Raw genomic sequence first — 72,089 nt, forward strand, 5'->3', positions numbered from 1 at the left:
GATGCGGAGGAGAGCCTCACACACGACTATGAACGCCGAGATGTGGAGGAAGGAATTCGGGGCTAGATCATGGAAATCTAGCCCGTAGTAGAACATAAGTCCACAGACGAATGGGTGGAGTGGAAAACCTAACCCTCTAAGCAAATGAGGAAGGAAGACGACCCGTTCGCCAGGCTCCGGAGTGGGAATGATTTGACCCTTGGGTGGAAGCCTGTGCGCGATGTTGGCAGCGAGGTATCCCGCACTCCGGAGATCCTTTATTTCCTTCTCCGTAACGGAGGAGGCCTCCCACTTGCCTTTGGAGCCGTATCCGGTCATGGTCGGAGGAGGTGGTGGTGGTGGTGAGAAAGACGAAACTTTTCGGGTGCTGAGAGCTTGGGAGATTGGAAGGCAGAGGAGACTGGAAGGCGTGGGAGGAGAAAGGAGAAATCCATTGCCCTCTTATAAGTGGTAAAAATGCCAACCACCCCCCCACTTGCGCCTTGAAGCTCGCCTATTCCCAATGAAAGCGTGCGCTGTAAACGGTTGGATTACCCAAATCTTATTGATGAGAAATCATGTATGAAGTGGGCACGATCTTTGTTTTGACAGGATGGGCCAATGGGGCTTGGCCTCGAAATACAGAACACGGCGTGTGAAAACGGTTCAAAACATCGAAGGGTCAAGTCTGACGTTTCACCGAAAAAAGTTGTCAGTAAAAGACACTATTCTTATTTTTTACATATCCTGCCTTCGCGGCTAAGGGTTGTGTTAACTATGCAAAGCCGGATACAATTATTTTACAGAGGAAAACTGATGTATATTATTCAAGGAACCCGCCTCGCAATGGCGAAGATAATCCGCGCGTTGAACACGTCGTCATTGAAGACTGGTTCAGGGGCTACTGTGGGAGTCCTGGATTAGGGGGTCCTCGGACGTCCGGTCTATTGGATATGGGCCGGACTGATGGGCCGTCAAGATACAAGATAGAAAATCATCTCTCGTGTCCGGTAGGGACTCCTGTATAAATGGATGGCAAGTTTAGGTGTCCGGATATGTTATTTCCTTTTTGTTTAACCGACTTTGTACAACCCTAAGCCCCTCCGGTGTCTATAAACCGGAGGGTTAGATCAGAGGCAAGAAGATAACATTACTAAGCTAGCCAAGTTAGGGTTAGCCAATACGATCTCTTGGTAGATCAACTCGTGTAACCCCTATACCCTTCAAATACAATCAAGCAGGAGTAGAGTTTTACCTCCATTAAGAGGGCCCGAACCTGGGTAAATATTGTGTCCTTTGTCCATAGTTACAATCGGTCCTCAGACATATAGCTTGGGCCCCCTACCCGAGATCTGCCGGTTTTGACACCGACACCAGCTACTAACTCAAACTCACTTTCCATCATTTCCCATGTCAACTACACCTTTTGCTCATCCCTGACAGTTCAACCCCTTAATATGACATCTCCTTTAATCATCATGAATGTTTATGACCCAACCCAATGATCATTTAAAGAAACCTTCCGCGCTGAGCTCAAATCGATCGCCCCTCCCGATTCCACAGCTTGACTCATTGTCGGTGATTTTAGACTTATCCGCTTCCCCAACAGGAAGAATAATAACAATTTCCACCCTATACACGCTAATCTCTTCAACACCACCGTCAACGATATTGCCCTCCAAGAACTTCCACTTCTAGATTGGATGCTTAACATGGTCAAACAATAGAGATTACCCTGTCCTTGAGAGACCTGACCGTGCTTTCTCAAATTTTCATTGAACTCTGCATTTCCAAACTCCAGCCTCACATCCCTGACTAGATTCATCTTTGACCAACATTGTACCCACCTCTATACCTCGTTTCCGCCAATTGTGATTTGAACGCTTCTGGGCCTACCACCTTGCCACTACTACAGATCGGAATAGCACTAACCCCGCATTACTTACCGGCCACATGCCACACATTTGTGATGAGAATTATCATTGACGGGCCCTTCGTTGCATGTCAGTGATGAGGTACTTGGGACTCCGCTCGATGTATATGACAGACGGGTCAGAAAATGACTAGTTAGTGATTGTGTGTTCCGATGGCCAAAATGGACAGATATTTATCACTAAGGGTTGCCTTGTTTGACCCATCTAAGTTATGCTCGCAAAACTTACGCTACCACTTTCACGCATGTTAGAATTGTGTTGTATGTGATATCTTGTGCTCGTGCCTCATTCCCTAACTCTCACTACATCACTGAGCCCCTCTCTTGTTAGTTTTCACTATATCCAGTCATTGATCTGTGCCAACATCACCCTATCTAATGCCCCCATGGTCGCACCGTCTCGCCGGACCCGCATGTCATGCCATGGCGAGTGGAGCTATCTTCCATCCACAGTCGTGTTGTCTTGCTATGTGTCACATCAACGGTCATGGGGGCGTAGCCTTCGTCTGCCTTCTCTGGTTTTGTGCAGTCTACCCTGCTGTTGGACGCCGAGTCTCCCACACCATCGTGTGTGGTTGTGGACCCGACATGTCCTGCCTTGCTCTTCGGTTGCGGCAGCGATCACAGCGGTGAGCTCCAGCCCTTCTAACACTTTAACACTTTTATGTTTTTTAGTGCGATCGGCCTTCGCGCCGATTTTATTTTGTAGGGTTATATGATGTATTTGGTTATAGAAACCTGTAGGGGTTGATGTATTTCAACTTATAGAAATTTTGTAGGGTTTGATGTATTTGAACTTATGGCGCCAGTGGTGATATAAATTGGCCGACCAGTGCTATTCGGTTCTTTAGTAGTGATCCTACCAATGGACCGTGGCCTAATCTTGCCTACCAAAGCCTCCCACTCTGCATTTGGCACCGTATCACTTGGCGCATATTCAGACCCGCGGCTCCTGCCTAATATAGTGGGCCAAATGCCTCAACACGGCCCATGTTCGTGAAACTAGATGTAAATATGTCATTAATCCGCTAGACGCTAAAGAGAAGCAATGATCACTAACCCCTTTAGAGTTAATCCTCGGGGGTGTAGTTAATATTACCCTTCAAAGAGTCCTCCGGGATAGAATGTGCCTTCTCAAACAAATTTGATGTGTTATCTCTCGCAAGAAAAACACTAAGTTTTCCACGTCTCGGCTACTCAACGCTTCGGGAAGAACCAAATTCTAGTTGTGCATGAATGAGGCTCAGATTTCTTCTCCCATGAACACAAAGCGCTCATTCTAAAAAACCTCTATCCCAACCTTCTTGGTGTCCCCACTGTTGGGGAACATAGCATGCAATTTCAAAATTTTCCTATGATCACGCAAGATCTATCTAGGATATGCATAGCAACGAGAGGGGGAGAGTGTTTCCACGTACCCTCGTAGACCGAAAGCGGAAGCGTTAGTTAACGCGGTTGATGTAGTCGAACGTCTTCACGATCCAACCGATCCAAGTACCAAACGTACGGCACCTCCGCGTTCAGCACACGTTCAGCTCGATGACGTCCCTCAAACTCTTGATCCAGTAGAGGGTCGAGGGAGAGTTCTGTCAGAACGATGGTGTTGTGACAGTGTTGATGATGTGATTTGCACAGGGCTTCACCTAAGCACTACGACACTATGACCGGATGAGTAAACTATGAGGGGGGCACCGCACACGGCAAAGAGAACAATTGATGTGCCTTTGGGGTGCCCCTGCCCATGTATATAAAGGAGGGGGAGAGAGGCCGGCGGCCAGGAGGGGCGCGCCATGGGGGGAGTCCTACTTGGACTCCTAGTCCAAGTAGGATTCACCCCCTACCTTTTTTCCACCGGAGGGAATAGGAAGGAGAGGGAAAGGGAAAGGGAAGGGGGGCGCCGCCCCCTCATCCTTGTCCTATTGGGACTCCCTAGGAGGGGGGCGCGCGGCCACCCCTTGTGGTCTTCCCTCTCTCTCCCTTAGGCCCATGTTGGCCCAACACTTCCCCGGGGGGTTCCGGTAACCCCTCGGTACTCCGAAAAATGTCCGAACCTCTCTGAAACCTTTCCGGTGTCCAAACATAACCTTCCAATATATCAATCTTTACCTCTTGACCATTTCGAGACTCCTCATCATGTCCGTGATCTCATCCGGGATTCTGTACAAACTTCAGTCATCAAAAACACATAGCTCATAATACAAATCATCGTCGAACGTTAAACGTGCGGACCCTACGGGTTCGAGAACTATGTAGACATGATCGAGACACATCTCCGTTCAATAACAAATAGAGGAACCTGGATTCTCATCTTGCCTCCTACATATTCTATGAAGCTCTTTATCGGTCAAACCGCACAACAACATACGTTGTTCCCATTGTCATCGGTGTGTTACTTTCCTGAGATTCGATCGTCGGTATCTTCATACCTAGTTCAGTCTTGTTACCGGCAAGTCTTTTTACTCGTTCCGTAATGCTTCATCCCGCAACTAACTCATTAGTCACATTGCTTGCAAGGCTTATGTGATGAGCATTACCGAGAGGGCCCAGAGACACCTCTCTGATACACAGAGTGACAAATCCTAATCTCGATCTATGCCAACCCAACAAACACCTTCGGAGACACCTGTAGAGCATCTTTACAATCACCCAGTTATGTTGTGACATTTGATAGCACACAAGGTGTTCCTCCGGTATTCTGGAGTTGCATAATCTCATAGTCAGAGGAACATGTATAAGTCATGAAGAAAGCATTAGCAATAAAACTAAACGATCATTATGCTAAGCTAACGGATGGGTCTTGTCCATCACATCATTCTCTAATGATGTGATCCCATTCATCAAATGACAACACATGTCTATGGTTAGGAAACATAACACATCTTTGATTAACGAGCTAGTCAAGTAGAGGCATACTAGGGACACTATGTTTTGTCTATGTATTCACACATGTACTAAGTTTCCAGTTAATACAATTCTAGCATGAATAATAAACATTTATCATGATATAAGTAAACATAAATAACAACTTTATTATTGCCTCTAGGGCATATTTCCTTCACCCACAACTACCTCTTGGACCTTTGACCTCCATGATTTGTACCCAAATGTCATTCCACACCTTAGACATTTAGACCTCCCCTTTTTGTCAACGAAATAAAGGATGTGTTCTTCCATATGAACTCGAATGCGAGCGTTGGCCCCGATGGCTTTGGCCCAACCTTCTACAAAACCTTTTGACCACAACTTAAACACATGGTCATCCCCTTTTTCCATGGTGTACAAACTCTGCCTCAGCCACTGAATGTTTCAACTGGTCTGTCATTATCCTGCTCCCCCAAAACAGGAAGCCTTCATGGCGGACACTTTCCATTCCATTGTATTCCAAAACTGCCATGTCAACGACATCACCAACCTCCTGATGAATAGGCTCAAAAATACATCCCTCTCCTTGTCCACAGAGACCAAAATGGTTTCATCTCTAGTAGATGCATGCAGAAAACTTCATATATGCCACAGATTCTCTAAATTGTTGCCATAAATGATAAGCAGAGACCATGACCATCAAGCTAGACTTCATGAAAGCCTACGACTCAATTTCTTGGCACTCCCTTTCTTCTAATCATGCACCACTGTGCCCCCCCCCACTCCTGCTCCTGGATAAAGGACACTCTCAACACCGTAAGAACCTTTGTGCTACTCAACGTCGTCCCCAGAAACTGGATCTTCTACCAAAACAACCTCAGTGAGGGGTAACACCTCCCCCCTACCTCTTCATCATTGTCTTTGTCGTTCTGCAATAGATGATCCTAAAGGTGCACCACCTAGCTGAAAGTCACCTACGCTACCTACTTTACCGTAACCAACCCCCTTCCATACTTCAGTAGACTGATGATACGATGACCATAGCCCGTGCTTCACCTCATGTTGCATCTAAACTAAAAGCTATCCTAGACAATTTCACCACCGCTACAACTTACTCTTTAACTTCTAAAAACGACCTTCATTCCTCTTCACATAGACAGCGACGCCACTACCTCCATTGTTGGGGAATGTTGCATGGGAAACAAAAGAATTCCTATGCTCACCAAGATCAATCTAGGAGATGCACATCTACGAGAGGAGAGATTTAATCTAGATACCCTTGTAGATCGCCAAGCGGAAGCGTTAAGAAACACAATTGTTGTAGTCGAATGTCTTCGCGGTCCAATCACGATCCGTCCACGAACTTCAGATCAAGTGCCGAATGGACGGCACCTCCAAGTTTAGCACACGTGCGGCTCGGTGGTGTCCTCTCCTTCTTGATCCAGCAAGCGAGAGAGAGGGGTAGATTAGATTGGGACCAACACAACGGTATGGTGGTGGTGGTGGTGGTGGCAGCGGAATTCCGGTAGAGTTTCGCCAAGCGCGTACCGGTCAAACGTGGGAGGAGTTGGGAGAGGTAACGGGCAAGGGTCCAAGGGGTGGCTGCCCCCAATGCCTCCCCACCTTTATATAGGCGTGGAGTGTTGGAGAACGTAGTAACTTTAAAAATTTCCTACGCACACGCAAGATCATGGTGATCCATAGGAACAAGAGGGAAGAGTGTTGTCTACATACCCTTGTAGACCGTAAGCGGAAGCGTTAGCACAACGCGGTTGATGTAGTCGTACGTCTTCAGGGCCCGACCGATCAAGCACCGAAACTACGGCACCTCCAAGTTCTAGCACACGTTCAGCTCGATGACGTCCCTCGGACTCCGATCCAGCCGAGTGTCGAGGGAGAGTTCCGTCAGCACGACAGTGTGGTGATGATCTTGATGTTCTACCGTCGCAGGGCTTCGCCTAAGCACCGCTACGATATTATCGAGGTGGACTATGGTGGAGGGGGGCACCGCACACGGCTAAGAGATCCAAGGGATCAATTGTTGTTGTGTCTAGAGGTGCCCCCCTGCCCCCGTATATAAAGGATCAAGAGGGAGGGGGCGGCCGGCCAGGAGGAGGCACGCCAAGGAGGAGTCCTACTCCAACCGGGAGTAGGATTCCCCCCCCCCCCTTCCAAGTAGTAGGAGTAGGAGTCAAGGAAAGGGGGGAGAGAAGAGAAGGAAGGAGGGGGCGCAGCCCCTCCCCCTAGTCCAATTCGGACTAGGCCTTGGGGGGCGCCCAGCCTCTCCTCTCTCTTTCCCCTAAAGCCCAATAAGGCCCATATACTCCCCGGCGAATTCCCGTAACTCTCCGGTACTCCAAAAAATACCCGAATCACTCGGAACCTTTCTGAACTCCGAATATAGTCGTCCAATATATCGATCTTTACGTCTCGACCATTTCGAGACTCCTCGTCATGTCCCCGATCTCAACCGGGACTCCGAACTCCTTCGGTACATCAAAACTCATGAACTCATAATATAACTGTCATCGAAACCTTAAGCGTGCGGACCCTACGGGTTCGAGAACAATGTAGACATGACCGAAACACGTTTCCGGTCAATAACCAATAGCGGAACCTGGATGCTCATATTGGCTCCCACATATTCTATGAAGATCTTTATCGGACAGACCGCATAACAACATACGTTGTTCCCTTTGTCATCGGTATGTTTCTTGCCCGAGATTCGATCGTCGGTATCTCAATACCTAGTTCAATCTCGTTACTGGCAAGTCTCTTTACTCGTTCCATAATACATCATCCCGCAACTAACTAATTAGTTGCAATGCTTGCAAGGCTTATAGTGATGTGCATTACCGAGTGGGCCCAGAGATACCTCTCCGATAATCGGAGTGACAAATCCTAATCTCGAAATACGCCAACCCAACATGTACCTTCGGAGACACCTGTAGAGCTCCTTTATAATCACCCAGTTACGTTGTGACGTTTGGTAGCAGACAAAGTGTTCCTCCGGTAAACGGGAGTTGCATAATCTCATAGTCATAGGAACATGTATAAGTCATGAAGAAAGCAATAGCAACATACTAAACGATCAAGTGCTAAGCTAATGGAATGGGTCAAGTCAATCACATCATTCTCCTAATGATGTGATCCCGTTAATCAAATGACAACTCTTTTGTCCATGGCTAGGAAACATAACCATCTTTGATAAATGAGCTAGTCAAGTAGAGGCATACTAGTGACACTATGTTTGTTTATGTATTCACACATGTATTATGTTTTCGGTTAATACAATTCTAGCATGAATAATAAACATTTATCATGATATAAGGAAATAAATAATAACTTTATTATTTCCTCTAGGGCATATGTCCTTCATGGAGGGGGTTGGTGTCTTGCCCTCCAAGGCCCTAGGGTCGTTGGCCAAAGGGGGAGGAAGGAATTCCCTCCTTTCCTTCCCCACCGATCGCTATCCCGCTTTTTTAGGGATCCTGATCTTATCCCTTTGGGATATGATACTATTACTTTTAAGGGAGGATCTTGGTGCGCCTAGACCAAGGTTGTGTGGACTTTCCCCACTACCCACGTTCATGTGGGTCCTCATTGCAGGTGGTCCCCACTCCAGAACCTTCTAGAACCTTCCCGGTATAATACCAAAAAAACTTGAACTTTTTCCGGAACCCCGATAACAACTTTCCATATATGAATCTTTACCTCCGGACTATTCCGGAGCTCCTCGTGATGCTACGGATCCCATTCGGAAATCCGAACAATCTTCAGACTTTCCACTATTAATATCTCAATACTACCATAGCGCTACCGGACGTTAAGCATGCGACCCTACGGGTTCGGGAATACGCAGACATGACCGAGACTCATATCCGGTCAATAACCAATAGCAGGACTTGGATGCCCATATTGGTTCCTACATATGCAATGAAGATCTTTATCGGTTGAACCACAATGTCAAGGATTTAGTCAATCCCGTATGCAATTCCCTTTGTCTAGCGATATGTTAATTGCCCGTGATTAGATCATCGGTATCTCCATACCTAGTTCAATCTCGTTATCGGCAAGTCTCTTTACTCGTTCTGTAATACAAGATCTCGTGGCCAACTCTTTAGTCACATTGCTTGCAAGCTCATTGTGATGTTGTATTGCCGAGTGGGCACTGAGGTACATCTCTGTCATACAGAGTGACAAATCCTAGTCATGATCCACGCCAACTCAACAGATACCCTCGAAGATACCTGTAGAGCATCTTTAGAGTCACCCAGTTATGTTGCAACGTTTGATACACACAAGGTCCTCCTCCGGTGACAGTGAGTTGCATGATATCATGGTCATAGGAACAGATACTTGACAACTCATGTCTATGACCAGGAAACCATAGCCATCTTTGTGCTCACTACTAAACATAACCTTTGTGCTCACAAACAATGGCAAAAAGAAAAACTTCTTCTGGCATGACACCCAGCTCCACAATACACTCCTAGCCAATGTCTTCCCAAGCCTCTACTCTCACGCCACCAACACCCATATCCTAGTCTCACACATCATGCTTTTATGGGCTACTTGTGAACCTCACGACCGGTGATGCCCTGGACTAGTTTGTTGCTCTTTCTTTATTGTTACATGATTTTCAGCTTTCGGATGGCGTGAACAAGCGTTGATGCCTTGAACGAGTTGTTGCTATTTCTTTATTATTACAGGATTTCTAGCTTTTGGATGATGTGAACAAGCGCTACCTTGTGTATGGGCCAATCTTCTCCTCCAAAGTCACCCATGGTATCATCATGCACAAAGATGAGGAGGAGGATCACACTAATCTCATTAAGCACTCCAGAAGCCCCAACAAAATTAAGATTTTTGCTTGGTTATTATTCAGAGGAAGACTTAACACGCGAGGTAATCTCTTCCACAAGTACTTACCCTAGATGCACATTGTCTGTGTTGCCCATGCACGTCAAAAGACACGCTACACCTCTTAATCCCATGTCCGACCACTAGTAGAAAAACTACTTTACGTGAGCCACATTAGTCTCGGTTTGAAAACGGACCAGTACTAATGTGACCATTAGTGCCGGTTCCAAGGGCTAGGGGGCGGGCATCATTAGTCCCGGTTCGTGTTGAACCTCTAGTACCGGTTCGTGACACGAACTGGGACTAAAGAGGTGGTGTCAGGCTGGTGTCAGGCTGGGGCCCCACTAGCACCTTTAGTCCCAGCCTGACACCAGCCTGCCACCACCCCTTTAGTCTCAGTTCGTGTCACGAACCGGTACTAGAGGCTCACCTTTAATCCTGGTTTGTGTCACGAACCAGGACTAAAGATGGTCCTATATAAACCCTTCATCAAGCCTCAGCTATGTTCTTCCCCTTTCCTCTCCTCTCTGTTCTTCCCCTCTTGCTCAAGCTCATCCTCCATTTTTGCAAAAAAAAATTCAAGGTTTGAAGGCACCCCATCCATCCAAGTGTTCACAAAGGTTCGCAACTTTGTCCTTTCATCTCTCATTGCTAGATTAGCTCTTGCAATGCTCTATAAGTATAGTGATTTGTGGGTTTTAGTTTGGGAGTATTTATATGTGGTAGTTTATTTGATTTATATGCAATTTGAGCTCAAATTAACTTCTTAGTTTGCATGTGTAGGTGTGGTTTACTTAGTGCCTTCCCGTCCCCGTCCTAACCACCGTCGATCGCCCGCACCATCCCGTCGCCGGCACCACCTTGGTGAGCCTTTGTTCTTATCCTTTTTATAAAAAAATCATGTTTGTGTGATTTAGATAGTTACTTGTATAATTTTCTTACCCGTATGTTGTTTGTTATACATAGTGGCATGGTTTTGATATCCGTCTCCGTTGGCCCTCGTCCGGTTTATGATTCAGATGTGGTATATATATTCTCTTTTATAACTATTTGTTGCATTTTGTGTTTATGACAATTATGCCGACCAACATGACATAGATGTTTTTATCTAGGAGGTATGTGAACCAGAAATTCCAACCGACCCTCTTGTCGAGAGGTTAAATATAGTTGAACAAGAAAACGAGTATTTGAAGAAAAAATTGAAAAGAATTGAGGAGGATAAGATGGAATTGGAGTTACATGTTGTCGATGTCGTCGATGATCACAAGATCAAGATGGATGCAATGTGCTTGAAGATTAGAAGGATTAGAAAATATGCCATTGATAGTGAGGATTGGTATCATTATGTTGTTGGATCAATTGTTACCTTAGTTGCGATCTTGATCGCATTTGTTGTTGCATTTAAATGCTTTAGCTAGAGAGTTTGTATGTTGTTTTATGAGAATAAGTGTGTATGAACTTGTTTAATTTGGTCTTTTCGGTGTTATGTAATGAAGATGAGCCGACAATGGATGTACGGTGACCGATGCTCTCCCAGTTCATTAAAGGCATGCATACTTTTCTGATTGCGGCTGAGGCAAACAAACGGGCGAATCGTTCTATGTGTTGTCCATGTGCTGACTATAAGAATGATCGAAATTACTCTAACTCAAGAACCATTCATGTCCAACTATTTGAGTTCGGTTTCATGTCTGGCTATAATGTTGGACCAAGCACGGAGAAAGAGGGGTCCTAATGGAAGAGAATGAAGAAGAAGAGAATGAGGACAGTTATCATGGCCATGTGTTCCCTGAATACGATGGTACAACAATGGGGGAAGAAGATGAGCCGGCAATGCGGGAAGAAGCTGAAAAAGAGGCATCAGATGAGCATGCTGCTGATATTGGTCAAGCCATTGCTGATGCAAAGAGAAATTGTGCAACTGAAAAGGAGAGGCTGGAGTTGTAGCGCATGTTAGAGGATCACAAGAGAAAGCTGGGCACCACACTGGAATTGCTGCAATGGAAGGCAGAGAATGGTGTATCTGACAAGGGATTTGAAAAGTTGCTGATAATGTTAAAGAAGATGCTTCCAAAGGACAATGAATTGTCACTATAGAACAACTCCTAGGCATCGAGGACTTCCAAACGATTACAGAGGAGGAACTACAATGGAAATATGTCCGCGGCCAACCTATGGTCAAGCCTGAGCAGATCCCGAAGCTCTCAACGAGAATGTATGAATTGCATCAATGGTACCTGAGATAATATCGATCGAGAGTCCCTCATGGTGAAAGTCCAGGTAGAGCATTAATTCCATAAAAAAGTTTTGTGGGTTGAGTTTCAAGAAATGTTTCGGTTATTCAATCAAGACGCACTCGACAAATCTATCATCAGTTGCTATTGTTTGTAAGTGATTTCTTTCTGTAATTTAAGTCTCTAGCTAGCTGTAGTGCTCATTCATTACCTGTAATTATCCTCACTATATTCTTTTCTGTGGTATTATGCAGAATGAAGATGTATGAAATGAAAAGAGTTGGACGCTATGACATTGGGTTCATTGACCCAAATACCATTAGTGAAGAGACATGGTCACGTGAATATGATCGACCACACACAGAGAAAACCTTGCTAGAGTTCTTGGTGCGACTAAATACCCAACCAGAAATACTACTTCCTTACAACTTCGGATGAGTGACACTCTCTTGTACTACAATTTCGTTTTTGCTTACTAGATTTTAATAAGTGTGGTTGATGAGTTATGCACATGCCCGCTTAATTATACAAACATGTGCACATGTAGTTTTCACTGGATCCTACTAATCATTGAAGTTGACGAGTGAAAATTTCAAGTACTGGACTCACTACTTAAAGACGTTAGTGACTACGCAATCGTGAGGGGGGTGGTCGACAGGTAATTTCAATCATTATCGAACCATATGTCAGCCTCTTTAGTTTATTTCCTGATATCAACTAATTAATAACTCCTTTATTCATTTTCTTTGCCGGTGGGCAGGGCTTTGGAAAAGTTCATCAAACAGGTTGAAGGCCCATGGAAACAAATTTTGAAATGGTGTTGACCCAAGGTAATTAAATAAGTAGTACTAGCTAGCTACCATCTCTTTAATTATAATTTCAATACCATTATCATGCTTGATTAATTAGTATCTGATTGAATTCTATTCTCGTAAAGGCCCTGAAGCAGGAGCCGGGGAATAATTTATGTGCATACTACGTTTGCGAGAACATTCGCATGATAGCGTCCGAAAGGAGCAGAACTGATAGACACCAATGGGTACGTTTTCCAGAATACTATTCACAATTTGTACATCATTATCTAATATATATACACACAACTAATACATGCATGTTGATCTCCTTCTTTAAAGATGAGGGAGATGCAGGATAAGCTCCTACCAGAGTATCGCGTACAAGCAATTCATGAGGAAATAGCGGGATTTTTGCTCGACCAGGTCATAGATCCTAAAGGAGAATACCATTACAAGCTGTAATGCCTCCATGTAATGATCTGCAAATTGTAGGAGAAATTGTATATACCAAATTGTATATGTGTATGTGAATGGTTGTGCGAGAAATTCGATGATATATATATATATGAGGTTCTACGAGAAATTCTATTTATATATATGCATAACGTGTACAATATATAGTAGCATAAAATATATCTAAAATGAAAAAGAATTAAATGAAAAACACAAAACAAAAAGAAAAAATAAATCATAAACCCATAAACCCCTAAACCTAACCAACCGGGACTAAAGGCCCCCAACCCTCCGGCGTGGGCTCGTGCTACATGGTGGGCCTTTGGTCCCAGTTCGTGACGAACTAACACTAAAGGGGGAGGGGGGCTTTAGTACCCACCCAATAGTGCCGGTTGCAGAATTGGCACTAAAGGTCCTTACGAACCGAGACTAAAGCCATGTTTTCTACTAGTGGACTACTACTCAGATTTGGTTACAACTTGGACTCACCGTGCCTGACAGGTTTCAAGACCTTTGGCTCACTCCACCTCCTTCTGGGCTTGATCCTTGCATCTGGACATAGATGCTCCTCACTATTTTGTGGAAGGAGGAATGCGGCTGTTTTTAGAAATGAAAATCACAATTGTCCTCTCACCATTAGTAATGATCTAGAGCTTTGGTTACGCCTGTTTAGAGACATGGTTTAAGTCCTAATGTAAGTGAGTTTAGGTTCTCAGTTGTGTTTAAGTCCTAATGTAAGTGAGTTTAGGTTCTCAGCTATGTTAAGTCAACTATGATAACTGTATGAGTTTTCGGTGAACCCGTAAGAACTCGAGCAAGTAGGCAAGTTTGCCTTCTTCCATTAAGTGCAAAGCCACAAAGCATATATACACACAAAAAAGAAAGGAGTGAAGGACAGTTTCCACGGTTTGAACTCAAAATGTCTCTGAGCAATCTTAAACAGTTTTATCCTTGAAAAGACGTCACAACTTTATCCACACACCTGTTTGTTGGTCACTTTCGGTACAAATAACAATTTCTATCCAGTCAGGCTACGTTATCAACCGAAGAGTAGAGAGGTACATGGCCCCCCTAGAGGCTTTGTTAAGGGGGTTTCTGGCCCAGATTATCGGCAGAGAGGCGACTACAGAGGTCATCGTGGTGGTCGCAGTGGTCGGAACCGGTACCGCCAACCTCCACCGCCTGCCGTTGTGGAGCCGACGGCGTCCTCGGAGGAGCTTGTTTCTGGACGGACGCCGGATTTGTCCGGTCAGGTTTTGGAGGCGGCGACGGCACTGGCTAACGCTGACATACCTATGACTGAGCCTGCGCCTACCGTTGCCGCCGATGCCGCCGACAAGTCCGATGTGGACAGAGCTTCGAGGTGGGCTCAAAAAAAGGAAAAGATGTTGTGCTACCGTGGTGGAGAGAGGGGCCACTTCATTGCTGAGTGCACGACTGAGTTATGTGATACATGTCTCAAGCCTGCACATGACACAGAGGAGTGCCCCATTTTACGTGATCAGTTGCCGAGTATTACCATCTATGGAGTCTATTGTGCTGAGTTGATGTTCTTTGAGTCTCCTAGCGCAAGGGAGATACCAGAGGACCCCCAGAGCACAACCACGGGGATTGTAAAGGTCACGAAGGGTGATGTGTCTGAGGCGCAGATTATTCACAGGCTCAGTGAGTTAGCTCCAGGTGATTTTCAGTGGGAGCTCTCTCCTCTCGAGGCCAATACTTATAAGGTTGTTTTCCCTACAACAGAGGACTTGGAGCGTCTTCTAAGCTTTGGGTTGTGTAGAGTTCCTGGCATGCAGTGCATCCTCGAGTTCCATGAGTGGAAGAGAGTTGAGCCGCAGGGCAAGCCCCTCACTCAGGTTTGGTTGCGATTCTCAGGTGCTCCATCCAAGCCGCTTCAGGATGCTCAGGTTGTTGCTAGCTTGGGGATTCTGGTTGGGAAAACGGAGAAGGTCGACATGGCCTTCACCCGAGCTAACGGGGTGGCCCAACTGTTGGTGAGTGTCCTCGATATCGAGTTCGTGCCTGACGTGGTTAAGTGGACTTTTAGGGGCCAGGTCTTTAAACTTGAGATCAAGTTTGAGGATATAGATCTTTTTGATAAGGCTTTGGCTAGGACGGATGTGGACATGCATGACAGGAATGATGGATCAGGTCACACGGAATCGCGAGGGGATGATGTTGGTCATGAGTCATCCAACAGACCGAGTGTTACACCACAGATGCCCGGGACAGGGGCTGCTCCTTCGGCTATGGTGCCGATGACCACTCTGAGATTCGGTTCTTTCGAGCTAGCTTATGCTCCTCCTACGTTATGGAGCGATCGAGTGGAGTCTGATAGCGTGCTAGAGTGCATGCTTCCTCCCTTGAATTTTCTTGTGGCTAATGGTTCTGTTGATGGGAGCATGGAGACGTCTGCGCCTCTGATGCTTTCGGTCGAGGGGAGGGGGAGGATCGTAGGCAGGTGGCCCCTCGCTCCCTTCTCTGTTGACATTGGTTGAGGGGGGGGGAGGATCGTGGGCAGGTGGCCCCTTGTTCCCCATCTCATACCGATGCTTTGCCACATATGAGGATTGCGGTGGAGGTGTCTATGGTGACTATCGGCGACACAACCGCTTTGGGTGGGGGGCCTGGGCAGGAGGTCTCGGCCCCCTCCTCTCCTGCAGGGATAGGGAGAGGGGTGCAGTAGGAGGCCCCGATTCCTTTCTCTCCTGGGCGAGGGGCGGCCGCGCCTGCGGCGTCTACTGGGGAGCGTGGGCAGGCGGCCCTGAGCTCTCCTTCTCCGCAATTGTCGGTGCCGGTGCCTGCGGCTCCTGGCGCCCCTCTGGGTGATATAGCTTGGCAGCGCGTTGGGGGTGGGGCTGGAGCCCTCGTCCCTAACGGGGCAACTCGGGAGGAGGTCATCACATTTGAAGGCATCCAGGATCTCGTGTCTGAGGGGAGGCGGATGAGCTCCCATCTCCAGGACCAGCTGGATGTTGGTGACATGCAGTTGAGGTGCGCCAAGCGGGCGTCCAAGCTTCGTGATATTGAGGTCACTACTGGTATGTCGGTCAACACTTCCAACTCCATTCTGCATTTTTCTAATGATGAAATTATTTATAATGCAAATCAGTTAGGAGTTTCACTAGGTAGTAATGATAGTGAAATCTCTAAGTCTGTTAATGATCTCCTGGATCTTGAAGCGGATCGTGCTTTAGATATGATTGCAACTTAGTGGCTGTTAAACCTATGAATGATTTGGATATTGATGCGTTGGGAGTCAAGGTGTTAGATACTCTATGTGCTGATATTGACCCATCCCTTCCTGAGACTGAAGAGGATGACGACTCTATACCTCTTGGGGATAGTGAACCCATCGAGGATTAGAATGTTAGGTCCACGGAACCTGGTTATGAGGAACGGGGGGACGATCATAACAAACCTAAGCGTAAGTGGAAGCGCAAGATTTATCCAGCATTGGCTGTGCGTAGAAGTGCTAGGATCCGTACGACCGAAAAAATTTCATGATGAGTTATGAGAGGATTTTTTTTGGAATAGCAGAGGTCTGAGAGACTTGGCTAAAAGAAGATTTCTAGCAGATGCTTCTATTGACCATAGGTTGGATTTTATCGCCCTGTCTGAAACAGGCAGGGGTAATTTTTCCCCACAATTCCTAAATACACTATAGGGAGGTGTTAAGTTTGATTGGCACTGCCTACCCCCGAGAGGAAGATCAGTCGGGATTTTACTTGGGGTTAGATGCGCGACTTTGGAAGTCTGTAGTGTGGTTATGGGAGATTTCGCCGTCAAGTTCCGGGTCAGATCGAAGACCAATGGGTTCAATTGGGCTTTGGTGGCGGTATATGGGGCCGCACAGCCAGAACTCAAACCAGATTTTTTGGCAGATCTGGTTCGTATTTGCGGGTCTGATCATCTTCCAATCTTAGTTGGGGGCGACTTTAATATTATTAGATGGAGAGACGAAAAGAACAATGATAATTTTGACGGCAGGTGGTCGTTCATGTTTAATACAATTATTGAAAGCTTGGATCTGGGAGAAATAGAGCTTTTTGGTAGAAAATACACATGGGCTAATACCTTGCCAACCCCTACATTTGAGAAGCTTGATCATGTCCTCGCGAGTGTTGATTGGGAACAAAAGTTTCCTCTGGTAACAGTCCAGGCGTTATCACGCGGAATCTCGGACCACACCCCTTTACTGGTTGACTCTGGTGAGGCAACGCATGTAGGGAATAAAAATACCTTCTCTTTCGAATTAGCGTGGTTCGAAAGAGAAGGTTTCTTCGACCTAATAGCCAGGGAGTGGGCTAAAGAGGTAGGAGGGATGACTTCTATTGAGAGATGGCAGAATAAGATAAGACACTTGAGAAGTTTCTTGCGTGGATGGGCTAAGCATCTTAGTGAGATTTATAAGGTTGAAAAGGAAAGACTCCTTACACTTATTCAAGCCTTAGATGTAAAAGCTGAGTCCACAATCCTAGAACCCACTGAACTTCATGCTAAAGTAGATGCGGAGATGAGATTGAAGAACTCCTGTGAGAAGAGGAATTGAAGTGGGCATTGCGGGCTAAGGTTCACAAAGTTGTCCAAGGGGACGCCAAAACAACTTTTTGGACCGTCGGAGGATAATTTTGTGTCCCTGGATGAGTCGAGGATTGAGGATGTTCCTCAACTAGCTGCGGATGAAAATGATATTTTGACTGCACCATTCTCGGAGAAAGAGGTGTTTGAAGCTATTTCTTAGATGAAGAACAATAAAGCTCCGGGGCCGGATGGATTCCCAGCGGAGTTTTATAAAAAATGCTGGCACATTATTAAGGGGGATTTGCTGCCGATGTTCCATGACTTATTCTCTGGACAACTTCAGTTGTTTCATCTGAATTTTGGAACTATTACTTTGCTTCCTAAGAAAACAGAGGCCGTGCGAATTAAGCAGTTCAGGCCGATCTGCCTTCTTAATGTAAGTTTCAAAATCTTCACCAAGGTTGGGACCAATAGACTCACGCAGATTGCGCACTCTGTGGTGCAGCCGTCCAAACTGCTTTCATGCCGGACACAAACATCCTAGAAGGGGTTGTGGTCCTTCATGAAACGCTCCACGAAATTCATACGAAAAAACTAGACAGGGTTGTTTTCAAAGTGGATTTTGAAAAGGCGTATGAAAAAGTCAAATGGCCATTTCTTCAATAGGCCTTGCGTATGAAAGGTTTTGATCAAGCCTGGAGAAAACAGGTAGAGTCTTTCACGCAAAAAGGGAGTGTTGGAATTAGAGTAAATGATGACATCGATCACTATTTTCAAACACATAAAGGCCTGAGACAAGGAGATCCGATGTCACCTATTTTATTCAACATTGTAGTTGACATGTTGACGATTCTAATAGGTAGGGCCAAGGATGCTGGTCAAGTAGGCAGTCTGGTACCTCATCTAGTTGATGGAGGTGTATCTGTCCTACAGTACGCCGATGATACTATCATCTTTATGGAGCATGACTTGGCAAAAGCGAGAAACATGAAGCTGGTGTTATGCTTATTTGAACAATTGACCGGATTAAAGATTAATTTCCACAAGAGCGAATTGTTCTGTTTTGGAAGAGCCAATGAGGAACAAGAGGCATATAAACAATTGTTCGGATGTCAATTGGGGGCTTTACCTTTCACGTATTTGGATATACCAATTCATCATCGTAAGCTAACAAACAGAGAATGGAAAAGCATTGAGGATCGTTTTGAGAAGAAGCTGGGATGCTGGAAGGGCAAACTGATGTCATATGGAGGCCGTTTAATTCTCATTAATTCGGTTCTCACATGCATGCCCATATTTTGTCTGTCTTTTTTCGAGGTTCCAGTTGGAGTTCGGAAAAGACTTGAATTATATCGCTCCCGCTTTTTATGGCAAAGTGACAATCTCAAGAGGAAGTATAGACTCACTAAATGGGACATTATTTGTCGACCGAAGTACCAAGGGGGTCTCGGTATTGAAAATCTTGAGGCCAAGAACAAATGTCTTCTCAGCAAGTGTTGTATAAGCTATCTAGTGAGACCGGGGCTACACGGGCACAGATTCTGCATAATAAGTACCTTCATTCCAAAACTTTATCCCATGTGACAGTGAGGCCGATAGATTCGCCTCTCTGGAAAGGACTGATGAGAGTTAAATCGGTCTTTTTTAATCGGACGAAGTTTGTTATTGGGAACGGTACTTCTACGAGATTTTGGGAGGATACATGGCTAGGGAATACACCCCTCGCGCTTCAATATCCTTCTCTCTACAACATTGTTCAACGGCGAGACGCAACCGTTGAGACAGTATGTCAGTCCACGCCTCTTAATATTCACTTCAGGAGAGCGCTAGCCTCTTAATATTCACTTCAGGAGAGCGCTAGTCGGAAACCGTTGGGAAGTCTGACTCCATCTTGTGAGAAGATTGATGGATGTTCAACTAACTCAACGACCCGATCAGTTGTGTTGGAAACTACTAGGACTGGAGAGTTTACGGTAAAATCCATGTATTTGGATGTTATTAATTCTAGCTCTATTCCTATTTCGAAACATGTGTGGCATGTCAAAGTTCCCTTGAGAGTTAAAGTGTTTATGTGGTTTATACACAAACAAGTCATTTTAACTAAGGATAACTTAATAAAACGCAACTGGAATGGATCTACTAGATGTAGCTTATGTGACCAAGATGAATCCATCAAACACCTCTTTCTCGATTGCCCCTTGGCAAAAAATCTTTGGCAGTCTATGCACATAGCCTTTAATATTACTCCTCCGAATAATATCAATACGTTATTTGGGACGTGGCTTGATGGGGTTGAGCTCCAAACAGCGAGACACATTCGCGTAGGAGTATGTGCTTTATTATGGGCTATCTGGAATTGCAGAAATGATTTGGTCTTTAACAGAACAACAAACACTCATTTTTTTGCAGGTTATCTGCCGAGCTACGGCATTGATCCGTATGTGGTCGTTACTCACTCCGACGGAGGCCGGAGAGCGTTTGGTTACTGGATCTATCCGATGGGATATGGTAGCACGGGATATTTTCAACCGATTTGGATGGCGGTCATGTAATAGGATAGGCAATTAGTTTTTCTATCTTTATCTTGCTAGCCGTTTGTGGTTTCATTTTTGTCTTTTGCTCTTTGTGAGCTTTTTTTGTACTTTGTTGAGACTTTAGGACTACCGTCGAACTTTTTTGTTTGGTAATAAAGTTGGCCGTATGCATCGTTCTGATGCACAGGCCCGGATGCCCCCTTTTAAAAAAAACACGCATCAGGTATTCAAGATTTCATCAGCAAAATAATTAAACAAGTGTTGCTAAGCCAGCACGTACACGTGAAAGCACTCAACATACATAGGAAAATTCTCATGCGTGAGCCAAGCACAGGTTGTCAATCAACAGGCAAATTTGACCTGGAAATTCAGCAGACACCGAAATCAGATTGCTGCCACGTTGAGCTATCAACAAGTTGACCCGGAAACATGGCGGAGGCCCGCTCTGAAGTTTCTGCGTTCCCGGCCGCTCCCTATCCGTGCGTGCCAACGGTGCTTTGAGGATTAACTAAACAATCGCATGCAACTGATTGACGAGGTGATCATGAGCATATATAAAGGGGCGGCCCTGATTGTAAAGTGCAAACGTTACAGCTCCACAGCAGCAACAACATCGGTGCACCAACAGAAACATAACATGGATTCAACGAGGCTTGCACCGACCATCCGCGCTCTGATCTTCGTCGCGCTCTTCACTTTTCGTGGTATCGGTCTCGCTTCGCCTGACGAAGCGAAGAAGGTAAGGGCCAAGGATTTACCCGTGACAATTTACCATGCATGTGTCTAGCTACCAAGATATTACTTGCAACAGTTTAGTAGTCGTGGGGGTGTTGAGTGTGCTAAATTGGTTGTAGCTGTACATCGTCTACTTGGGGGAGAGGCAGCACGAGAACGCTGATGACGCCACCGCCTCGTACGGTCGTACCACAGCATCCTGGCTCCAGTTCTCGGAAGGTACGGAAAAAGAATTAACACAAGGTGCATGCTGCGCTTCAGTCAAATATATAATACTTGAATATATCTAGACATATTTTAATTCTAGATACATCCACTGTTATTCATTTCTTTAAAAAGTATTTTCGAAGAAAGGAAGTATGACATAAACAATCTTTTTGTTTCGTTTTGAAGCGAGGAGGAGGCTTCCGGGTCGATGGTGTACAGCTACAAGCATGGGTTCTCTGGCTTCTCCGCCATGCTCACAGAATCGGAGGCCGGGAAACTCGGAGGTAACAAAGCGTGCAATACATATTCATGATTCATGCATGCTCCTTAACTACGAGTCACCCTGTGCGTTCAGTTTATTCAGTTTACATGGTTTGATTTATACGGTTTTTCCGTTTTTACGGTATTAATACTTCAGTAAATATGATATGAAATTAAAATATGGTTCGGTTTCGGTATATACCAAATTATTTCGGTATGGTTTCGGTATATACCATAAAAACCAAAGTTGACGTGAATTTAAAAACGATGTAATAGTAATTTGTAAATTTATGACTCAAAACACATACTCCCTCCGTTCCTAAACCATAAACCATAAAAACCATAAAATTGGTTCGGTTCGGTTTATTTTTAGTATGGTTTTTTGGTTCGGTTTTTAAATGCACAGAGTGAGCTACGAGACATGAAAATTTGGACTGGAATCACTCTCATACTAACACAGGGCTACCATGTAAAAAAAAACAGGGCTACCTGGTGTGATGAGCGTGAGGATGAACCAAGTGCATTAGTACGCATACAACTCGCAGCTGGGACTTCACGGGACTGCCGCACGACCAGCCCGATGGAATTCTGGCAAGCGCCGGGATGGGAGCGGATGTCATCATCGGTGTCATCGACTCAGGTTATTAGTTTTCTCACCTTTTACAGCGAAAAGTTGATAAAATAATTTGCTTTACAAATACAGATTTATTAATTATCCGTAAATTAAGAATAGTTAAATGTCAACCAATGGCACTCCCTCCGATCCATATTAATTGTCGCAACTTTATGGATAGTTGCGACAATTAAAATGGATCGGAGGGAGTATAAGCATGCTTGATTTTTTTAGTTGAAGATTCGTTCGGATTTCTTCTTTTGCTCGATGGCAGAGAGAGAAACATGCCCAAGAATTGCGCCTTGTAGATGGAGGCCGCACAGTAGAGCCCATCAGTTGCATGTTTTCACATGTTGTCCTTCAAATGTTCATCAAGACCGTATGTATTCCTAGATAATGCAGAGGCTGGGAAGTGAAAATCTCTCATATTTTTAGAAGCGGACGCCTAATCGAGATACTAGACATGTCGCTCGCGTCGCTCTCCGAGGGGGTGGCACGAGCGAACCCTAGGCGCCGTCGCCCCGTCCCTTGCCTTCGCAGCCCGCAGCCTGGCCGCTGCCGGAGGAGGCCGACGGGCGAAGCCCGCCCTCGGTGGATGGCAGCGGCAGGGCACTCTCTCCTCGCGACGACGTGTTGCCCTGGACGGCAAGGCCCGCTCATGGCGCAGTGGATCCGGTGGTGGACCACTCGTTAGCGCGGCAACGAGGTTCTGCGTGGCTGACCGGGGTCGAGCATGAGGCCTTGTTGCCCGGATCGATCTCGCGATGGTGCCTGCATCTTCAACCGACGCGGTCAGGGTGGAGACCCTAGCGTGCGGCGACTGCTGGTGCCCCCATGGCCGGTGGGTTGAGTCCTTGGCTTGCCCGATCAGTGTTGGGTGGCGGTGGTGACCGCGGATTTGGTGTCCCGTCCAGATCCATCACGGCATGGCCTTGGGCAGCCGGCGACGCGTGGAGGGACCAGTGAGGGGCAGATGGAGGTCCTCTGCCAGCATGCTGATGGCGACTTTCGTCTTCACGGCGGGGCTTCGTTCGGTTCCAATCAGTTGAGAGAGGCGGGTTGACGCGACTTCCGGTGACGGTCATGGCGGACGATGGCAGCATCTGTGATGTCGACCCCTTCTCGAGGCATCGTTGTTGCAAGTTGCGGAACCACGCTCCGGGGGAAACCCTAAATCTGGTGTTTCCGGGATCGGACAATGACGACATCTTTGATGTCATTTTCCCTCCTAGGGGCATCATTTTGGAGCAGGTGCTGACTCGAAGAGCCCATAGGTGGAGCGGTGTTACCTCCTCCACATTGACGACGGCGGATCTCGGCAGCGTGGCGAGTGGAGTCTCGGCGTCCGATGCGTGTTAACTGACTCGCGTAGGAGGATGGCACTGTTTGGCATCATGGTGACGTCGACGATAGGCCTGGCAAGGTCGATGCTTTAGTACCTTCTCTGAAGATGGATTGGGGGAAGATGATGGCGGCAACCTCTAAGAGTGTGACGGACCGATGTGTGCCCCAGACACGACAATGTGGCTTGGTTGGAACCTAGGCTTTGGTGCGAGGTTTGTTTGGTATTCGTCTCGGACTATTGGCACCCCTTTATCAAGGGGATAGGAGTAGCGACAGATGTTGCCAACATGATGGCTTCAGACTTACTGATGTATTACTACTTTGTAAGGTCTTTATGAATAATTAATAAAGTGGTTGCATGCATCGCCCAAATGCAGAGGTCGGGGGTCCTTCTTTTCTAAAAAAAATGCCCATCGAGGCGGAAGTTGTGCACTAACATCGAAAGTGTTAAAAACTCCCTTATTTGGTAGACGGAGACAACGGTGGATGCGTTGATCTTTAATATCCAAGAATTTTTCTTAAGAGCCTCTTGCACCTTCTATTTTTTTTTCTCGAGGGAGCAATCTCTTTGGGCTTGCGTGTCCAAGGAGCCACCAGGAGTCCCATAATGGTGTTCTCACACCATTCCTCATGGTGATGGTGGTGGAGGCATAAACCTTTTTACCACTTTTTTTCTCCATTCAATATAAAGGTTACACATAGGATATTTTTGCAGTTTAGATTAAGCATGTGGTTTATCTAAAATTCTCCATAACAATCAGAGTAGAAAGCACTTCCTCTGTAACTTAATGTAAAATGCTTTTGTAGTTTAAAATTAGACTGTAAAATGTCTTTCATTAAGTTACATAGGTTGTAGCTCACAAAGAGAAGAAAATTCTCGGGTTCTAGCAACTTTCGTACACACATATAGGTACTAACCAGGCAACTAGGGTTTAACCCAGTACATAAATGAATCCCCCCTTGAGGCCGTGGGTCATCGCTCTTATAGCCATTAGGCCAACTCCAACATAGAGATGCATTTCATCAGCTTTGGTCTATTTGGGTCCGTGTGGACAAAAAATAAGGCCCAACATGCCGATGCAAAATGGACCAATGTCCATTTTCTTGTCCGCTTGAACCCATTTCTGACCCAAATTTGGGTTGGTTTTACGTTCACGTGGACAGGCAGCGGATGCCTGCAACGTCCTCCCCTAGCCCCGGCCGTTTGTGCCACATCATCTCCATTCCCATCATTTCCCTCCCAAATCCCTCCCGCCCTCCCGCCATGACTGCGCACCCAACCCCGTCGCCCCTGTCCCCGTCATGGTTGCCCGTGCGGTGGCCCCGAAGAAGCCGAAGAATGAGATCACTCCGGAGCAGAGGGCGAGCCAGATGGCAAAGCGAGATGGCCGGAGTAAGAGCGAGAAGGGCAAAGAAGATGCCGCCGCCGCTACGGGGAGAGAGGCCCTCATCGCCAAGGCCGCGCAACAGGCCCTCCTCTTGCTAGGGTACTGCGAGCCGACCCTTCTCATCACCATCACTGCAGTGGCCAACACGGAATTGTCGGCAGCCCGCCCGCCCAGGCTTCTGGAGTCGCCGCACATGTCCACAACACCGCCGACATAGTTCCTTCTTGGGACATCCCACTTCGCCATGTCGCCACAGGGCGGCTCGTCGAGATGCATTAACTATGGTTGATATGCAATTATTTTGTATGACGGCATGAATTCTAGCTTCATTTTGCAATCTACTTGTTATGTTTGATGATGAAAATATGTTTGTTGAAAATAAAATCGACGAGGCGGACCAAATGGGTCGACCGGTTGGGCGCACTACCCGGAAAAAGTAGACAAGGGGCATATACCGCCCTTACAGCTGACCCAAACGGATAAAAAACTAACAAATTTCATCTCCGTTTCGATCGACGTGTTGGAGTTGGCCTTACATCCAAAGTTGTCAGAATCGCGACTCAAGTTTTAGAATCTTACGACCTTACGATCCAAACTAGCCCCTCCAATTCTACGATCCTGGTAGTTATGATTCTACGACTCACGATCCTACCAACAGAGCTCCGATCTGATTCAGAATTCTGATTTTGACAACTCTGCTTACATCATCACCAATCAGGAAAGCAAAAGGAAAAGCAATGTGTTTGGTTGGAGGTAATTAGATCTAGGGAATGGGAATTGAAGGGGTACGAGACTTCAAATCTATTGTTTGGTTAGGAGGATTGAGAGTTTATAAGGGAGTGGTCATGGGACTTGAGACTCCAACTCTCACCGTTTTATTAACAGGGGAGGGGGTGGGAGTTGGAAGGGAATTGTTTTAGGGAGCCAATCTTAAGCCTTCATCATAACTTACATTAATTTCCCTTGTCTAGTCCCTCGCCATCCCACGAACCAAACAAGGGAATGCAGTTTCTCCTCAAACTCTCACACATAATTCCCATCATGCGCCAAACAGAGGATTGAGAATAAAATGACTCGTCCCATGTCTAATCTCAATTCAACTCCGTGCTCTAAACTCCCATTCCCCTTTTCAAATGTTGCCAAACACGCTAAGGGTACAAGCTGTAAAGGGAATTCAAATAGTGACGCGAGGACCAACCCCCGCCGTCCGATCGCAGATGAACGTCCACAGCATCCTCCTCTCGGCGTGAACTAGTAAGTGCTGCTGGAGACCGTTGGATGGCAGATGGACGGCTGGGGAGAGCTTCGACAATTAAACAGTGCGTCCGATATAACTGAACTTAAGCGACACTTGACATCCAGATCCAGGCATCCAGCCATCTCTGCCGCCGCCGCCGCCGCCGCCGCCGGTGTGGTCCTGATGCTGGCTCCACCCAGCCGACACTTTCTCACCTCATCTGGCGGCATCACGGACATTTTATTCTGGATCTGGATTCATTGGCAAGTTGTGAGCTGTTGCTGGTAGGCGCGTTCCTAATCTTATATTTCTTGATCCGGCTTAGACATAATCTAGTTTGAGTAGCTCAATCATTGACTTCCTAGCGACGGACGCCAACACTGGTCAGTTATTGGGGTTATCATAGCTGAGAGAGTGGGAAGTTCAACTTCAAAAAATGGAGAGTGGGAAGTTGGGACTGAAACTTATGAACTGTTTTTTTCTTTTTCTTGGGCCAGTGTTCAGTTAGGGGAAGTTTGATTATTTTTTGTCTGTGTCATGATGCGTTTCGTGACACATGTATTACTCTCACATGGACTGTGCATATATCTCTTACGGAGGAAATGATATGTCATTTCCACAAGTGTGAATAGTAAAGTTGAAAGGGTTATATCTTAATTGAATCTGCATCTGATGAAAATGACAATGCATGGCAGAACCTGACTGTTTTCATACTTCAGGTATTTGGCCAGAGTCACCGAGCTTCAGTGATGATGGATACACACCCCCTCCTCCAAGATGGAAGGGGACCTGTCAATCTGGCAAGTCCTTCAGCTCCAAGAGCTGCAACAACAAGATCATCGGTGCGCGGTGGTACGCTGATGTTGTGAACGAATCCCAACTAGTAGGTGAATATTTGTCTCCCAGAGACCTCAACGGCCATGGCACCCATGTGGCCTCGATAGCAGCAGGCAACATTGTCCACAACATCAGCTTCCATGGACTGGCATCCGGTGTTGCACGCGGCGGCGCGCCAAGAGCCCGCATCGCAGTGTACAAGGCTTGCTGGAGCCTTGAAGCGCCACCAGCCGATGCCACATGCAGTTAGGCAGCGGTCATGAAAGCAATAGATGATGCCATCCATGACGGCGTCGACGTCTTATCGCTGTCCATAGTCAACCTGTTGGGGCACCTCCCTGCGTTTCATGCGGTGGCAAAGGGTATACCGGTGGTATATGCAGCTGTGAATTTTGGACCGTATGCCCAGATGGTGGGTAACGTAGCTCTGTGGCTGCTTACGGTTGCAGCATCAACGGTGGATCGGTTGTTTCCTATTACTATCACTCTTGGAAATGGCCAGACACTTGTGGTATGTTTTTATCTTCTATACTTTTTTATTGGAACTAGAGACAGAGTTTGTCTTTAGATATGGGTTCATATTCTGGAATTCACAATTGGGCAGAAAATAACCAACATCGACCTTATAAGGTGAGTACTTAGATCTGGGATATGAACTTTCCAGAGTAAGTTGGATGTTTTACTAGATAGACTGTTGATGCATTTTCTTCCTGTATAAACTAGTATTTAGATTGTGATCCCACGAATCTATATTGACCTCATGTTCAGTCTCGTGTAAACTGTGATATTGTTTGGATAGTGATCTTCGATTGTAGCCTTGTCGCACGTTCTGCATCACAATGTACCTTGCCTATTGTGAACCAAAAATCCCAAATTTGGCTGATGCATATAATCATGAGCTGAGCAGATTGTTTTCTTCATAAGTGAATAAGTGATCATTTTTTCATAAGTAGTATGTGGGTCCTAAAATCAGGTTGAGGCGGCTTGATCTTGAGGGCATGCCTTTAATTTAAGGTTGGCAGGTTCACCATATAGTGTAATATGCTGTAATATAAGGGTTTATTATCTTATTTTTCCTATATACGTTATTGATACTACATAATCTAATAATGGATTACCTATGCTTATAGGGACAATCCTTGTTTGCCGATATGGAAAGAGCGAATCAGTTTCAGAAGATCAAGCTCTATATGAATGGCATGTATGTTTACACTATAGGCTCTACTCGTACATTTTCCTGTTTCATTTGTTTACTTCTGTATTTGATATTACTGTTATGGAGCCATAGCCCATTATTATTGTGAAGTTCTTTCTACATACCATGTGTCTGTATTTTATTGGTTTAATCCCTCTTGTAATTTGCAGGTGTAACTTGACTCTTGCAAACAGTACAGATGTGAAGGGGAATATTGTCCTTTGCTTCAGTATAACCTCTGTTTTCCCGGTTGCTCAACTGTATGGGTTAGCAACTGCAGTGATCAAGAACGGAGGAGAGGGTTTTATCTTCACGCAGCAAAATTCGGACCTTCTTGTTGCCTGGCAGTTTCATGCCATGTCCATCCCATGTGTTTCTATTGATTTAGAGGTTGCCTACAAGATAATTCAGTATTTCAGGTAAGTATGAGGTTAAGTTTTCCTGGGTTAATCCCTTCTAAATGTTTTGTTGTGTTCATTTTATTTAAAATGTAAGCTAAAGTATCCAAAAGTAAATACGCGAATATGAGTTATAGAGAAAAAAAATGATGATAATGGAGAGACACCATGACTAAGAGAACACAAATAACTTATGAAATGTTACATACCATTTCCAATACACATTAGTAAACTGGTAATACATTTGTGGGGTAGTTCAACCCAGGGTTCAGAAAACTAGACAAACATGTTTGGCCCTTTTCGAGCAGGCACTAAATATAATCGAACCTTCCATGGAGTAGTCATGTTCCCTAAACACCGTGATCCAACAATGCGCAATGGCTAATTGCAGGTATGAGTTATCAAAAATACATGTTGGTTAATGGTTAGTCATATTTGTTCAAAAGGTACCTCGCTGGCTATCTTAATGTAATGTTTTGCTATGTGGCCTTTGTTTTTAAATAAATTTGGTAACAAACTATTACCAAACTACATATACAATACCAATTTCAAATAACTATTTAGGGATAATATGCATAAAAAACTGCAAATTTAAAGACTAATTTCACATGAACAGATTTATGTACCATTGAATACAGGAGTGTGATGTACTTTCCCAAAACCAAGTCTTACATAAGCACACTCACAAAATTCTTATATACATATTTATGGGATAAGTTTGATCAATAAACCTGCAGACTGTAGACTAGTGTTCTGTCATGTGAAATTTGTTCTCCAACCTGTAATTTTGTGATACTTTGTACATTAAAATTGTAGTTTTGTGAAATTTACTCTTGTTATTCAGAATGTACGTGTATATTTGCTATTTTAGTTGACCTTACAGACTTCTCCGTCTCAACAGTACCAGTCAGGATCCGGTAGCAAAGGTTTCTTTAAGTCGAACAACAATTGGAAGTGGATTTCCTGCTCCAAAGATTGCAGCTTTCTCATCAAGGGGTCCAAGCTCCGTCTATCCTGCAGTGCTCAAGGTATATACTGCAAAATTACAGTTTTTACATCATAAATTGTTGATCTTTGTGTCCTTAACTTATCACTGTTCTTAACATATGAAATGATACCTTCACACTGCATTGTAAACAGCCTGACATTGCTGCACCGGGGGTGAATATTTTAGCAGCAGCGCCACAGGTTGGTGTTTACAAGGAACTGGGGCTCTACTTCTTTGATTCAGGGACATCGATGGCTTGCCCACATGTATCCGGCATTATAGCTGTGCTCAAGTCACTCCATCCAGACTGGTCACCTGCTGCTTTCAAGTCAGCACTCATGACAACTGGTAGGTACTAGTAAGCATGCACGTGCAACGCACGTCTCAAACGTAAAATAGGTGAATTCACATAATATAAAAAAACGTTTTTAAAAATATAAATCAAATGGATACACAATGTTTGATGTCGCTCAAATTGTATTTTCAAAAGAGAGACACAATAGTGGTTATGTTGCTACATAGAGTAATAGCAGGAAAATATTCTCATTTAAATAAAATCAGCAATTATTTATTAATGCAGTAATATAGGCATGTAGTATAGTCTTCTCTTCGAGTGTAGCCAGGGAAAAAAGTATAAACTGCCTTACGGTGCAATTATATTGTTCAAGATGCTTAATTCTCGAATCTTATTTTATTCTACTAATCTGCATAGCAAAATATATATTTTTACTAATTTGGATCAAATTATATATATTTTTTTGGTTGTGTGGACTGCCAAAATTATATAGCTACCTACTATGGATAATAGGAAATAGAAGATGATATGTGACTACAACGACTTCTATATGAAATAAAGATGATTTACAAGAACTAATTGAAATGTAAAAGGGCTAGAAGAAATCCAATAATTATCATGATAGAAAATATTTATCCGGTTTTGTATGTGTTTATGCGTTGGCAACCATACTAACTTACAATGATGTAACACGCTTTGTACATATAGAAACTAAAATGAGTTATGAAGAAAAATAAAGATGGAAGGAAAAGTATTCTAGAGTATTTGTCAAGCTTAACCTTATCAAGCTTTCATGTCAGCTTCTAAATTACAAAAAATGATGAATCCTCAAATAAGAAAGAGCCAACAATTTGGAACATGCTACAAAACTGGTGAAGATAGAAAGCATTCATCCTCTTTTTCCTTGTCGTAAGGAGTAGCTTCGGCATACATTTGTAACAGTGTAATACCTGATCCAAAAAAAGTTGTTCATTATTATTATTGGAGGAAAGAGACGCGCAGACAAAGAAATAGAGGCGGTGCAAATAAGGCCTTAAACAACATGTCTTCAAGTTTGATGACTGCAGATATGTTGGATCATTCGAAACTGCACAAGTATATAAGAATAAATATATGTGCCAAAATAGCGAAAGGTATTTGGTTTCTCTGTCATGCAAAAAAAATCCGACTGAGTATAGTTTATATGATTTCTCTGTACCAATATACGACAGCTGTATTAGGACAGATCCTTTGAAGGATCTATTTATTGGAACTCAGCCAAATTAGTTTCTTCATTGGATCCTTCTGTATGGTAAAATTCTCTTTATTGGAACGCAGTAGAGATTGCATACCTTTACAGAACAGCGAGAGATATTCTCTAACAATAGTTACGGAGTCATGTGACCTGTTTTAGATGTATAGAATCACGTAACTGAAATAGTAGTACATCTTCAATATCTTGCCTCCTACTGAATCTTACATAATTTACTGGATTGCTGTGCAATTATGTTAAAGTGACGCATGTAAAGTTTTCTCTAAGAATGAATCATATATTCTGATTTCCAACCTATCCCTGGAGATAGTGCCTAGGCAGGTGCAACCCACCTTAATTCCAGGTAAAGCAACGTCATACGTAAAACACACACTGATCAAATAGCACAAATAAGGCAATTCTAATCAAGGGGATGGCGTTACCTCTTGATATGGTCTAGTTTAATGCATATGGTGGTACGAAGTAAAGCCCAAGGAAGCCGACATGAACATGAGAAGTAATCATGGGAAATAGACTCTGCATCTTGACTTCTTTAGTATCCCTCTTGATCCTACTTAGTAAGAAAAGATTGCTGCATTCTTATGTACGTGCCATATATAATTACACATTTTCTGTACAGCAATCGGCAACCTAAGATAATCCCAAATCTATAATTCTAGATTGCTTGAAGCCCCACGATTCTTATTTAATATGTAATGCACGTGCACCCACTAAATAGACACTTTGTCGGCATGGGTGCTGCGAACGGAGCTGAAGTCAACGCGGATGCCGATGGTTGCCGGAGAGCATGCCCTGGACGTGGATGGAGTCATCGCAGTAGCGGCAGAAGAGTGCCAGGCCTCCAAACAGAAGACGATGGCGGTGATAGCACGTGTGTTCCCGGAGAAAGACGGAGCTCCTCACGCTTCCCCCATCATGGCTAGCGTGCATGATGGCGGCAGGCGGCTCGCGATTAGCTTCCTAATAGGATGGATGCGTCCGAGATAAGTTTTTTAATAGGATGGATTTGTCTGAGATTAGTTTCCTAATAGGATGGATGCACTCTGATTTAGTTTCCTAGAATAGGATGCACCCGTGATTATTAGTTTCCTAATTGCTCAGGCGTGGAGTTTCATATTTTCCTCCACGGTGGAGTACGGCCAGTCAATGTAAATTTCTAAGTGCACACAGAAAATGGTTTAGGTTAAGGCCAACCGTTAGATTGATTTTTGTGGGCCTAATCGTGCGGTGGTATTAGATCTGTGTACGCTTTGTGGGGTGTGCTTAAAGAAGTTCTTGTTTGATTGTTTAATAGTAGTATAGATAGGCTAATTATATTGTTAGGCTAAACATGTCCTTCCGTAGACTTTAAAGTATGTTTAACATCATATGTTCATAATGCAATTTTTTTAACAAAACTAAGGGTTTTTGCAGCATACATTACAGACAACAATTGTCTCCCATTACTAGCTGATGCAACCCCAAATAAGATTGCAGATCCTTTTGATTATGGAGCTGGGTTTGTCAATCCAACTCAGGCGAATGATCCTGGACTTATATACGATATTGATGCTTCGGATTACCAAAAGTTGTTCAGTTGCATGCTTGGGTCAGATACAAACAGTAGTTGTATAGCAACTGAGAAATCTTTGTTTGACCTGAATCTCCCATCAATCGCCATCCCCAATCTCAAGTCATCAGAAACGGTATCAAGGACTGTCACCAATGTGGGCCAAGCTGATGCAGTGTATAGAGCATTTGTTGAGCCCCCTGCTGGAGTTGATATGCTGGTCAAACCCATGGTTTTGGTGTTTGGCAAGGATACAACCTCACAGTCTTTCAAGGTGAGCTTCAAGGCAAGACGAAAGATCCAAGGCGATTACTCATTTGGTAATTTGGTGTGGCACGATGGAGGCAGCCACTGGGTCCGAATCCCGATAGCGGTCCGTGTTATCATTGAAGATCTCTATTCAACTGTCTCCTAAACTATACGTGTGGTGGTAAAGGGTTAAGTTTGTAAGTAACGTATATATGTAATAAGTGATGTGCTACCTGATGTTACATTTGTTGTCTGTCACATCGATAATTTTACAAGAACAAAATGCTCACGTATCATGATAGCTGAGCTTCATTTGAGGAAATAAAAGCAGCTTTAATTGTTATTTTCAAGCAGTTTGATAGTCTAGCAACTATAGGTTCTCTATTGCAACACAAATGTTCTTGGAAAACTTGTTTGTAAGTAGATGACATATGAGTAGGCGCAATTCGTAATGGAAACGGTAGCATCAGTCTCAATGCCATCGTTAGGACTCATATTCCATCTGTTCAAAGAACAATCTATCCATCGGGAGGACAATTTGATTCATAAGTACTTAATTCTTATATTTATGGGTTAATTTGATTAATGTCATTTGAATTCTGGCGATTCCGAGAAACGCCACTACAATTTCCAAACTGCAGTGGCGTTTTTCAAAGTTTGCAAATTGCAATGGCGTTTCTCATAATCGCCAGAATTTGAGTGGCATTTATCCAATTAACCCTATATTTATTGCAGGAAGCAAAGGAATCCCGTATGCTTTGATACAAGTACTGAGGTGATCACGCTAAGGGTAGAACAGAGTGGTATGCTACCTAACTTCATGTGATCTTTCATGAATCATAGTACAAGTTCCCGGTAAAGGTTTCTCACACCTCTGGGGCTAGATTTGACATGGGGCCCAGAGAAAGCAGAATGTGTTGCTCCTGGATTTGGCGAGAACCCAAGCCCATGAAGATCAGCTCTTCACGAAGATCCATGGTGTACTCCATGTTGCCGAATCTTATGATCCGGATAGGAGTGAAGGATTCGACCTGGTGAGGTGCCAGTCGATTTGGCGACAAAGGGTGATGCCACCGAAGACAAAGATCTGCCCCGACGAAAGATCTTGTCAGCGCCGACTTGAGCGCTCACCTTGACTCCCATTGAACCGCAACGATCACCTAGCAGGACCTGTATAGGCCACCACTATCGAAGCTAAATCCGACAGATCCCTTGCTAGGGTATTCTAGATATCTTGGTGCGATGGTAACAGAGGCACAGAGTTTACCCAGGTTCAGGCTCTCCGAGGAGATAAAAATCCCACGTCATGCCTATGCTTTGTTTGTTGGGGAATGTTGCATGGGAAACAAAAAAATTCCTACGCTCACCAAGATCAATCTAGGAGATGACCATCTACAAGAGGAGAGATTAGATCTACATACCCTTGTAGATCTCTAAGCGGAAGCGTTAAGAAACGCGGTTGATGTAGTCGTACTCCTCACGATCCAATTGCGATCCAATCCGATCTAGCGCCGAACAGACGACACCTCCGCGTTTAGCACACGTGCGGCTCGATGACGTCTCCTCCTTCTTGATCCAACAAGAGAGGGAGGAGAAGTAGATGGGATCTCAACCAGTACAACGGCATGGTGGAGATGGTGGTGGAGCAATCCCAGCAGGGCTTCGCCAAGCACCTTCGGAACTACGAACAAGGAAGAACGGGAGAGAGGGGAGGCCGCAAGGCGTGGGAATTGTTATCTCCGGTCCTTGCGCCTCCTCCCTACTATATATAGGGGTGTTGGAGGGTTGGGGGCGCTGGTGTAGCCCCTCCTCCAAGGAGGGGAGGCGGCCAAAGGGGGAGAAGTGCCCTCTAAGCCAAGTGGAGGGCCCTCTCCCTTAGGGTTTCCTTTCCCTTAGGCGGATGGGCCTTAGGGGGCTGGTGCGCCTGGCCCAATAAGTCTAGGATGCCCCCTATAGCCCATGCATGCCCTAGGTGCTGGAGGGATCCTTCCGGACTCCTCCAGAACCCTTCGGAACCTTCTAGAACCTTCCCGGTACAATACCGGTAAACCCGAAACTTTTCCGGTAGCCAAAATATGACTTCCCATATATAAATCTTTACCTCCGGACCATTCCGTAGCTCCTCGTGACGTTCGGGATCTCATCCGGGACTCCGAACAACATTCGTTCACCAACATGAATATCCCAATACTACTCTAGCGTCACCAAACGTTAAGCGTGTGGACCCTACGGGTTCGAGAATCTTGTGGACATGACCGAGACACCTCTCCGGTCAATAACCAATAGCGGGACCTGGATGCCCATATTGGTTCCCACATATTCCACAAAGATGTTTATCAGTCAAACCACGATGCCAAGAATTCAATCAATCCCGTATGCAGTTCTGTTTGTTTAGCGGTATGTTACTTGCCCGAGATTCGCTCGTCGGTATCTCCATACCTAGTTCAATCTCGTTACCGGTCTCTTTACTCGTTCCGTAATACAATATCGTGCAACTAATTCCTTAGTCACATTGCTTGCAAGCTTCTTGTGACGTTGTATTACCGAGAGGGCCCAGAGATACCTCTCTGTCATACGGAGTGACAAAACCCAGTCTCGATCCATGCCAACCCAAAAGACACCCTCGGAGATACCTGTAGAGTATCTTTATGATCACTCAGTTACGAAGTGATGTTTGATACACACAAGGCATTTCTCTGATGTCAGGGAGTTGCATGATCTCATGGTCTTAGGAACAGATACTTGACATGAAGAAAGCAGTAGCAATAAACTAATATGATCAAATGTTATGCTTATGGTTGGGTCTTGTCCATCACATCATTCTTCTAATGATGTGATCCCTTTATCAAATGACAACTCATGTCTATGGTTAGGAAACCTTAACTATCTTTGATAAAAGAGCTAGTCTAGTAGAGGCTCACTAGCGACATATTGTTGTCTATGTATCCACACATGTATCTGAGTTTTCGATCAATACAATTCTAGCATGGATAATAAACGATTATCATGAACAGGGAATATGATAATAACCAATTATTATTGCCTCTAGGGCATATTTCCAACAGTCTCCCACTTGCATTAGAGTCAATAATCTAGTTCACATTGCCATGTGATTAACACCCAATGAGTTGTGGGGTTTGATCATGTTTTGCTTGTGAGAGAGGTTTTAGTGAACGGGTCTGCAACATTGAGATCCGTGTGTACTTTGCAAATCTCTATGTCATATTGTAGATGTTGCTACCACGCTTCACTTGGGCTATTCCAAATCGCTACACTACATGTATTCGGTTTGCTACTCAGAGTCATCTGGATTGGTGTCAAAGCTTGCATCGACGTAACCCTTTACACCGAACTCTTTATCACCTCCATAACCGAGAAATATTTCCTTATTCCTCTAAGGATAATTTTGACCGCTGTCCAGTGATCCACTCCTGGATCACTCTTGTACCCCCTTGCCAGACACTTGGCAAGGCACACATCAGGTGTGGTACACAACATGGCATACCGTATAGAGCCTATGGCTAAGGCATAGGGAATGACCTTTGTCCTTTCTCTTTCTTCTGTCGTGGTCGAGCTTTGAGTCTTACTCAACTTCACACCTTACAATTCAGGCAAGAACTCCTTCTTTGACTGATCCATTTTGAACTCCTTCAAAATCATGTCCAGGTATGTGCTCTGTGAAAGTCTTATTAGGCGTCTAGATCTATATCTATAGATCTTGATGCCCAATATGTAAGCAGCTTTACCCACGTCTTCCTTTGAAAAACTCCATTCAAACAATCCTCTATGCTTTCTAGAAATTCTACATCATTTTCGGTCAACAGTATGTCATCCACATATACTTATCAGAAATGTTGTAGTGCTCCCACTCACTTTTTTGAAAATACAAGTTTCTTGCAAACTTTGTATAAATCCAAAAGCTTTGATCAAAGCGTATCTTCCAACTCCGAGACGCTTGCTCCAGTCCATAGAAGGATCGCTCGAGCTTGCATACCTTTTAGCATCCTTAGGATCGACAAAACCTTCTGGTTGTATCACATACAACCTTTCCTCACGGAAACCGTTAAGGAAACTCTGTTTTGACATCCATCTGCCAGATTTCGTAATAAAAAAATGCAGCAACTGCTAACATAATCCCAACAGATTTTAGCATCGCTACAAGTGAGAAAGTCTCATCATAGTCAACTCCTTGAACTTGTCAAAAACTTCTTTGCGAACAAGTCAAGCTTCATAAATGGTGGCATTAACATCAGCGTTTGTCTTCTTAAAGATCCATTTGTGCTTAATGGCATGCCGGTCATCGAGCAAGTCTACCAAAGTCCATACTTGCTTTTTATACATGGATCCTACCTCGGATTTCATGGCTCCTAGCCATTTGTTGGAATTCGGGCCCACCATCACTTTTTCATAGTTGTAGGTTCACTGTTGTCTAACAACATGACCTCCAAGATAGGATTGCCGTACCACACAGGGGCGGTACGAGTCCTTGTCAACCTATGAGGCTCGGTAGTAACTTGATCTGAAGCTTCATGATCATCATCATTAGCTTACTCTTCACTTGGTGCAGGCGCCGCAGAAACATCTTTCTACGTCGTGCTACTTTCTAAATGAGGTGACGGCTCAACAACCTTATCAAGTTCTACCTTCCTACCACCCAATTCTTTTGAGAGAAACTCCTTCTCTAGAAAGGATCCATTCTTGGCAACAAAGACCTTGCCTTCTGATCTGAGATAGAAGGTGTACCCAACTGTTTCCTTAGGGTATCCTATGAAGACGCACTTGTCCGCTTTGGGTTCGAGCTTATCAGGCTGAAGCCTTTTCACATAAGCGACGCATCTCCAAACCTTAAGAAACGACCAGTTAGGTTTCTTGCCAAACCATAATTCATACGATATCGTCTCAACGAATTTAGATGGTGCCCTATTTAAAGTGAATGTAGTTGTCTCTAATGCTTAACTGATAACCCACAAGTATAGGGGATCAGTTGTAGCCTCTTCCGATAAGTAAGAGTGTCAAACCCAACGAGGAGCTAAAGGTAGAACAAATATTCCTCAAGTTCTATCGACCATCGATACAACTCTACGCACGCTTAACGTTCGCTTTACTTAGAAAAAGTATGAAACTAGAAGTACTTTGTAGGTGTTGTAAGATAGGTTTGCAAGATAATGAAGAGCGCGTAAATAAAAACTAGGGGCTGTTTAGATAAAGAAACAATTAAGTTAGTTTAACGAGTGTGGAAAAGTGGTGGTAGGAGTTGCGGAATTGTCCCTAAGCAATTGACTACGTTACTAGACCGATAGCAAGTTTTATGTGGGAGAGGCCACTACTAGCATGTCATCCCTTACTTGGAATTCTATGCACTTATGATTGGAACTATTAGCAAGCATCTGCAACTACTAACATTCATTAAGGTAAAACCCAACCATAGCATTAAGATATATTGGTCCCCCTTCAATCCCGTATGCATCAATTTCTATACTAGGCTAAAGCTGCTATCACCCTTGTCATCCAATACATAGTCCTATCAACATACAACTAACCCTATGGTGTGATCCATGCGCGCGCTCATATGATGGGCACCAAAGGACAACAACATAATCACAAGCAAATTAAACCAATCATAGCAATTCACCAATCACCGATAGGACAACAAAAATCTACTCAGACATCATAGGATGGCAACACATCATTGGATAATAATATGCAGCATAAAGCACATGTTCAAGTAGAGGGTATAGCGGATTGCGGGAGAGTGGCCCGCTGAATATAAATGGGGGAAGATGATGAAGATGTTGGGGAAGATGACGGAGGTGTTGGTGTAGATCGCCGTCACACGATGATTGCCCCGGCGGTGTTCCGGCGCCACCGGGGGAGAGGGGGAGAGAGAGCCCCTCCTTCTTCTTCTTCCTTGACCTTCCCCCTATATGGGAGAAGGGTTTCCCCTCTGGTCCATGGCCTTCATGGCGGCGGAGGGGCGGGAGCCCCTCTGAGATTGGATCTCTCTCTCTCTCTCTCTCTCTCTCTCTCTGTCTCTCCCTCTCTCTCTCTCTCTCTCTCTCTCTCTCTGTCTCCTTCTGTTTCTGCGTTCCCAATTTCTAGCCTTTCACCGTTTCTTAAATTCCCGGAGATCCATAACTCTGATTGGGCTGAAATTTTAACACGATTTTATCAGGATATTAGCTTTCTTGCGGAGAAAGAAGGGCACCAACCGCCTTACGAGGTGACCACAAGGGTCCAGGGCACGCCCCTGTGGCTTGTGGGCCCCTCGGGCATCGTCTTGCGTTGATTCTTTTTCCCTGAAATCACATATATTCCAAAAAAATCTACGTAAGTTTTTATCGCGTTTGGACTCCATTTGATATGGATTTTATGCGAAACAAAAAAACATGCAACAAACAAGAACTGGCACTGGACACTGGATCAATATGTTAGTCCCAAAAATAATATAAAAAGTTGCCAAAAGTATATGGAAGTTGTAGAATATTGGCATGAAATAATAAAAAATTACAAATATGACAGAGACGTATCAATAACCCCAAAAATATAGTGGCAATTCAGTAAGAGACATCATAGATCGCACCATATCCAATAGAGTATGAGTACGGCGTTCGGACACACCATTACGTTGTGGTGTTCCGGGTGGCATGAGTTGTGAAACAATTTCCACATCTGTTTTAAATGTGTACCAACCTCGTAACTCAGATGTTCACCACCACGATCATATCATAGACATTTTATCTTCTTGTCACGATGATCTTCAACTTCACTATGAAATTGTTTGAACTTTTCAAACATTTTAGACTTGTGTTTCATTAAGTAAATATACCCATATCTACCCAAATCATCAGTGAAGGTATGAAAATGATGATATCCACCGCGTGCTTCAATACTCATTGGACCGCATACATCAGTATGTATCATTTCCAATAAGTCACGTGCCCGCTCCATCGTACTAGAAAACACGGTCTTAGTCATCTTGCCTATTAGGCATGGTTCACATGTCTCAAGTGATTCCAAATCGAGTGAGTCCAAAGATCCATCAGCATGGAGCTTCTTCATGCGCTTTACACCAATATGACCTAAGCAGCAGTGCCACAAGTATGTGGTACTATCATCATCAACTTTACATCTTTTGGCATCAATATAATGAACATGTGTATCACTACGATCGAGATTCAATAAACCATTCACATTGGGTGCATGACCATAGAAGGTACTATTCATGTAAATAGAATAACCATTATTCTCTGACTTAAATGAATAACCGTATTGCAATAAACATGATCTAATCATGTTCATGCTCAACACAGACACCAAATAACATTTATCTAGGTTCAATACTAATCCCAAAGGTAGTGGGAGCGTGCGATGGTGATCACATCAACCTTGGAAACACTTCCAAAACACATCGTCACCTCGCCCTTATCTGGTCTCCGTTTATTTTGCAGCTTTTGTTTTGAGTTACCAATATTAGCAACTGAACCAGTATCTAATACCCAGGTGCTACTAGGAGTACTAGTAAGGTACACATCGATAACACATGTTGGGGACCGTTGCAGAAAATAAAAAAATTCTACGCATCACCAAGATCAATCTATGGAGCAACTAGCAATGAGAGAGAGAGGAGTGCATCTCCATACCCTTGAAGACCGCGAGACGGAAGCGTTACAAGAACGCAGATGAGGGAGTCGTACTCGAAGCGATTCAGATCGTGGTGGATTCCAATCTTAGCGCCGAACAACGGCACCTCCGCGTTCAACACACGTGCAGCCCGATGACGTCTCCCGCGCCTTGATCCAGCAAGGAGGAGGGAGAGGTTGAGGAAGAGGGCTCCAACAGTAGCAAGACGGTGTGGTGGTGATGGAGTGGCAGTACTTTGGCAGGGCTTCGCCAAGCTCTTATGGAGGAGGAGAGGTGTTGGGTAGGGGAGGGGCTGCGCCTTGGATGTGGGGCTGCAGCCCTCCCCTTGCCCCTCTATTTAGAGGAGAAGGGGGAAGGGGGGCGGCCCCCTCTAGATGAGATCTAGAGGGGGGCGGCGACCAAGGGGAGGGGGCTTGCCCGCCAAGCAAGGGGGGCGCCCCCATTAGGGTTTCCCCCCCAACCCTAGGCGCATGGGCCTGATGTCTACTACACAACCTTCTTCTAGTAGACGTTGTTGGGCCTGCAAGTGCACAGGTTTGTAGGACAGTAGAAAATTTGCCTCAAGTGGATGACCTAAGGTTTATCAATCCGTAGGAGGCGTAAGATGAAGATGGTCTCTCTCAAACAACCCTGCAACCAAATAACAAAGAGTCTCTTGTGTCCCCAACACACCCAATACAATGGTAAATTGTATAGGTGCACTAGTTCGGCGAAGAGATAGTGATACAAGTGCAAATGGATAGTAGACAAAGGTATTTTTGTCATCTGAAATTATAAAAACAGAAAGGTAACTAATGGCAAAAGTGAGCGTAAACGGTATTGCAATGGTAGGAAACAAGGCATAGGGTTCATACTTTCACTAGTGCAAGTTCTCTCAACAATAATAACATAGATAGATCATATAACAATCCCTCAACATGCAACAAAGAGTCACTCCAAAGACACTAATAGCGGAGAACAAACAAAGAGATTATGGTAGGGTACGAAACCACCTCAAAGTTATTCTTTCGGATCAATCTATTCAAGAGTTCATACTAGAATAACACCTTAAGACACAAATCAACCAAAACCCTAATGTCACCTAGATACTCCATTGTCACCTCAAGTATCCATGGGCATGATTATACGATATGCATCACACAATCTCAGATTCATCTATTCAACCAACACAAAGTACTTCAAAGAGTGCCCCAAAGTTTCTACCGGGGAGTCAAGACAAGAACGTGTGCCAACCCCTATGCATAGGTTCATGGGCGGAACCCGCAAGTTGGTCACCAAAACATACATCAAGTGGCACATGATATCCCATTGTCACCACAGATAAGCACGGCAAGACATACATCAAGTGTTCTCAAATCATTAAAAGACTCAATCCGATAAGATAACTTCAAAGGGAAAACTCAATGCATCACAAGTGAGTAGAGGGGGAGAAACATCATAAGATCCAACTATAATAGCAAAGCTCGGGATACATCAAGATCGTGCCATAGAGGGAACACGAGAGAGAACTCGAGAGAGAGAGAGAGAGATCAAACACATAGCTACTGGTACATACCCTCAGCCCCGAGGGTGAACTACTCCCTCCTCGTCATGGATAGCGCCGGGATGATGAAGATGGCCACTGGTGATGGGTTCCCCCTCTGGTAGGGTGCCGGAACAGGCTCCCGAGAGGTTTTTGGTGGCTACAGAGGCTTGCGGCGGCGGAACTCCCGATCTATCTTGATATTCGATGTTTTTAGGGTACGTAGGCTTATATAGGCAAAAGAAGTCGGTCGGGGGAGCCTCAAGGGGCCCACGAGAGGGTAGGGCATGCCCAGGAGGGTGGGCGCGCCCCCCTGTCTCGTGGATTCCTCGATGACCCCCTGGCTTGCACTCCAAGTCTCCTGGATCATAATCTTTCAAAAAATCACGCCGCCAAAGGTTTCATTCCGTTTGGACTCCTTTTCTTTGAAATACTGAAATAGGCAATAAAACAGCAATATGGGCTGGGCCTCCGGTTAATAGGTTAGTCCCAAAAGTAATATAAAAGTGTATAATAAAGCCCGTAATCATTCAAAACAGATAATAAAATAGCATGAATGCTTCATAAATTATAGATACGTTGGAGACGATTCAGGGCCCAAGGGGGGATGCGCCCAGCCCTCCAAGGGCTGGTTCCCTTCCCACCATGGCCCATGAGGCCCTCCGAGAGAGGTGGCCCCTCCCGGTGGACCCCCGGAACCCCTCCGGTGGCCCCGGTACAATACCGGTATGCCCTCAAACTTTTCCGGTGACCGTATGACAACTTCCCATATATAAATCTTCACCTCCGGACCATTCTAGACCTCCTCATGACGTCCGGGATCTCATACGGGACTCCGAACAACATTCGGTAATCACATACAATTCTTCCTAATAACCCTAGCATCATCGAACCTTAAGTGTGTAGACCCTACGGGTTCGGGAATCACGTAGACATGACCGAGACAGCTCTCCGGCCAATAACCAACAGCGGGATCTGGATACCCATGTTGGCTCTCACATGTTCCACGATGATCTCATTGGATGAACCACGATGTCGAGGATTCAAGTAATACCGTATGCAATTCCCTTTGTCAATCGGTATGTTACTTTCCCGAGATTCGATCATCGGTCCCAATACCTCGTTCAATCTCGTTACCGGCAAGTCACTTTACTTGTTACATAATGCATGATCCCGTGACCAACCACTTAGTCACATTGAGCTCATTTTGATGATGCATTACCGAGTGGGCCCAGAGATACCTCTCCGTCACACGGAGTGACAAATTCCAGTCTCGATACGTGCCAACCCAACAGACACTTTTGGAGATACCTGTAGTGCACCTTTATAGTCACCCAGTTACGTTGTGACGTTTGGTACACCCAAAGCACTCCTACAGTATCTGGGAGTTACATAATCTCATGGTCTAAGGAACTGATACTTGACATTAGAAAAGCTTTAGCAAACGAACTACACGATCTTGTGCTATGCTTAGGATTGGGTCTTGTCCATCACATCATTCTCCTAATGATGTGATCCCGTTATCAATGACATCCAATGTCCATAGTCAGAAAACCATGACCATCTGTTGATCAACGAGCTAGTCAACTAGAGTCTCACTAGGGACATGTTGTGGTCTATGTATTCACACATGTATCACGGTTTCCGATTAATACAATTATAGCATGAATAATAGACAATTATCATGAACAAGGAAATATAATAATAATCATTTTATTATTGCCTCTAGGGCATATTTCCAACAGTCTCCCACTTGTACTAGAGTCAATAATCTAGTTACACTGTGATGAATCAAACACCCATAGAGTTCTGGTGTTGATCATGTTTTTGCTCGCGGAAGAGGTTTAGTCAACGGATCTGCGACATTCAGATCCATATGTACTTTTCAAATATATATGTCTCCATCTTGAACATTTTCATGAATGGAGTTGAAGCGATGCTTGATGTGTCTGGTCTTCTTGTGAAACCTGGGCTCCTTGGCAAGGGCAATAGCTCCAGTGTTGTCACAGAAGAGAGTGATCGGCCCCGACGCATTGGGAATAACTCCTAGGTCGGTGATGAACTCCTTCATCCAGATTGCTTCATGCGCTGCCTCCGAGGCTGCCATGTACTCCGCTTCACATGTAGATCCCGCCACGATGCTCTGCTTGCTGCTGCACCAGCTTATTGCCCCACCATTCAAAATATACACGTATCCGGTTTGTGACTTGGAGTCATCCAGATCTGTGTCGAAGCTAGCATCGATGTAACCCTTTATGACGAGCTCTTTGTCACCTCCATAAACGAGAAACATATCCTTAGTCCTTTTCGGGTACTTCAGGATATTCTTGACCGCTGTCCAGTGTTCCATGCCGGGATTACTTTGGTGCCTAGCTACCAAACTTATGGCAAGGTTTACATCAGGTCTGGTACACAGCATGACATACATAATAGACCCTATGGCCGAGGCATAGGGGATGACACTCATCTTTTCTCTATCTTCTGCCGTGGTCGGGGATTGAGCCAAGCTCAATTTCACACCTTGCAACACAGGCAAGAACCCCTTCTTGGACTGATCCATATTGAATTTCTTCAATATCTTATCAAGGTATGCGCTTTGTGAAAGACCTATGAGGCGTCTCGATCTATCTCTATAGATCTTGATGCCTAATATATAAGCAGCTTCTCCAAGGTCCTTCATTGAAAAACACTTGTTCAAGTAGGCCTTTATGCTGTCCAAAAGTTCTATATCATTTCCCATCAAAAGTATGTCATCCACATATAATATGAGAAATGCTACAGAGCTCCCACTCACTTTCTTGTAAACGCAGGCTTCTCCATAAGTCTGCATAAACCCAAACGCTTTGATCATTTCATCAAAGCGAATGTTCCAACTCTGAGATGCTTGCACCAGCCCATAAATGGATCGCTGGAGCTTGCATACCTTGTTAGCATTCTTAGGATCGACAAAACCTTCCGGCTGCATCATATACAACTCTTCCTTAAGATAGCCGTTAAGGAATGCCGTTTTGACGTCCATTTGCCATATCTCATAATCATAGTATGCGACAATTGCTAACATGATTCAGACAGACTTCAGCTTCACTACGGGAGAGAAAGTCTCATCGTAGTCAACCCCTTGAACTTGCCGATAACCCTTAGTGACAAGTCGAGCTTTATAGATGGTAACATTACCATCCGCGTCCATCTTCTTCTTAAAGATCCATTTATTTTCTATCGCTCACCGATCATCAGGCAAGTCTGTCAAAGTCCATACTTTGTTTTCATACATGGATCCTATCTCGGATTGCATGGCTTCAAGCCATTTGTAGGAATGTGGGCCCGCCATTGCTTCTTCATAGTTCGAAGGTTCACCGTTGTCTAACAACATGATTTCCAAGACAGGGTTGCCATACCATTCTGGTGTGGAACGTGTCCTTGTGGACCTACAAAGTTCAGTAGTAACTTGATCCGAAGTACCTTGATCATCATCATTAACTTCCTCTCTAGTCGGTGCAGGCACCACAGGAACATCTTCCTGAGCTGCGCTACTTACCGGTTCAAGAGGTAGCACTTCATCAAGTTCCACTTTCCTCCCACTTACTTCTTTCGAGAGAAACTCTTTCTCCAGAAAGGACCCGCTCTTGGCAACGAAAATCTTGCCTTCGGATCTGACGTAGAAGGTATACCCAATTGTTTCCTTAGGGTATCCTATGAATACGCATTTTTCCGACTTGGGTTCGAGCTTTTCAGGTTGTAGTTTCTTGACATAAGCATCGCATCCCCAAACTTTTAGAAACGACAGCTTAGGTTTCTTTCCAAACCATAATTCATACGGTATCGTCTCAACGGATTTAGACGGTGCCCTATTTAAAGTGAATGTAGTTGTCTCTAAAGCGTATCCCCAAAATGATAGCGGTAAATCGGTAAGAGACATCATAGACTGCGCCATATCCAATAGAGTGCGATTATGATGTTCGGACACACTGTTTCGCTGAGGTGTTCTAGGCGGCGTGAGTTGTGAAACAATTCCACATTTCCTTAAGTGTGTACCAAACTCGTGACTTAAATATTCTCCCCCACGATCTGATCGTAAGAACTTTATTTTTCTGTCACGTTGATTCTCTACCTCATTCTGAAATTCCTTGAACTTTTCAAAGGTCTCAGACTTGTGTTTCATCAAGTAGACATACCCATATCTACTTAAGTCATCAGTGAGGGTGAGAACATAACGATAGCCACCGCGAGCCTCAACGCTCATTGGACCGCACACATCAGTATGTATAATTTCCAATAAGTTGGTTGCTCGCTCCATTGTTCCGGAGAACGGAGTCTTGGTCATTTTGCCCATGAGGCATGGTTCGCACGTGTCAAATGATTTGAAATCAAGAGACTCCAAAAGTCCATCTGCATGGAGCTTCTTCATGCGTTTGACACCAATGTGACCAAGGCGGCAGTGCCACATATATGTGGGACTATCATTATCAATCTTACATATTTTGGTATTCACACTATGAATATGTGTAACATCACGTTCGAGATTCATTAAGAATAAACCATTGACCAGTGGGGCATGACCATAAAACATATCTCTCATATAAATAGAACAACCATTATTCTCGGATTTAAATGAGTAGCCATGTCATATTAAACGAGATCCAGATACAATGTTCATGCTCAAAGCTGGCACTAAATAACAATTATTAAGGTTTAAAACTAATCCCGTAGGTAAATGTAGAGGTAGCATGCCGACAGCGATCACATCAACCTTGGAACCATTCCCGACGCGCATCGTCACCTCGTCCTTTGCCAGTCTCCGCTTATTCCGCAACTCCTGTTTTGAGTTACAAATATGAGCAACCGCACTGGTATCAAATACCCAGGAGCTACTACGAGTACTGGTAAGGTACACATCAATAACATGTATATCACATATACCTTTGGTGTTGCCGGCCTTCTTATCCGCTAAGTACTTGGGGCAGTTCCGCTTGCAGTGATCGTTTCCCTTGCAATAAAAGCACTCAGTCTCAGGTTTGGGTCCGTGCTTTGGCTTCTTCCCGGCAACTGGCTTACCGGGCACGGCAACTCCCTTGCCGTCCTTCTTGAAGTTCTTCTTGCCCTTGCCTTTCTTGAAACTAGTGGTTTTATTGACCATCAACACTTGATGTTCATTTTTGATTTCTACCTCTGCGGATTTCAACATTGAAAATACCTCAGGAATAGTTTTCACCATCCCCTGCATATTGTAGTTCATCAAAAAGCTCTTGTAGCTAGGTGGGAGTGACCGAAGGATTCTATCAATGACTGTCTCATCTGGGAGGTTAGTGTCCAGCTGGGACAGGCGGTTGTGCAACCCAGACATTTTGAGTATGTTCTTGCTGACAGAACTATTTTCCTCCATCTTACAGCTGTAGAACTTGTCGGAGACTTCATATCTCTCGACCCGGGCATGAGCTTGGAAAACCATTTTCAGATCTTGGAACATCTCATATGCTTTCTTGAAATTATTATGAGGGATCATCTTATTTACCACCGTCTTCTAAGCAAATAAGATGCAAAAACATGATAAACATCACATGCAATCAAATAGTGACATGATATGGCCAATATGATTTTGCTCCTTTGATCTCCATCTTTGGGGCGCAATGATCATCATCGTCACCGGCATGACACCATGATCTCCATCATCGTGTCTCCATGAAGTTGTCTCGCCAACTATTACTTCTACTACTATGGCTAATGGTTTAGCAAAGAAGTAAAGTAAATTACATGGTGTTGTTCAGTGTCACGCATGTCATACAATAAATAAAGACAACTCCTATGGCTCCTGCCGGTTGTCATACTCATCGACATGCAAGTCGTGATTCCTATTACAAGAACATGATCAATCTCATACATCACATACATTTCATTCATCACACCCTTTTTGGCCATATCACATCACAAGGCATATGCTGCAAAAACAAGTTAGACGTCCTCTAATTGTTGTTGCATGTTTTTACGTGGCTGCTATAGGGTTCTAGCAAGAATGTTTCTTACCTATGCCAAAACCACAACGTGATATGCCAATTTCTATTTACCCTTAATAAGGACCCTTTCATAGAATCCGATCCGACTAAGGTGGGAGAGACAGACACCTGCTAGCCACCTTATGCAACTAGTGCATGTCAGTCGGTGGAACCTGTCTCACGTAAGTGTACGTCTAAGGTCGGTCCGGGCCGCTTCATCCCACGATGTCTCCGAAACAAGATAAGACTAGTAGTGGCAAGTAAATTGACAAAATCTATGCCCACAACAAAATTGTGTTCTACTCGTGCATAGAAACTACGCATAGACCTAGCTCATGATGCCACTGTTGGGGATCATTGCAGAAAATAAAAAATTTCTACACATCACCAAGATCAATCTATGGAGCAACTAGCAACGAGATAGGGAGAGGAGTGCATCTTCATACCCTTGAAGACCGTGAGACGGAAGCATTACAAGAACGCGGATGAGGGAGTCGTACTCGAAGCGATTTAGATCGCGGTGGATTCCGATCTTAGCGCCGAACAATGGCACCTCTGCGTTCAACACACGTGCAGCCCGGTGACGTCTCCCGCACCTTGATCCAGCAAGGAGGAGGGAGAGGTTGAGGAAGAGGGCTCCAACAGCAGAACGACGGCGTGGTGGTGATGGAGTGGCAGTACTCCGGCAGGGCTTCGCCAAGCTCTTACGGAGGAGGAGAGGTGTTGGGGAGGGGAGGGGCTGCGCCTTGGATGTGGTGTTGCAGCCCTCCCCTCGCCCCTCTATTTATAGGAGAAGGGGGAAGGGGGCCGGCCCCCTCTAGATGAGATCTAGAGGGGGGCGGCGGCCAAGGGGAGGGGGCTTGCCCCCCAAGCAAGGGGGCGCCCCCTTTAGGGTTTCCTCCCCCCAACCCTAGGCGCATGGGCCCAAGGGGGGATGTGCCCAGCCCTCCAAGGGCTGGTTCCCTTCCCACTACGGCCCATGAGGCCCTCCGAGAGAGGTGCCCCTCCCGGTGGACCCCCGGAACCTCTCCGGTGGCCCCGGTACAATACCGGTATGCCCCCGAACTTTTCCGGTGACCGTATGACAACTTCCCATATATAAATCTTCACCTCCGGACCATTCCGGAACTCCTCATGATGTCCGAGATCTCATCCGGGACTCTGAACAACATTAGGTAATCACATACAATTCTTCCTAATAACCCTAGCGTCATCGAACCTTAAGTGTGTAGACCCTACGGGTTCGGGTATCACATAGACATGACCGAGACAGCTCTCTGGCCAATAACCAACAGCGGGATCTGGATACCCATGTTGTCTCCCACATGTTCCATGATGATCTCATCGGATGAACCACGATGTTGAGGATTCAAGTAATCCCATATGCAATTCCCTTTGTCAATCGGTATGTTACTTGCCCAAGATTCGATCGTCGGTATCTCAATACCTCGTTCAATCTCGTTACCAGCAAGTCACTTTACTCATTACATAATGCATGATCCCGTGACCAACCACTTAGTCACATTGAGCTCATTTTGATGATGCATTACCGAGTGGGCCCAGAGATACCTCTCCGTCACACGGAGTGACAAATTCCAGTCTCGATTCGTGCCAACCCAACAGACACTTTCGGAGATACCTGTAGTGCACCTTTATAGTCACCCAGTTACGTTGTGACGTTTGGTACACCCAAAGCACTCCTACGGTATCCGGGAGTTACACAACCTCATGGTCTAAGGAACTGATACTTGACATTAGAAAAGCTTTAGCAAACGAACTACACGATCTTGTGCTATGCTTAGGATTGGGTCTTGTCCATCACATCATTCTCCTAATGATGTGATCCCGTTATCAATGACATCCAATGTCCATAGTCAGAAAACCATGACCATCTGTTGATCAACGAGCTAGTCAACTAGAGGCTCACTAGGGACATGTTGTGGTCTATGTATTCACACATGTATCACGGTTTCTGATTAATACAATTATAGCATGAATAATAGACAATTATCATGAACAAGGAAATATAATAATAATCATTTTATTATTGCCTCTAGGGCATATTTCCAACAACATGTATATCAAATATACTTTTGTTGAAGTTGCCAGCCTTCTTATCTACCAAGTATTTGGGGTAGTTCCGCTACGAGTGATTGTTCCCCTTGAATAGAAGCACTTAGTCTCGAGTTTGGGTTCAACCTTGGGTTTCTTCACTCGAGTGGCAACTGGCTTGCCATTCATGAAGTTTCCCTTCTTGCCCTTGCCCTTCTTGAAACCAGTGGTCTTGTTAACCATCAACACTTGATGCCCCTTCTTGATTTCTACCTTTGCAGCCTTAAGCACCGCGAACAGCTCCGGGATCATCTCCATCCCTTGAATGTTATAGTTCATCATGAAGTTGCAATAGCTTGGTGATAGTGACGGGAGAACTCTGGCAATCACTATCTTATCTAGAAGATTAACTCCCACTTGATTCAAGCGATTGTAGCACCCAGACATTCTGAGCACATGCTCACTGGCTGAGCTATTCTCCTCCATCTTGTAGGCAAAGAACTTGTCAGAGGTCTCATACCTCTCAACACGGGCATGAGCCTGAAATACCAATTCCAGCTCTTGGAACATATCATATGTCCCATGGCATTCAAAATGTCTTTGGAGCCCCGATTCTAAGCTGTAAAGCACGGCGCACTAAACTATCAAGTAGTCATCAGAACGTGTCTGCCAGATGTTCACAACACCCATAGACTACGCTTGAGGGGGTGGTGTACCGAGCGGTGCATCAAGGACATACGCCTTCTGTGCAGAAATGAGGACAATCCTTAGATCACTGACCCAGTCCGCATAATTGCTACCATTATCTTTCAACTTAGTTTTCTCTAGGAACGTATCAAAAACAGGGGAGCTACAACGTGAGGTATACACCATAATTTGGAAAGACATTTTGACTATGTTCATGATAATTAGTTTAGTTAATCAAATTACTAATGAACTCACATTCAAATCAACATCCCTCTGGTTGTCTAAGTGTGACATGATCCAAATCCACCAACCCAAGTACGATCATCACATGAGATGAGGTGGTTTCAATGGTGAACATCTCCATATTGATCATATCTACTATATGACTCATGTTCGACCTTTTGATCTCCTATGTTCCGAGGCCATGTCTGTACCTGCTAGGCTCATCAAGTTTAACCCAAGTGTTCCGCATGTGCAAAACTGACTTGCACCTGTTGTATGCGAACATAGAGTCTATCACACCAGATCATCATGCGGTGCTTCGAAACAACAAACTTTCGCAACGGTGCACACTTGGGGAGAACACAATTTTATCTTGATATTTAAGTGAGGGATCACCTTATAATGCTACCGTCGTCCTAAGCAGAATAAGATACATAAAAGGATTAACATCACATGCAAATCATAAGTGACATGATATGGCCACCATCTTGTGCTTTTGATCTCCATCTCTGAAGCACCGGCATGATCTCCATCGTCACTGGCATGACACCATGATCTCCATCATCGTGTCGCCATTGGGGTTGTCATGCCAACCATGCTTCTACAACTATTGCTATCATTTAGCAATAAAGTAAACCATTACGTAGCGCTTAATGATTAACATGCAGGTCATACAATAATTAAAGACAACCCTATGGCTCCTGCCTGTTGTCGTATTCATCGAGATGCAAGTCGTGATAATCTATACAAAGCATGATCATCTCATACCTCAAATATATCTCATCGTGCCTTTGGCCATGTCATATCACAACATACCGAGCAAAAACAAGTTAGACGTCCTCCACTTTGTTATTGCATGTTTTACATGGCTGCTAAGGGTAACTAGTCAGAACCGTTCTTACCTACGCAAAGGCACAACGGTGATATTCAAGTTACTATTTAACCTTCTACAAGGACCGCCTTTATCGAATCCGATTCAACTCAGGTGGGAGAGACAAACACCCGCCAGCCATCTTTATGCAACAAGTTGCATGTCAGTCGATGGAATCGGTCTCATGTACGTCGACGTGTAAAGTTGGCCCAGGCCACTTCATCCCACAATACCGCTGAATCAAGATAAGACTAATAAGGAAGGACGCAAGGGTGGCCTCTAACAGGTCGGGAGAGTACTAAAAATCTGGCTCATACGCCTCGCAAGATCGAACATCTGCGAAAGTCGTCTCGAAGCTCTGACTCTCGAGAGAAAGTCTTGCCTACCAGTGACTTATTTTACAGAATAAGAATGCCTACTGTACTAGCTTCTTTCTTGACTCCATTAACTCAGTTTACAGAAAGGAATCCGTCCAGTCCAGTAAGAAGGAATAGAGAAGAAGAAAGCCTATGCCAGTTCGAGTTTGGCGAGTCGCTATCATCTGTTGCCCTAACTTTTTCTATTAGCTCATCTTGTCCGTAGTGATATTTTGGAGAAGGAGCAATTACCGGAGTGAGAAAGGTAGAAAGAAGCAATCACGAAAACTAGTGCTCCGAATATCAACGCCCACAAACTCCTTGGTGTTCTACTTGTGATGTCATCTACGCATAGACCTAGCTTTGATACCACTGTTGGGGAACGTTGCATGGGAAACAAAAAAATTCCTATGCTCACCAAGATCAATCTAGGAGATGACCGTCTACGAGAGGAGAGATTGGATCTACATACTCTTGTAGATCACCAAGTGGAAGCGTTAAGAAATGTGGTTGATGTAGTCGTACTCTTCATGATCCAATCCGATCTAGCGTCAAACGGATGGGACCTCCGCATTCAGCATACGTGCGGCTCGATGACATCCCCTCCTTCTTGATCCAGCAAGAGAGGGAGGAGAAGTAGATGGGATCTCAATTAGCATGATGGCATGGTGGAGATGGTGGTGGAGCAATCCCAGCAGGGCTTTGCCAAGCGCCTCCGAAACTACGAACGAGGAAGAACGGGAGAGAGGGGAGGCCGCAGGGCGTGGGAATTGTTGTCTCCAGCCCTTGCGCCTCCTCCCTACTCTATATAGGGGTGTTGGAGGGCTGGGGGCGCAGCCCTAGCCCCTCCTCCAAGGAGGGGAGGCGGCCAAAGGGGGAGGAGTTCCCTCCAAGCCAAGTGGAGGGCCCTCTCCCTTAGGGTTTCCCTTCCCTTGGGCGGATGGGCCTTAGAGCATCTCCAACAGCCGCGCTAATCAAGCGCCGCGCCGCAAATTTTTCCATTTTAGCGCGCGCGCAACCTGTAGACAAGCTCCAGCGGGCGCGCAATAACCGCGCGCGCGGCATATGTAGTTGGGCGTGCGGTCCGAAACGCCAACTCGCGCTATGTATTTGGGGCGCCGGCTTCCACGCGCGGCACACACGAGCACTCGCGCCGCACTCTCTCCTCCCTGCCACCTTCGCCCCGCGCGCACCGACGCCGACGAACTTGACCCGATGGACGCATGCGCCGGCACCCCGCTCACCCCATCCTCCAGCCGCGACCCCTCCCCCGCCGCGGAAACCCTAGCGCAGGGAGTGTTGGCCTCGCCACCGCCGGAGCTCCTCCGAGCATCGGCTTCGTGCGCGGCCTCTTCATGCCTCCGCGGATGACCACAGCGGAGGGTGGCGTCGCGCTGGCGCCGTCCCGTGCCGCTGCCGCCCCCTCAAAGCTCACCAATGCGGCGCGGCCGAAGAAGGGCAAGACATCCGCGAAGAAGAACAAGGCGGCGGACGGCTCCGGCACCTTGAAGGCGAGGAGAAAGAAGCTTGCAGGGCGTGTGACGGGTGCGGCAGCTACCGAAGCACCGGCGAGCTCACTCGTTGAGCCGGCCGCCGACGCGCACAACATGTTCGACGGTATGCCCCAAAGGTAGAATTTTTTTCCAACTTTCCTCTTCTTGTTATTTTTTGAATGCATCCATATAGATAGCTTATTTGCATTGTTCTATATATTTGTAGTGTCAATGATGATGCATACATGTCAACTATGGGTGTTGGCTCCAACAATTCGCATTGGTCTCAAACCAATGACATGCATTTTGAAGACCATGAGTTCGAGGTGGGCAAGGATGGTGAGGGCATTGTCGATGCACCGAAAGGAAGAGCGGGCAATTACACCAACGTCAATGACATCTTACTATGCAATACTTGGTTGCAAGTGTCGAGGGATCCATCCGTTGGAGGTGATCAAAGTAGAGATGCTTATTGGGGGCGGATGAAAGAACACTTTGATGTTCGCAACATGAGTGGAATTGACCGCTCCGAGAGATCACTTCGGTCCCGGTGGTCGACAATCAACTTGGATTGTCAAAGGTGGGCGGCCTGTCAAAAGGCGGTTGACAAGTTGAACCCAAGTGGCACAAATGAGGACGATAGAGTAAGTGGCATTTCATACATGTTCATCATACTTGTTGTTGGTGTTCGAAGTGCTAACTTTCTTTGTTTTCATGTAGTACCACATTGCATAAAACTTGTTCAAAGAAGAGCAGAGGAAAACCAAGAAGGGGAAGATCAAGAAAGGAAGGATCTTTACCTTGCCTCATTGCTATGAAGTGTTGAAGGATGATGAGAAATGGAAGAAGCGTGAAGATTTGGATGATTTGCATTTGAGCAACAAACGCAAGTGAACAATTGAGTTGAATGATGATGATGATGAGGAGCAGGATGATGCATCAAGTGATGACGGCAAGAGAAGTCCCACACCCAACTCGATTTCATACCCGAAGCCAAAACGACCGGATGAAGGAAATATGCCCTAGAGGCAATAATAAAGTTATTATCTATTTCTTCATAATATGATAAATGTTTATTATTCATGCTAGAATTGTATTAACCGGAAACATAATACATGTGTGAATACATAGACAAACATAGTGTCACTAGTATGCCTCTACTTGACTAGCTCGTTAAATCAAAGATCGTTAAGTTTCCTAACCATAGACATGAGTTGTCATTTGATTAACAGGATCACATCATTAGGAGAATGATGTGATTGACTTGACCCATTCTGTTAGCTTAGCACTTGATCGTTTAGTATGTTGCTATTGCTTTCTTCATGACTTATACATGTTCCTATGACTATGAGATTATGCAACTCCCGTTTACCGGAGGAACACTTTGTATGCTACCAAACATCACAACATAACTGGGTGATTATAAAGGTGCTCTACAAGTGTCTCCAAAGGTACTTGTTGAGTTGGCATATTTCGAGATTAGGATTTGTCACTCTGATTGTCGGAGAGGTATCTCTGGGCCCTCTCGGTAATGCACATCACTATAAGCCTTGCAAGCAATGTGACTAATGAGTTAGTTGTGGGATGATGCATTACATAACGAGTAAAGAGACTTACCAGTAACGAGATTGAACTAGGTATTGAGATACCGATGATCGAATCTCGGGCAAGTAACATACCGATGACAAAGGGAACAACGTATGTTGTTATGCGGTTTGACCGATAAAGATCTTCGTAGATTGTGTTGGAACCAATATGAGGATCCAGGCTCCACTATTGGTTATTGACCGGAGACGTGTCTCGGTCATGTCTACATAGTTCTCGAACCCGTAGGGTCCGCACGCTTAAAGTTCGATGACGATCGATATTATGAGTTTTTGTGTTTTGATGTAGTGAAGGTAGCTCAGAGTCTCAGATATGATCACGGACATGATGAGGAGTCTTGAAATGGTCGAGACGTAAAGATCGATATATTGGATGACTATGTTCAGACACCGGAAGTGTTTCGGGAGGTTTCAGACATTTACCGGAGTACCGGGGGGTTACCGGAACCCCCGGGGGGGTATATTGGGCCTAATGGGCCTTAGTGGGAGAAGAGGAGGGGCGGCCAGGGCAGCCGCGCGCCCCCTCCCCCTCTAGTCCGAATTGGACAAGGAGGGGGGCGGCACCCCCTTTTTCCTTCTCCTCCTCTCTCCCTTCCTTCCCTTCTCCTACTCCTACAAGGAAAGGAGGAGTCCTATGTAACACCCCAAGACCGACGCTCCAGAAGACTTCGAGCTATTCCGAGTTTCGCCGTGTGTTTTATTTGCTTGTTGCATTGCATCATGTCATCTCTTGCATTGCATCGTTTCATCATGCCAGCATGTTATTTAATTTTTGAAACCTCAACTAAATAAATTGCATAGATCTTTTGATCTATTTAAATCGAGGGAATTCACTTGTGATTTCTCTTTATAACATATTAAAGTCTCTCAATATTGTTAGGGAGCTATGTTAAATATTCCACTATTTTGGAATCACCCATAAACACACTTGCAAATTAACTCCATTCCCAAATTGCTTCTCTAACATCTTGTTTTCTCTCCTTTTCTTTCCTTCTATTATTTCACTTCTGTTTTTGGAAGAGAGAGCAACCCACCAACTCTAGCCCGCAACCCAGACCGGCCCAATTCCCCTTAAGCCCACCTAAACCATTGTTAACCCTAGCCCCGACCGATCCCAGCCCCCACGCATCTCTCTCCCTCATCTCCTCCCTCGCGCCGCCACGCCTAGTTCGATCCCCTCCTCTCATCGATCCCAATCTTCCTCCGCACTGCGCCCTCATCTCGACCCCATGCGCCTCGCCGCGCCTCCTTCTGTTGCCGGCCATCCCCATGGCCTCGAGAAACCCCGAGCTCCACCTCTGCGGCGACTCCCTTGTCCCCGCCATCCTTCTCCTCCGTCGGGGCCTCTTCCTTCGAGCACCCCAAGCCGCTCAGCCCCGCCGCCGCTCTCGCATCTGTGTGCCCCCACGAGCCACTCCTTCCGCCACCATGGCCTCGCGCCTCCCCGTCGACCACCAGAGCCCGCTGCCGCCGCCACCGGATCTGACTGGGCCTCACCAGGGTCCTCCCCTGCCGACGCCTTGGTCCCTGCCAGAGCTCCTCTGCCCGTCATAGACAGGAGCTGGAGCTCCTTGCTGCATCGCTGTCGTGCCCCGTCGCTCGCCTGACCGCGACCACCACCTGAACTTGCTGCTTCGCCCGCACGTGTGCCTCACGTGTTGACTGCGACCAGCTCCATGCCCGAGCGAGCACGCTCCTGATCCCGATGCCTAGCGTCGCCCAAGTCTCGTATGTTGTCCCTGCAAGCCAAGACCATCTCAAGTTCGCCAAGTACCTCTACGTGCGTGTGCGACCATCTTCGGCAAGGACTCGTGTACGACTACACAACGAACCGTGAAGTTCCACAAGATAACGTGTACCACTACCGTCGCCCTGAAGATGGTGGATTCATCAAGTACCTCTCTGAAACGAACGTGTACAACTACTTCCACTACCGTCTCCACGTGAACGTCTACTTCCTCTACTTCGCTCCGAACTTGATCCGCCCCGAAAATGCACGCTTTGAAGGTATAACCCCGAGACGACCGCCCGTGAACGAATGCTTATGTGTTGTATGAGATGCTCGAGTTTTGCACCGTGATCGAATTGTATTTGCACGTTCCTCGTTTGCCATGCCACCGTCATGTGGGACACCCGGTATCCGGGATAACTCCCCATCTCTTGCGTGTTCCACACATCCGCACACTTCTCGTTTGCATCGGTATCTCAATCAAGTTACCGGGACCGAAATGTTGCCATGGCACCATTTTTGTTTCGCCGCCGTGGCACCCTTTTCTTTCCGCCATGGTGACAAATGCTTCATAACATGCACATGTCAATGTTTTCATAAAAAATGCATATAACTTGCATATGTCATCCGCATCATGATAACAACAATTAAAATGTTTAAAATTGTTGTTTGTGTTAAATTGCTAAATGACATATGGGGATTTTCTGGAATTGTTGTGTGTTATTTCCGGCCTCATTTAAACTTGCCTAAATAGTTAGTTTACTTATGCTTCACCCCTTGCCATGTTAATTAACATTTAATAATTATTGAGTATCTTAACTGAGAGTAAACTAAATAATTCAATGTAGTGTTACGTCAATATGCAACTCGTTACATATTGAGTTCCACTTAACTTGTAGTATTGTTTGTTGCACTTTGCCATGCCATGCCATGCTTCATTAAACCGGACGTGCATCATACTTGATTGTGCATCATGCCATGTTTATGTGATCTTTGTTTACCATGTTGTTTGCTTCTTTCCGGTTTGCTTCTCTCGTTAGCTTCGGTTTCGTTCCGGAGTTTGTGAGGATTCGTTCGACTACGTCTGTTTGTCTTCTTCATGGACTCGTTTTTCTTCCTTGCGGGATTTCAGGCAAATGACCATTACCCTCGATTTCACTTCTATCTTTGCTTGCTAGTTGCTTCGTTCTATCGCTATGTTGCGCTACCTATCACTTGTTTACCATGCCTCCCATATTGCCGTGTCAGCCTCTAACCTTTTCACCCTTCCTAGCAAACCGTTGTTCGGCTATGTTACCGCTTTGGCTCAGCCCCTCTTATAGCATTGTTAGTTGCAGGTGAAGTTGAAGATTGCTCCATGACGGACAGGATTATGTTGGGATATCACAATATCTCTTATTTAATTAATGTATCTATATACTTGGTAAAGGGTGGAAGGCTCGGCCTTATGCCTGGTGTTTTGTTCCACTCTTGCCACCCTAGTTTCCGTCATACCGGTGTTATGTTCCTTGATTTTGCGTTCCTTACGCGGTTGGGTGATTTATGGGACCCCCTTGACAGTTTGCTTTGAATAAAACTCCTCCAGCAAGGCCCAACCTTGGTTTTAACATTTGCCACCTAAGCCTTTTTCCCTTGGATTCTGCAGACTCAAGGGTCATCTTTATTTTAACCCCCCTGGGCCAGTGCTCCTTCGAGTGTTGGTCCGAACCGAGCAGCCTGCGGGGCCACCTCGGGGAAACTTGAGGTCTGGTTTTACTCGTAGCTTGACTTATCTGGTGTGCCCTGAGAACGAGGTACGTGCGACTTCTATCGGGATTTGTCGGCACATCGGGCGGCTTTGCTGGTCTTGTTTTACCAGTGTCGAAATGTCTTGTAACCGGGATTCCGAGTCTGATCGGGTCTTCCTAGGAGAAGGAATATCCTTCGCTGACCGTGAGAGCTTGTGATGGGCTAAGTTGGGACACCCCTGCAGGGTATAAACTTTCGAGAGCCATGCCCGCAGTTATGTGGCAGATGGGAATTTGTTAATATCCGGTTGTAGAGAACTTGACACCAGATCCGAATTAAAACGCATCAACCGCGTGTGTAGCCGTGATGGTCTATTTTCGGCAGAGTCCGGGAAGTGAACACGGTTTTGGGTTATGATTGTGCGTAAGCAGTTTCAGGATCACTTCTTGATCACTTCTAGCTTCACGACCGTTCCGTTGCTTCTCTTCTCACTCTTATTTGCGTATGTTAGCCACCATATTGCTTAGTGCTTGCTGCAACTCCACCTCATTACCACTTCCTACGCATAAGCTTAAATAGTCTTGATCTCGCGGGTTTTGAGATTGCTGAGTCCTTGTGACTCACCAGATACTATCACAACAGTTTCAGGTGCCGATGATACCAGTACAGGTGATGCAACCGAGCTCAGATGGGAGCTCAACGAAGACCTTGGTCGTTGCTATGTATCGTTTCATGTTGATCAGTAGTGGAGCCTAGTTGGGACGATCGGGGATCTAGCAGTTGGGTTATCTTCTTTTCTTTTGGCGTCGTCCGTAGTCGGACTATGTGTGTGCTCTGAATGATATATGAATTATATGTTCATTGTGTGAAGTGGCGATTGTAAGCCAACTCTTTATCCCATTCTTATTCATTACATGGGATTGTGTGAAGATGACCCTTCTTGCGACAAAACCACCATGCGGTTATGCCTCTAAGTCGTGCTTCAACACGTGGGAGATATAGCCGCATCGTGGGTGTTACAAGTTGGTAATCAGAGCCATCTCCGACTTAGGAGCCCCCTGCTTGATCGAATCGCTGACGTTGTTGAGTCTAGAACAAAAATGTTTTGAGTCTTAGGATTATATATATCGGAGAGTAGGATTCTTTTTACTTCTCAGTCCCTTTGTCGCTCTGGTGAGGCCTCCTAATGTAGATGTTTTGTCTTTCCTCGCCTCAAATTTCACTAAAAAAAATTTAGGATCACGCGGGTATCTTGGGATCGTTCTGATATTCTTATGACGAGAACATTGTTCTTTGTGCCTCCTGACATTTATGGGTTGTGGCAGTGTCCCGAGGAGTTGAGCTCCGAGGTGTTGTCGTCATAATTTTATCGTTGCAGTTCTGTAATACCTGAGTTTTGCCGACATCGAAAATCTCTTTTATGCAGTTGTTGGTGAGATAACCTCGACGCCACCCAGTACTGGGCCGGGAGTTCGGGAGTATTGCCATAGCTCGTATAACAGATGCTTTTTGAAGGTTGAGGTACACGATTTCCGGAAGGTTTCTTGGTTATGTGTTGACGGATGGATACAGCTTGGATGTAGGGCTTGTTAGTTTTGGGTGTGATATATATTGCTTCCCCTGTATCCCCAACACCAGATTGCATAACCAGAAAGTTTCGGGAGTTTTATAGGAGGGAATTCAAGTAGCTCTAGTTTTTTCTTTTCGACAGATGCATGATATGAGATTGGGATTCGACATCTAGTGGTCCGCCTATCCACAGTCGTTTTTACAGTGGTCTCGTTGTGTCTTAAAGAACCCTTGGCTATGCTGGTTCGGGGACACTTCGTATGTCATGTGCACTTCCTTGTACATGATGGTGCTGTACAATCGAGCCCGTGTGGGCCCCACCATGAAAACTTCGGACGAAATCTCTATCATATGTTTGTTTCGGCTTATTCTGCAAGCCAAATCCTTTGTTTTGTTTTATTTGTGGTATTCGAGTTGCTTCGAAGTCAAATGTTGAATCCATACCTTTCCTAAATGGTGTTCTCATATTTCTATGGGAGTGCTAATCCTTCTTGATCATTGAGGTTGTCATGTTAATTCTTTTCCAACCGGCGTGCTTCTCTTCAAGTGGATCCGATCATTTCAACATTCGCAAGATCAATTCTTAGTTTTCTCAACGGTGTTTGTTTCATCCGTCCCAAGTTGCCTTTGTTTGCCCTCCCTCCCACCCTTTTCTTCAAGGACTCAGATATCTTAATCAAGTATCCATCTTATGGATGTGAAGTTTCTCCATTCTTTTCCTGTCAATGTTCTTATCCGGTGATTCTCAGGAAGATACTATCGGAGCTTTGAGTTCAACATTCTTCGTGATTTTTCTTCTCCGGTGGATTTAATTCAAGCTTTCGGTGTTGATCATATCCCTTTCCTCGTTTCAAATGTTTTTCCATGTCGGTGCACCTCTTTATTGTTCACCTATCATTATTCTTATCCGGAGTGCTCAAGATATCTCAGAAGAATCATGTTTCCATTCTTAATCCATTCGAGCTACTTCAAGGTTTTTCTCTCATTCAAGCTATTTAATTCTACCGGTACAATCTCTATTTCAAGCAATCCTTCAACGATGTTTCTTTTTAGTGGGCCCTAACCCAGAGGTCTTTTCCTAGGATCTTACCTGACTCTTCTAATTTTTCGGAGCCATTCTCAAATTCGTTTCCAAGTTTGACGTAAGAATGAATTTTCATCAGTCATATTCCTTCTCCAAGATCGCTTTCAGAATATTTTCATCGTTGGTTCATCATTTCTATTCTTCTTTGTTCCGTAGTGTCTAAACAATTCATGGTGGTTCTCGTCTCATTCTCAACACAGAAGACCGAGGAAGAGAGTTCTCCTAAAATCTTGGTCCATTCTCTTGAAGATTCATGGTTCTAGCTTCATGCCATCCTCTTAATAGTTTTTGATTGTGACAATTCTTTTCTTACCATTCGGAGCATTTCATTCGTTGTTTCCAAACCCCACCGATGGTTCGTGGAAGATCTTCCCAAGCTGTGCTATTTCTCTCGTCAATCTTTTCAAGAAGAATAAGTGGCACGCCAAATCCGTTGCTTGTCATCAATTTAAATTGGTGTAGTATACGCATAACATAATTCTTGTTCTTGTTTCATCCAGGTGATTAATTCCTTCTTTCGGAGTTTGTTCATCGGGAAGTAATTCTCGGTTCCAAGTTATTCATCTTTCTTGCCCGTAGTTCAAAGTTTACTCATTTCGTAGCTCCATCTAAATCATTGCAAGGCTTCAATTCTGGTTCTCTTCAACCTCCAATTCTTCTTCATAATCATTTTCTTTTTCTGGAGTTCCAATCTTTCCGCTTTACCTCATCGCGAAGCTCCATCTAAATCGTCTCAAGGCTTCACCTTCTATTTTCAACTTCTCTTTCTTTCTATCATCCTTTTATTACCGGAGTTCTTCATGGAGGCTCTACATGGTGGGTCGTCAAGGATTCTTTTCATTCTTCAATTGTTCTTCAAGATTTCTCTCGAAGCTAAGATCTGCCAAGCTCTACTCAAAAATAAACATGGTGCTCAACACATGTTTTTTCCGAGGAGTTCAAGTATTCTTCTTCTTGCATTTTGAAGTGCAATTCTTTCTACCTTATCTTTTGAGGTGGTGTTATATCATTCTTGTCAATTTTCATTCATGTTTCACGATTCACATGTTGTCAAGAACGAGGTATTTTAAATCCATCAATCTCTTCGTTGGAGTTATCTTGGTATAGATTTCACCTAAAGCCTTCCCTAAGGAATGTTGTATTGTGGTGCTTATCAATGATCCAAGTTTTCTCCTATCCTCTCGGCAAAAGTAGTTTTCATCTCTTCGTTGATCTCAAGCAAGCATTTGTTTTCGGTAGTGGCAGTATTTCGCCTCAATTTTGAGATGTTCTCCATAAGCCCACTACAAGCCTATTCGTTTCGTTGTTGGTTTTCCAACAACTCCGTTATAACCTTCTTGGAAGGGTGCTTTCCAATCTCATTTGTGGCGGAAGTTGGCATTTTCTCCTACATTTTGTTATTCCAATGATCTATCATCCATTCTTTCTTCCGGAGGCATTGTGATGTTGCTCTCTTTACTCATCTTCTCGAATTGAGGATCATGTTCTTTTCATGCTTATCCATTTAACCGGAATGTTGTTTCATCTCTTCAAGTTATTTTCATCTTATCAAGTCTTGCATCTCTTTTCAACCGGAGTGTTGTCCGAATTTGATCGTCCTTGTTCCTTGTTTATCTTGTTTCAACCAGAGTGGTTCCAATTCCTTCTTGTCCATTGTACTCGTCATTTATAGCTTTGCAACCTCCAAGGTTCACATGGGGTTCTTTGTTTCTATTTTCTACCGCAGTGCTCTCAATTGTGTTCAACTCCATTGTGTTCTTTCTTTTAACTTTTCAACCTCTCAAGGTTCTTTGGTTTCACTCATTTGTCGAAGAAGCAACTTAGTTTTACCTCTTCTCTTCCTCTTCCGTTTCTCTCCGGTGCCATCCTAGATCTCGGGATGAGATCCTCTTGTAGTGGTGGAGTGTTGTAATGCCCCAAGACTGATGCTCCAGAAGACTTCCAGCTATTCCAAGTTTCACCGTGTGTTTTATTTGCTTGCTGCATTGCATCATGTCATCTCTTGCATTGCATCGTTTCATCATGCCAGCATGTCATTTAATTTTTGAAACCTCAACTAATAAATTGCATAGATCTTTTGATCTATTTAAATCGAGGGAATTCACTTGTGATTTCTATTTATAACATATTAAAATTTCTCAATATTGTTAGGGAGCTATATTAAATATTCCACTATTTTGGAATCACCCATAAACACACTTGCAAATTAACTCCATTCCCAAATTGCTTCTCTAACATCTTGTTTTCTCTCCTTTTCTTTCCTTCTATTATTTCACTTCTGTTTTTGGAAGAGAGAGCAACCCACCAACTCTAGCTCGCAGCCCAGACCGGCCCAATTCCCCTTAAGCCCACCTAAACCACTGTTAACCCTAGCCCCGACCGATCCCAGCCCCCACGCATCTCTCTCCCTTGTCTCCTCCCTCGCGCCGCCACCCCTAGTTCGATCCCCTCCTCTCGTCGATCCCAATCTTCCTCCGCATTGTGCCCTCGTCTCGACCCCATGCGCCTCGCCGCGCCTCCTTCTGCTGCTGGCCATCCCCATGGCCTCGAGGAACCCCGAGCTCCACCTCTGCGGCGACTCCCTTGTCCCCGCCATCGTTCTCCTTCGTCGGGGCCTCTTCCTTCGAGCACCCCAAGCCGCTCAGCCCCGCCATTGCTCTCGCATCCGTGTGCCCCCACGAGCCGCTCCTTCCTCCCCCATGGCCTCGCGCCTCCCCGTCGACCACCAGAGCCCGTTGCCGCCGCCACCGGATCTGGCTGGGCCTCACCAGGGTCCTCCCCTGCCGCTGCCTTGGTCCCTGCCGGAGCTCCTCTACCCGTCATAGACAGGAGCTGGAACTCCTTGCCGCATCGCTGCCGTGCCCCGTCGCTCGCCTGACCGCGACCACCATCTGAACTTGCTGCTCCGCCCTCACGCGTGCCTCACGCGTTGACTGCGACCAGCTCCATGCCCGAGCGAGCATGCTCCTGATCTCGATGCCCAGCGTCGCCCAAGTCTCGTATGTTGTCCCTGCAAGCCAAGACCATCTCAAGTTCGCCAAGTACCTCTACATGCGTGTGCGACCATCTTCGGCAAGGACCTGCGTACGACTACACAACGAACCGTGAAGTTCCACAAGATAACGTGTACCACTACCGTCGCCCCGAAGACGGTGGATTCGTCAAGTACCTCTCCGAAACTAACGTGTACAACTACTTCCACTACCATCGCCACGTGAACGTCTACTTCCTCTACTTTGCTTCGAACTTGATCCGCCCCGAAAATGCACGCTTCGAAGGTATAACCCTGAGACGATCGCTCGTAAACGAATGCTTGTGTGTTGTATGAGATGCTCGAGTTTTGCACCGTGATCGAATTGTCTTTGCACGTTCCTCGTTTGCCATGCCACCGTCATGTGGGACACCCGGTATCCGGGATCACTCCCCATCTCTTGCGTGTTCCACACATCCGCACACTTCTCGTTTGCATCGGTATCTCAATCAAGTTACCGGGACCAGAATGTTGCCATGGCACCATTTTTGTTTCGCCGCCGTGGCACCCTTTTCTTTCCACCGTGGTGACAAATGCTTCATAACATGCTCATGTCAATGTTTTCATAAAAAATGCATATAACTTGCATATGTCATCCGCATCATGATAACAACAATTAAAATGTTTAAGATTGTTGTTTGCGTTAAATTGCTAAATGACATATGGGGATTTTCTGGAATTGTTGTGTGTTATTTCCGGCCTCATTTAAACTTGCCTAAATAGTTAGTTTACTTATGCTTCACTCCTTGCCATGTTAATTAACATTTAATAATTATTGAGTATCTTAACCGAGAGTAAACTAAATAATTCGATGTGGTGTTTCGTCAATATGCAACTCGTTGCATATTGAGTTCCACTTAACTTGTAGTATTGTTTGTTGCACCTTGCCATGCCATGCGATGCTTCATTAAACCGGACGTGCATCATACTTGATTGTGCATCATGCCATGTTTATGTGATGTTTGTTTACCATGTTGTTTGCTTCTTTCCGGTTTGCTTCTCTCGTTAGCTTCGGTTTCGTTCCGGAGTTTGTGAGGATTCGTTCGACTACGTCTGTTTGTCTTCTTCATGGACTCGTTCTTCTTCCTTGCGGGATTTCAGGCAAGATGACCATTACCCTAGATATCACTTCTATCTTTGCTTGCTAGTTGCTTCGTTCTATCGCTATGCTGCGCTACCTATCACTTGTTTACCATGCCTCCCATATTGCCATGTCAGCCTCTAACCTTTTCACCCTTCCTAGCAAACCGTTGTTTGGCTATGTTACCGCTTTGGCTCAGCCCCTCTTATAGCGTTGTTAGTTGCAGGTGAAGTTGAAGATTGCTCCATGACGGACAGGATTATGTTGGGATATCGCAATATCTCTTATTTAATTAATGCATCTATATACTTGGTAAAGGGTGGAAGGCTCGGCCTTATGCCTGGTGTTTTGGTCCACTCTTGCCGCCCTAGTTTCCGTCATACTGGTGTTATGTTCCTTGATTTTGCGTTCCTTACGCGGTTGGGTGATTTATGGGACCCCCTTGACAGTTCGCTTTGAATAAAACTCCTCCAGCAAGGCCCAACCTTGGTTTTAACATTTGCCACCTAAGCCTTTTTCCCTTGGGTTCTGCAGACTCAAGGGTCATCTTTATTTTAACCCCCCCAGGCCAGTGCTCCTTCGAGTGTTGGTCCGAACCGAGCAGCCTGTGGGGCCACCTCGGGGAAACTTGAGGTCTGGTTTTACTCGTAGCTTGACTTATCCGGTGTGCCCTGAGAACGAGGTACGTGCGACTCCTATCGGGATTTGTCGGCACATCGGGCGGCTTTGCTGGTCTTGTTTTACCATTGTCGAAATGTCTTGTAACCGGGATTCTGAGTCTGATTGGGTCTTCCTGGGAGAAGGAATATCCTTCGTTGACCGTGAGAGCTTGTGATGGGCTAAGTTGGGACACCCCTGCAGGGTATAAACTTTCGAGAGCCGTGCCCGCAGTTATGTGGCAGATGGGAATTTGTTAATATCCAATTGTAGAGAACTTGACACCAGATCCGAATTAAAACGCATCAACCGCGTGTGTAGCCGTGATGGTCTCTTTTTGGCGGAGTCCGGGAAGTGAACACGGTTTTGGGTTATGATTGTGCGTAAGCAGTTTTAGGATCACTTCTTGATCACTTCTAGCTTCACAACTGTTCTGTTGCTTCTCTTCTCGCTCTTATTTGCATATGTTAGCCACCATATTGCTTAGTGCTTGCTGCAACTCCACCTCATTACCACTTCCTACCCATAAGCTTAAATAGTCTTGATCTCGTGGGTTTTGAGATTGCTAAGTCCTCGTGACTCACCAAATACTATCACAACAGTTGCAGGTGCCGATGATACCAGTGCAGGTGATGCAACCGAGCTCAGATGGGAGCTCAACGAAGACCTTGGTTGTTGCTATGTATCATTTCATGTTGATCAGTAGTGGAGCACAGTTGGGACGATCGGGGATCTAGCAGTTGGGTTATCTTCTATTCTTTTGGCGTCATCTGTAGTCGGACTATGTGTGTGCTCTGAATGATGTATGAATTATATGTTCATTGTGTGAAGTGGCGATTGTAAGCCAACTCTTTATCCCATTCTTATTCATTACATGGGATTGTGTGAAGATGACCCTTCTTGCGACAAAACCACCATGCGGTTATGCCTCTAAGTCGTGCTTCGACACGTGGGAGATATAGCCGCATCGTGGGTTTACATCCTACTCCCGGTGGGAGTAGGACTCCCCCGTTGGCACATAACCGGCCTCCCCCCTTTCTCCTTTATATACAGGGGCAGGGGGCACCTCTAGACACACAAGTTGATCTGTTGATCTCTCCCAGCCGTGTGCGATGCCCTCTCCACCATATTCCACCTCGGTCATATCGTAGCGATGCTTAGGCGAAGCCCTGCACCGGTAGCAACATCATCATCGTCATCACGCCGTCGTGCTGATGGAACTCTCCCGTGAAGCACTGCTGGATCGGAGTTCGCAGGACGTCATCGAGTTGAACGTGTGCTGAACTCGGAGGTGTCATACGTTCGGTACTTGGATCGGTCGGATCGTGAAGACGTACGACGACATCAACCGCGTTGTGCTAACGCTTCCGCTTTCGGTCTATGAGGGTACGCAGACTCACTCTCCCCACTTGTTGCTATACATCAGCATGATCTTGCATGTGCGTAGGAATTTTTTTGAAATTACTGCGTTCCCCAACAGTGGCATCCGAGCCAGGTTTATGCGTAGATGTTATATGCACGAGTAGAACACAAGTGAGTTGTGGGCGATACAAGTCATACTGCTTACCAACATGTCATACTTTGGTTCGGCGGTATTGTTGGATGAAGCGGCCCGAACCGACTTCACGCATACGCTTACGCGAGACTGGTTCTACCGACGTGCTTTGCACACAGGTGGCTAGCGGGTGTCTGTTTATCCAACTTTAGTTGAACCGAGTGTGGCTACGCCCGGTCCTTGTGAAGGTTAAAACAACACTAACTTGACGAAATATCATTGTGGTTTTGATGCGTAGGTAAGAACGGTTCTTGCTCAGCCCGTAGCAGCCACGTAAAACTTGCAACAACAAAGTAGAGGATGTCTAACTTGTTTTTGCATGGCATGCTGTGATGTGATATGGTCAAGACATGATGCTATATTTTATTGTATGAGATGATCATGTTTTGTAACCGAGTTATCGGCAACTGGCAGGAGCCATATGGTTGTCGCTTTATTGTATGCAATGCAATCGCCCTGTAATTGCTTTACTTTATCACTAAGCGGTAGCGATAGTCGTAGAAGCAATAGTTGGCGAGACGACAACGGTGCTACGATGGAGATCAAGGTGCCGCGTTGGTGACGATGGTGATCATAATGGTGCTTCGGAGATGGAGATCACAAGCACAAGATGATGATGGCCATATCATATCACTTATATTGATTGCATGTGATGTTTATCCTTTATGCATCTTATTTTGATTTGATTGATGGTAGCATTATAAGATGATCTCTCACTAATTTCAAGGTAAAAGTGTTCTCCCTGAGTATGCACCGTTGCCAAAGTTTGTCGTGCCGAGACACCACGTGATGATCGGGTGTGATAAGCTCAACGTTCATCTACAACGGGTGCAAGCTAGTTTTGCACACGCAAACTACTTGGGTTAAACTTGACGAGCCTAGCATATGCAGATATGGCCTCGGAACACTGAGACCGAAAGGTCGAGCATGAATCATATAGTAATATGATCAACATAGTGATGTTCACCATTGAAAACTACTCCATTTCACGTGATGATCGGTTATGGTTTAGTTGATTTGGATCACGTGATCACTTAGATGATTAGAGAGATGTCTATCTAAGTGGGAGTTCTTAAGTAATATGATTAAATGAACTTAAGTTTATCATGAACTTAGTACCTGATAGTATTTCGCTTGTCTATGTTGTTGTAGATAGATGGCCCGTGCTGTTGTTCCGTTGAATTTTAATGCGTTCCTTGAGAAAGCAAAGTTGAAAGATGATGGTAGCAATTACACGGACTGGGTCCGTAACTTGAGGATTATCCTCATTGCTGCACAGAAGAATTACATCCTGGAAGCACCGCTGGGTGCCAGGCCTGCTGCAGATGCAACTGCAGACGTTGTGAATGTTTGGCAGAGCAAAGCTGATGACTACTCAATAGTTCAGTGTGCCATGCTTTACGACTTAGAACCGGGACTTCAACGACGTTTTGAACGTCATGGAGCATATGAGATGTTCTAGGAGTTGAAGTTAATATTTCAAGCAAATGCCCGGATTGAGAGATATGAAGTCTCCAATAAGTTCTACAGCTGCAAGATGGAGGAGAATAGTTCTGTTAGTGAACATATACTCAATGTCTGGGTATAACGATCACTTGATTCAACTGGGAGTTAATCTTCCGGATGATAGTGTAATTGACAGAATTCTTCAATCACTGCCACCAAGCTACAAGAGCTTCGTGATGAACTATAATATGCAAGGGATGAATAAGACAATTCCCGAGCTCTTCGCAATGCTAAAGGCTGCGGAGGTAGAAATCAAGAAGGAGCATCAAGTGTTGATGGTCAACAAGACCACCAGTTTCAAGAAAAAGGGTAAAGGGAAGAAAAAGGGAAACTTCAAGAAGAACAACAAACAAGTGGCTGCTCAAGAGAAAAAACCCAAGTCTGGTCCTAAGCCTGAGACTGAGTGCTTCTACTGCAAGCAGACTGGTCACTGGAAGCGGAACTGCCCCAAGTATTTGGCAGATAAGAAGGATGGCAATGTGAACAAAGGTATATGTGATATACATATTATTGATGTGTACCTTACTAGAGCTCGCAGTAGCACCTGGGTATTTGATACTGCTTATGTTGCTAATATTTGCAACTCGAAACAGGGACTACGGATTAAGCGAAGAATGGCTAAGGACGAGGTGACGATGCGCGTGGGAAATGGTTCCAAAGTCGATGTGATCGCCGTCGGCACACTACCTCTACATCTACCTTCGGGATTAGTTTTAGACCTAAATAATTGTTATTTGGTGCCAGTGTTGAGCATGAACATTATATCTGGATCTTGTTTGATGCAAGACGGTTATTCATTTAAATCTGAGAATAATGGTTGTTCTATTTATATGAGTAATATCTTTTATGGTCATGCACCCTTGAAGAGTGGCCTATTCGTGTTAAATCTCGATAGTAGTGACACACATATTCATAATGTTGAAGCCAAAAGATGTAGAGTTGATAATGATAGTGTAACTTATTTGTGGCACTGTCGTTTGGGTCATATTGGTGTAAAGCGAATGAAGAAACTCCATACTGATGGACTTTTGGAACCACTTGATTATGAATCACTTGGTACTTGTGAACCATGCCTCATGCGCAAGATGACTAAAATGTCGTTCTCCAGAACTATGGAGCGAGCAACAGATTTATTGGAAATCATACATACTGATGTATGTGGTCCGATGAATACTGAGGCTCGCGGCGGGTATCATTATTTTCTCACCTTCGCAGATGATTTGAGCAGATATGGGTATATCTACTTAATGAAACATAAGTCTGAAACATTTGAAAAGTTGAAAGAATTTCAGAGTGAAGTGGAAAATCATCGTAGCAAGAAAATAAAGTTTCTACGATCTAATCGTGGAGGAGAATATTTGATTACGAGTTTGGTCTACATTTGAAACAATGCGGAATAGTTTTGCAACTCACGCCACCTGGAACACCACAGCGTAATGGTCGTAATCGTACTTTACTAGATATTGTACGATCTATGATGTCTCTTACTGATTTACCACTATCATTTTGGGGTTATGCTTTAGAGACGGCTGCATTCACATTAAATAGGGCACCATCAAAATCCGTTGAGACGACACCTTATGAACTGTGGTTTGGTAAGAAACCAAAGTTGTCTTTCTTAAAGTTTGGGGCTATGATGCTTATGTGAATAAGCTTCAACCTGATAAGCTCGAACCCAAATCAGAGAAATGTGTCTTCATAGGATACCCAAAGGAAATTGTTGGGTACACGTTCTATCACAAATCCAAAGGCAAGACATTTGTTGCTAAGAATGGATCTTTTCTAGAGAAATGAGTTTCTCTCGAAAGAAGTGAGTGGGAGGAAAGTAGAACTTGATGAGGTAACTATACCTGCTCCTTTATTGGAAAGTAGTTCATCATAGAAACCGGTTCCTGTGACACCTACACCAATTAGTGAGGAAGCTAATGATATTGATCATGAAACTTCAGATCAAGTTACTACCGAACCTCGTAGGTCAACCAGAGTAAGATCTGCACCAGAGTGGTACGACAATCCTATTCTGGAGGTCATGTTACTTGACCATGGCGAACCTACGAATTATGAGGAAGCGATGATGAGCCCAGATTCCGCAAAAATGGCTTGAGGCCATGAAATCTGAGATGGGATCCATGTATGAGAACAAAGTGTGAAATTTGGTTGACTTTCCCAATGATCGGCAAGCCATCAAGAATAAATGGATCTTCAAGAAAAAGATTGACGCTGATGGTAATGTTACTGTCTACAAAGCTCGACTTGTTGCGAAAGGTTTTCGACAAGTTCAAGGGGTTGACTACGATGAGACTTTCTCACCCGTAGCGATGCTTAAGTCTGTCCGAATCATGTTAGCAATTGCCGCATTTTATGATTATGAAATTTGGCAATGGATGTCAAAACTGCATTCTTGAATGGATTTCTAGAAGACGAGTTGTATATGATGCAACCAGAAGGTTTTGTCGATCCGAAAGGTGCTAACAAAGTGTGCAAGCTCCAGCGATCCATTTATGGACTGGTGCAAGCCTCTCGGAGTTCTAATAAACACTTTGATAGTGTGATCAAAGCATATGCTTTAATATAGACTTTTGGAGAAGCCTGTATTTACAAGAAAGTGAGTGGGAGCTTTGTAGTATTTCTGATGTTATATGTGGACGACATATTGTTGATTGGAAATGATATAGAATTTCTGGATAGCATAAAAGGATACTTGAATAAGAGTTTTTCAATGAAAGACCTCGGTGAAGCTGCTTATATATTGGCCATCAAGATCTATATAGATAGATCAAGACGCTTAATTGGACTTTCACAAAGCACATACCTTGATAAAGTTTTGAAGAAGTTCAAAATGGATCAAGCAAAGAAAGGGTTCTTGCCTGTATTACAAGGTGTGAAGTTGAGTCAAACTCAATGCCCGACCACTGCAGAAGATAGAGATAAAAAGAAAGATGTTCCCTATGCTTCAGCCATAGGCTCTATCAGGTATGCAATGTTGT

The 72,089-nt window shown here is 45.0% G+C and overlaps 1 protein-coding gene and 1 pseudogene across 2 annotated transcripts; both read left to right on the forward strand.

Moving 5' to 3' along the window:
• Window positions 1-20,816: 20,816 nt before the first annotated feature.
• On the forward strand, window positions 20,817-22,030 carry LOC123089988 (subtilisin-like protease SBT3.9; annotated as a pseudogene).
• Window positions 22,031-26,059: 4,029 nt separating this feature from the next.
• Window positions 26,060-33,216, forward strand: LOC123091191 (subtilisin-like protease SBT3.10). 2 transcript variants are annotated; one of them, XM_044512623.1, is made up of 7 exons: window positions 26,060-26,248; window positions 26,684-27,312; window positions 27,932-28,002; window positions 28,167-28,415; window positions 29,296-29,422; window positions 29,535-29,730; window positions 32,343-33,216. In XM_044512623.1, exons 2-7 carry the CDS (start codon window positions 27,061-27,063, stop codon window positions 32,891-32,893), a joined length of 1,446 nt encoding a protein of 481 aa, XP_044368558.1. In that variant the 5' UTR covers window positions 26,060-26,248; window positions 26,684-27,060; the 3' UTR covers window positions 32,894-33,216. The 2 variants fall into 2 exon arrangements, with proteins under 2 accessions (XP_044368558.1, XP_044368559.1); XM_044512624.1 differs by lacking the exon at window positions 26,060-26,248 and having other exon boundaries at window positions 27,069-27,431.
• The last annotated feature ends 38,873 nt before the right edge of the window (window positions 33,217-72,089 follow it).

This window comes from Triticum aestivum, chromosome 4B (assembly GCF_018294505.1).
Source record: "Triticum aestivum cultivar Chinese Spring chromosome 4B, IWGSC CS RefSeq v2.1, whole genome shotgun sequence".
NCBI lineage: Eukaryota > Viridiplantae > Streptophyta > Magnoliopsida > Poales > Poaceae > Triticum > Triticum aestivum.

Bases quoted from the DNA above. Each gene is read 5' to 3' on its own strand.
- LOC123091191 (XM_044512623.1), top strand. From the start codon at position 27,061: ATGAAAGCAATAGATGATGCCATCCATGACGGCGTCGACGTCTTATCG. The intron at 28,416-29,295 runs GTAAGTATGAGG...CCGTCTCAACAG, and splicing joins AAGATAATTCAGTATTTCAG to TACCAGTCAGGATCCGGTAG. The intron at 29,423-29,534 runs GTATATACTGCA...CATTGTAAACAG, and splicing joins TCTATCCTGCAGTGCTCAAG to CCTGACATTGCTGCACCGGG.